At 34.8% G+C, this 60951-nt stretch overlaps 1 protein-coding gene across 1 annotated transcript; it reads right to left on the bottom strand.

The window, feature by feature from the left end:
* Positions 1-8331: 8331 nt before the first annotated feature.
* LOC145694641 (uncharacterized) lies at positions 8332-57446 on the bottom strand. The gene is made up of 6 exons (XM_081771055.1): positions 57310-57446; positions 37367-37466; positions 26177-26786; positions 21823-21931; positions 19863-20004; positions 8332-11854 (listed from the first exon to the last, which is right to left on the bottom strand). Exons 1-6 carry the CDS (start codon positions 57362-57364, stop codon positions 11707-11709), a joined length of 1164 nt encoding a protein of 387 aa, XP_081627181.1. The 5' UTR covers positions 57365-57446; the 3' UTR covers positions 8332-11706.
* Positions 57447-60951: the final 3505 nt, after the last annotated feature.

Consider the following 60951-nt stretch of genomic DNA (forward strand, 5'->3'; position numbering starts at 1 on the left):
AAACTTGTTTTTTAATCTTCTTTTCTCTCCCCACCCACAGATTTACAACTACTTAACAACAGTTATCGACTCAGAAAGAATTTTAATGTCGCTCCCGTAACGGTCCCGTTTGCTACATTTTAATGGTTTTAATTTTTGCATTTTATTGCAAGAATAAAAGTTTTCTAATACAAATTTAATAAACTTTTCGGTTCTTCAAGCCACAAAGATTGTTTTTGTTTATTAAAGGAAACAAAGAGGATATCTAATTAGCTTTGAAACTCTCAATGCAATCATGATGATTCATGTGGGTGTACGGAGAAATAAGAAGGTTTGTAAGTATCATGACCTTTCGAAAGAAATACTACTGAAAGTTGGGAAAATAGCAGTCTACAGAGACACAACCAATCCATGATCAACGATGGTGCATCCAGTTTCAGCGCCTCGGGTAGCTAAGACGTCATCGATGATGACTTATTTCAATTCAACTGGCTGTTAACTTTCACAAATCAGATGAGTTGTTCATGGATTTTATTGTAATTTAAAGTCGTGTATGTTGCTTGTCAGTCTTCAGTGAATAAAATTCAACATTTCAAATTTTATTGTAACTCACTTATACACACACGCAAAAAGGGGGTTTAAAATCTACGTGTACAATGTGGGTTATAGATTAGCAGTTCAAAGTCTAGCCATTTATTGACTAAAAAAAGCTTATTTCTGAAGGCCATTTTCTTCAGAGGTTGTTGGCAACACTGCTTGCTGTTGAGTTTCTGCCTTTCATTTCGACAAGCTTATGAATGGTCTGCTGAGGAAGCAACGTCTGTTGAGAGATCTGTTGGTCCTCATTTTCAAGGTAACAGATATATATATGTATTTCTTTGTATTCAGAATTGGAAGTTCTATTCCTTTGTTAGCTATATTAAAAAGAACTCAAGTATTTACAACAAATGTGCCAAAGAAAATTTCGAATATTATTTTCCGATACCACTTGATTGTCTTCCGGAGAGTAATTGAACAACTGCTTATTTGACAGAGATCAATGAATGATTTTGCACGGTTGTAGTCAACTACAACTTTTGGTTTAGTTACTTGTTTACCACCTTTTACAACGGTGATCATTTCATCTGTATCTTCACGTTCATCTTTACAATGTTCTAAATGTTGCCATGTTCTGAGTCCTGAATTGATTCTACTTTGGGGGAAGAATTGTGGATTGTCATGACGTCACTAATGCAATAGATGAAAAAGTGAGTGAAAGGACGAAAATTTGCATGAAATATTTTCTAATACATCTCCCGTCCCCCTTGTATAAACATGTAAAATTTAGATTTGTAAAATAGCCTATGTAACCACTTAGGATCGATCCGGGTACCTTGTACGTTATGTCAATCACTCCATCTAGAGGGCCATAGAGGCAGCAGGGAGCATTGGACTTATTTCAGTGCAATATATCTCACAATTCTTCCTCCAAAGTCGAATAAGTGTATGATACATTCTAGAAAAGTAAGCAATTGAGTTTCGCTTTTCAATTGTTTTCAGTTTAGCCAAGTACGAATTTTTGCAAAGCTAAGCAATAAGTATTAACATTCGAGCTTTAATTCGTCATCTCCCATGCACAAAAACCGTTTAGATGAATCATAGGGCTCCTAAAAATATGTAAAAGACAACTCAACACGTGAGCTACGGGTGACTCACAGGGCATCACTAACTACATTGCTGTGAGCCATATAAGGCTTACTTGGCCTCAAGGACCATATCATTATGAGCCATATGTGGCTCACATGGCATCAATGTGTTAACGTTCGAGATTTTTCTATAAATGTGGTGTTTTTCTTTAAGTAATTTGTTTAATGCCGACAGCATTAATTTGTCCTAATACTATAAATTAGTAATGACTACTTAAATTTGAAAACGTGATTAGTAGACTTCGGATCGATATGCACACAAAAACGGCAAATATATGCGTTAAAAATAACGAAAATATGGACTGAAAATATGCAAATATGCATTAAAAGCGGTAAATATGCACCAATCAAAAGCTAAAGTTAACTGAGAAATTTTATTATCTTTCGAGAAAAAAATTGTATTTCTTGAACTACATATACATACAAGTACGTACAACGTATTAACAAATACGTTTTTTTTTTTTTAATTTTCTGCGTTAAAACGGTTTAGGGGCAAAAGCCCCCATCCAAAATTTTGAAAGTAGAGGTCCAAAAGGCCAGAAGAAGTGAATTGAAATGAATGGAATTGTACACAGATATTGTAGACCGAAAATGAGGTAATACGAGTTTCGTATTTTCCTGAAAGAAAGAAGAACGTTTGGGTGGGACAGACCCCTCCAAAACTTTGATCGTAAAATATCAAAAGTGCTAATAACAGTATGTCAGAAGTGCTTAAAGGACAGGACGAATTGGAACGACGAAAATACATATAAAATAAACGAATACGTGTTTTTTTATTTTCTGCGGAAAAACAGTTTTAGGGGGCAAAAACCCTCACCAAAAGTTTTGAAATTTGAGGCCCAAAAGGCAAGAAGAAGTGAACCGAAGTGAATGAAATGATGCATAGTAATTGTAGACGAAAAATGAGGGAATACGTGTTTCGTATTTTCCTGGAAAAAAAGCTTAGACGGGGCACGGACCCCTCCAACCTTTGATCACGAAATATCAAAAGTGATAATAACAGTATGTCAGATGTGCGTAAAGGACATGAAGAATTGCAACGAAACTTTGTGTATGGACAATAGGCAAAATTAAACAAATACGGGTTTTTTATTTTCTGTGGAAAAACGGTTTTAGGGGGCAAAAGCCCACACCAAAAATTTTAAAAGTTGACGCCCGAAAGGCAAGAAGAAATGGACCGAATTGAATGAAATTGTGCACAGATATTGTAGACGTAAAATGAGGGATTACGGGTTTCGTACTGTCCTGGAAAAAACGGTTGGGTGGGGCACTGACCCCTCAGACCAGACTTGAAACTGCTATGAAAATATAAGAAGATCAAAAAATAGGGCGCTGATGGAAATTCCTCTTCTGAAAATAAACTTTCTTTGAAAATATTACTTGTTTAGCATACACTTTGCAAAATGTACTTTCTTCTTGAATTGTTAACGTCTCTCGTCTTCAATTCATTGTTTCAGAAGATAACTTCTGGAAGATTTTTCTTTCGGTGTTCTTATACTACCACAGGACGACACAATTTCAACTCGAAATACATACAACAGTAGCAACTTTAAATTCCGAATGGGTGACGTGGAAATTTTATTGTAGGTGATTTGACACTGTTATTTTTATCTTCTTCCAAAAAGATGACAGTCATGCCTCATTGCCGGGAGGATGAATCACTCACCGCTTTGTTATTCTCCTTTCACATGACCTTGAAAGGTATTCTAAACCGACAACAATAAACCATTTCAAGGTCTTGAGTCTATTTATATGAGAAACTTGAAATTCCATTATTGAGGAAAGTTGTTGGACGCAGTAACGACATAAACACGCACTAACCTCCGAAATATGCAAATACATTCACTATAAAACTGCTATTTTACCCCAAAATAGCTAAAACAAATTTCTGTTTAAAGAGGATATCAGTATTATGTCAAGAAAAAAACATGCAAATATGCAAAAATCCGAAGTGTAGTGATTAGTTAGGGCTATGAAATAACTTAACAAGTCAACTTGCGATTTAGAAAGATGTTCTATTTAAATCAAACTTTTACTTCACATTAGATTTTGAAGGAATATTGAAGTTTTATATTAGCATTAAGTAAATCGAAATTTCACTTAAATTGTAGTGTGTTGCTTAGTCATTCCTTTCGAGAGAAGTATTAGTCATTAGAAACTAAAAATACGAATAGGAACGTTAAGTTCAATGGTAACTAAAATATTACAGACAACTGTAAATAAAAACTGGTGTGATTATATCTAAACCTGTTTAATTCAAATTATAAATTAATTGAAATGTTAAAACCAGCCAAATTAACAATTCAAAGAGAAACACGTATTGCCAGGGATACGGTACCTCGGTTGTAGAGCGCTTACCTCTGGTGCCTGGGATATCTGGTTCGATCCTCACTCAAGTAAGTTTATGATGTACAACATGGTGTCCGTGGGTTTCTTCAGGATACTCTCGTTTCTCCCACACTCTGAATTCACCAATTCTTCCATCAACGTTCACTTGCCTTACTCTTTGTCTCTCTTAGCCTAAGGGGTATAATGTGCTTATGTTAAACTGAAAGATTTCATTTTACCTATAGCATCTGCACTGTGTCCTAAGTTTAGATAGTAAAGTGGAACCGTTCTGGACGAGAAGAAAAGATGAATGGTAAATTCATTGTATATTGTCTTTAAACAAGGTGAGTGTTTTGTGTTTTCTCGAACAGACGTAGAATGTGTATTACTGCACAATCAAACAATACTGTACGTTTATAATTGCCTATGATGATTACTGGTACTGAAAATTTTAAAATCTAAGTAATTAATAACAAAGCTTCGTTTCATAACAATCGTTTACATGTCCAATTCTATTGGTTCTCATAATTTGAAGTCACTTTTAACGGAAAAATAAATTGAGTCATTTCTCAACTAAGTTGTTATTTTCGAGCATAATTATAGTATAAATCGGTAATCTCTTTTATTTTGTTTCAGTAATTTTCACAATCAAATTAATTTGATTACCGGTATTTTGAGAAGATTCCACCTCAAGGTTTCATTTTTTAAAGTGAACATGAAACAATTAATCGACAATAAAAATCAAATATAAATTTGGATTTATATTCCAACTTGAACATTATCTTGATGAATTATCTGGATTTGAAGTGTGAAAGCTGTTGAGAGTGCAGTCTTATTTGTCCCTTGTATCTTTTTAAAATGTTTTTCCAGCTTAGATAATCCTAAACAACAATTTTTGGAAACGTCCGTTTCAGCACGCCTAACAGTCGACCATCAAACTTTGAAATCTTTAACAGTCTGTCTAAAGTCAAGTTTTTATAAGTAATGATCAGCTTAAAAATCGAGTTTGAGTGCATTGGACTCAGAGCAAGTTGCTCGACGCTCGACTAGAGGGAAAAATACTCTACAGAAGCTCCGTTCAGCGTAGGGCAATTCAGGCATTTCATACGAATCTCTTCGTGCACTTTCAAGTTATGTAATTGTTAATGAAATGCGGGGTAATTCTATCCAGTTCAAAATTCAATTTTGAAATTGGATAGTTAATATCTTATCTTGACTGCCGATTTAATTGCAGCAGAAAAGAATACATGTCTAACACAGGTTTCAGGATTTGTTATATATTCCAACAAAATAAAGAATAATTTCTCTGACGTTACATTAGCGACTTTCAGATTCAGCATATAATATAGTTAATCTATTGATATTTTAAGTTTTGAAGAAGTTTAATTTCTATAAGAATTACCAAAATTTTAATGATCAATGAGCATTCGTGGCACTATCTAAGAGATACGTTAATATATACTGCTATTTAACACTTTGCAAAAAATAGTTTTTGACTTCTTGTTATCAAATTAGTTGAATTCGATGTAAGCTTTTACTATCGCAATCCCTTCTTATATGTAATGTTAAATAAAATTAAGCAAATAACTATGAATGGCTATTAATTATCACGTGGTATGCAGAAAGAGTGTCCCTCTATTTCTTCAACATTTTGCAAGGTATTGCAGCTCAGAGAGAGGTGAATTGGAAACAAAACTAGTGTGGTAGGGTATGCTAACGGGATAGCAATAGTTTTGACGGCATCTTTACGACATGAGATAGAAAGAAAGAGTAGGATTATATTACAAAAATGATGTCAAACTAATAATTTAACTCTCTCAGAACTAAACAAAATATGAATGGCTAAAAATACTAAATTAGAAGATAGACAGAATAAAAGAGTTTAAAAGTACCTGAATATACTGCATAGTTAAATGAGAAATTGAATTACCCAATTCACATAGAGAAAATCACGAACAAGATCAAGAAAGTCGTATACAAATTAGTCATCACTGCAAGAAGAGACTATCAGATACCAAAGAACGCCCTATAGGTATGCAACAAAAGAGTAATTATGCCAATTAAAAACTATTATGCAAGCATTTGGTGCCACAAACTCTTCATGAATGCAAGAGACTAGTGCGCAACGAGGAGTACCCATTAGAACTATCATCAGAACTCTGTATGTAATAAAAACAATCTCAACAGAAGCTCTACAGATACTAGCTCAGAAAGAGCCGATACACTTTTATGTATTTAAACAGGCAAACAAAACATGAATAAAAATAGAGAGATTACAAAAGTTTAGAAATATTAGACAGATCCAAAATAATGACATAGACAAAATTGTGGAAGGGTAGTAACAGCATGAATGGGAAACCATCTACAACTAAAGGACAAAACCTTAACGAATACAAAGCGACAATGCAAATAAGGAAAGAGTTGTTGAAACTAAACTTGGAGATCATGAAAACATTTTCCCGTCATGGTCCTTTTAAATCACTTTTTTTTAAGATTAAAAATAGAGGACTAGATACGATCGTATGTATCTGCAGGAACGATTAAACACCATGATAATTAAAAACAGGAACGATTAAACACCGTGTTAAGGAATCATGATAATTTCAAAATTTGTTTTTCATTGTTTTCAGGAATTGCATAATGTAGACAGATCCTTAACACACCTTTTGATGCACTGAAACATCAGCAAAGTTGCCAACTCAAAGTGTTAATTTATGAAAACTACGATTTCCCTAGTCCCCCCTTACAAAGGCCTCATCCGATTAGTTATCGGTGGAAATGAGTTTTTTTATCCTGCTCCATAGTTGCCAAGCTACTCCAACTAAACAAACTGAAAATTAACGACAGAACATCCATACGTATGAGTTATGAGTCAATTTACATGTTTTGCAAAACGAAAAAAACGATTTACACCTTCGGTTACATCTGACAACACAGTGTGGTTCCTAGTGTACTTGAACCGTTGCTTCCTAGTTTAAAAATATATGCATGAACAAGGCTTCATTTGGGTATAACCATTATTCGTGTATCACTTCAGGTTCAAAAGTTCTAGTATCTCAAACTCCGGGTTGCATTGTATATTGGACACCCTGTGTTAGAGACGAACTAATGGGAATTCATGAAAATTGACACATGCGAAAACATCAGACAGGACAAAACATAACTACAAAAATTTCAACAACTAAATATTTAGTAAACAATATGTAGAAAAAAGAATAGACGTGAGAAGAAGAATAGAGTGAATCTAAACTGAAATTAAATAAAATCAAATAAATTTGATAATAGAATTATGTTAACAAACAAAAATTCCTGGGAATGCACCCAGAGATGATGCTTCATATTTTATGAGTGTAGTGTTAGTGTTACATATTACGCTTGTGTATGTGTAAATTCTGATTGTTAGTGTAACAACAAGAAATAATGAAGAAGACAATCAAAACATCAAAAGGAAAGAACTCAAAAGAAGATATTTAAAAAATCGCTTGTTTGCACTATCTTTTCTCAAATTTTACTATTAATACCTTATTTTACTTTTATTCTTGTTACTTTCAGGTAAGAAAATAGCCTCAAGAACGCAATCAAGGAGATATGTTAACAAACGACAAAACAGAATATAAGAAGAAAATGTATTCACTAATGTTTGAACCTCCTTCACATGGTAATTTTGTAACAAATAAGTAAATAAATAAAATAATAATAATAATAATAATAATAATAATAATAATAATAATAATAATAATTTCAAAAAGAGCATGCTTTAATATATTAAGATATCATGCTAAATAAAAGTTGCGTCACCTCAACCTGTCGAGATTTTAAACAGTCGAATACAGAGAAATACAAAGGAATGACAGAATACAAGAGAAAAAAGTGGCAGAGGCAAAATTGTGACTGTCCTGTAATAAGTAAATCCCAAAGTAATAGGCCAAGGCAGGAAGAAGTGGAGACTATGAAACAAAAAATGTTTTCTTCGAATCGCAAGCCAAGTCGGATAGTTATAAATACAATAACCATTAGTATAACCGTAGTATAATGAAATTTGCCTCCATTTTTACAATCAGATACTTCAATTCTACGAAGGATATGTTAATATAGAATCTTCTAACAAGGAAATTAGAATTACAGAAAATCTATCTTACCTTTATATGAGAAACTCCATGCATGAATCCTAGATAAATATAAGAAAAATGGAGGTTTTGTTATTTTCAATACAGAAGTACTTAAACAACATGAATGATTATGATTATGAAAACAAATGGCGTTCATCGAATTAATTATTTTATTTTTATTTTTTTTAATATTACAGTAAAATAAAGTACAGTATAATCATAGACTCTTGCAACATATTTTTATATACAAATGTAATGTGATTTTGGAAGTGCTTTATGTGTGAAGTTTGTCATTGTTGAAAAGTTGATTCAAACTTTGCTCAGCAATGAGAAATATTCATAAAACATAATCCAATATTCTAAATACTATATTTCATTAGTTTCATTAATTGTTTGCAATATAAAAAGTGCTGTGAAGTTTTCTGTACACCATCAAGTGTGATATAATTTTTATATTTAACTAATTTTTAAAACACGTCAATACCCAGTGTCACCTACAGGTGACACTATTGTAAAGGCGTCTTCTTGTTCACCAATCGTCCACCAGAGGGTCCTAGTGAACCACCAGCTACTTACCTATGTATGTTGCATCACCACACAAAAAAGTTTCGAAATCGACGTATTGTACACGGGAAAAGACGCCTTTAATGTAGCGTCACCCGTAGCTGACTGGCCGTTGACGGGTTAAGATATTTGCTGTAATAATTCATACTGAAACAAATTTTTGTATCCTTAAGAGACAGCAAGAATTTGAAGAGAATTTCATTTTCAACACTGAATTGAACTATTTTTTCATCGATAATAATAAAAAATATATTTTACAAGATGTTACAGTAGAGACAAATCTTTAACATGTTTACTTGAAATTTTGGAAATATGTCTGGTAACTTCTTATTTAACAAACTTATTTGCACAAAAAACAAGATAATGGAGGTCTTCCTTTGATAGAATGAAGGTTGTTAATAGTAACAAAATTGAAAATGTTTTGGATTTCGGTCAGGAAAGCTAAAAAAGTGTTTTAATTCAGTGTAGAGAACTGAAACACATTTGACATCGTTATTTGCAAACATCGTTAGCTTAAGATTGTTAGAAGTTGCACACGATGTTAAGACTGTGAAATAATAACTAAAGGAAATAAGCTATTTCGTAATTCTCTGTAATTTCACTTCCATTTCAATGTCTGATTCGTTTCAGATACAGAGTTCTGAGACCGAAGTTCTCAGAAAATCACTTTCGTTTCCGGCCCAAGGACTGATTTTCACGGAATTTTAAAAAGGGAGGTTTATATATACATGTACTAGGTATGTTCGCCCAGAACTTCGACATAGATGTACTGATTTTGATTATACCTTTTTTTTTTTTTTTTGAAAGATTGTCTACCCGGTAACACCACATAAATTTCTTTAGGATCTGATTGTAATCTCTTCAGCTAGACAATGAAATACTTCAACGGGTGCTGGCTTGATTACGACAAAATAACATGCTTATAAGCAACCACATATTCATTAGCATATTTATGGTTGCATAATAGCATAGGGGTTGTGCTGCAAAGTTTGGGAACACTTTCACAGTATATTATACTCGCCCCGTTGTAATATTTGTTGTTGGTAATATTTTAAAAAGTGGGTTAGGTGTGTGAAGTCGATTAAGATTTTTTTTTAAGTTTTATGATTATTATCAGAAAATCTCTCTGGTTTCGCACCCGGAATTTTTTTTCGGGAAAATATTTTCGGATCTGGTTTCGCAACGGATACTCACTAGAACACATTTATGTCTATAGAATCCGTTAACATAAACAACCTTCAATAAAGTATCTCTTTTGCAAAAGCTTGTTGAAAACGTGATTCGCAATGAATAAAAAAAATGTTCAGCTCAATGTTAAAACTTCCACCCTTTTATCCTCGAAATTCTTTAGGATGTACGAAGAAAACGAAAAGAAGAAGATAATCTTCATCTTGCCAGTAGAAAATAAATATTAACTTCTAAGAGTAGGGCAATTCTAAATAAAACTACTATAGATATACCGGGTGTATTAAAAGTCCGAGATTATAGCACAGCACAACTCCGTTGTGAATAATGTTACGAGAAAATAAAAAAGAGAGGAAAATTGTTGGAAATAGTGGTTTTTAATCTAAAATTCTGAACTTTTTCCGATCGCACAAGCCGTTTTTGCTTCACATTGGTAAGGTGCCCAATATTAAATGAAAAAAGCAGTTTCTACAGTTCATCAGGCAGTTGAAACCGAGCGTAAGGCCACGGGAAAATGGTAATGGAAATTGTTAAACTGCATATTGTTATGAGAGGGAACCTAGAACACTTAGAATCTGTTTCTGACCAATGCTGAACGTTGTTTTTTTCATTTAACGTAGAGTACCTTACCAATGTAGAGCTCAAACGACAAATTCGACTGAAAAAAAAATTATAATTTTGGAGTGAAAACCTCAACAACTTTCCTCCCGCTCCAGTGTACAGTATCTATACTCATATGGGAGTTAGCCTATGGTCCATGACTTTTAATATACCCGGTATAATTCTTTACACTTCATGTTGTCTGAAACTTCAAATATGAAACTTTCTGCGAGATTAAGAACATTTCTAACAATGTGCTGAATTAAGAATTTTCATTACACCAAATAGAAATTTTTTACGTCAAAATAATGAAGCTTTTAAAGAGAATAACAAAAATAACTTACTTAACATCAAAGAGGAAAATGAAGGTATATATTAGCTATGCATTTTTACTCCTTCATTGTAAAAAATAATAATAATAATAATTCTACCTAAAAGCTTTTAGCATTTGGAAAAATACATATTATAATCAGAAAATTATTTTCTTTAGATTTCCTCTAAACTCTAAACTATAAACTACATTGATGAACATCTCAAAACACTGCCAAACAATCAACTAAGAAATTCCTTATAATTCCAATGGAATAACTTAAAATGTTTGGGAACAAAATCATGTTTTTACAAGTAACAGCGATACTAAATGTGGAAAACTAACAAGTCTGTGATCATTTGACGCAGGAGAATTCAAATTATTCAAAAAATACCATGAACAAGTAGCACATCGGTTTCAAAAACATATAGCATACTGATACACCGATATAAACAATTGTTCAAAAGTAAAGAGAAAATAACTTCATCTGATTCATGAATATAATATATACATGTGGTTAAACTGCAAAATCCCATTACACGAAATACGATTTATTCATATATAAACTTGATCATATTTGCCACCCAAAGTAAATATATGTACCTAAATTATTTATTCGAAACCAGATTGATTGATTTATTCGAGAACTTAATAGGAATTCTCAGTGATACAAAGACAAAGGTGTTTGCATGTAGCATGCTATGTAACACCAACATCCAATTTAACTAAATTCTCATTAATTCCTCAAATTGAGTAGAATATTTCGCTCCTGATTAACTCAAACTCAGCTTTAATGAACATGATTAACTTTAAAACATTGTCACCATTTCATTTCCATTTGCATAATTAGATTTAAAATATATGCTTTTCTATATACCTTAAAATATTAGACATATTGTTAACATGTGAGCATAATTTAATATCTGCATTCTTAAAAATACATATTTCATTGTTCGCGCATAGCGATTGCTATGTCTTGATAAATTCGATGACAAATGAATGTTAGTCTCTTGAGGCTTGCTTGTTCACTGGTGGTCGCAATTCGAGCAGAAAAGGCGTGCATTTTATTCTTAGCTATCATTCGTCCAATGCATCTGAAATGAATTTTATGCAAGTGTTTTAATTAAAATATATCAAGCTTTTAAAGATTTTGGTTACAAACATACTAAAGTAAATAATTGATACACAAATAAGGTCTATTTAACAGAATCAAAGTTAGGGAGACCAGTGTTGCCAACAGTACCGAAATTCCGCTACGTGTAGGGACTTTTCGTTGCCCTGGCGACAAAGCAGCGACGGACGAAAAATATGGAAAATGTAGCGACTTTTGAAAATCTATCTTAAAACTTACAATTTTCCTCCATAGCTTGAAAGAAGTGAACAAATTAGGTTAGAAAACAATTATTTGTTTGTAAAATGCTTAACATACCTACCTAGTTTTGTAGAGGGAAAGTACACAAATTTCAGTAAACGAGATTGGCCCGTTTTCAAGAACGCTGCTAGTAGGAGGAGAGGAGAATTGCACAAGTTACAACGATATCGTGTATCATTGCATTGATACAGTGGATTACTTCCATTTTCATATTTTGATTTTGGGATAATGGTGCATAGAAATACACAATTTGTCGTGTAGAAGAAGAAGAAGAAGAAAAGGAATTATATGTTGTTGATTCTAAATAGAAAGAAATAAGATGTAATCTCAATCGTTAAAAAATATATGTTGGTTTTATAGATGTTATCTGTATATATAGTTGTCATAACATCATATAATTGCTTGTTTTTAAAACGTTACTATAACAACTGAAAAAAGAAAATAAATAATTAATGGAGTCTTGACAATAAATAGGTAATAGTGATATAAGTTGTCGTGTATGATTTTATGTGATTTGATCGTGTTGATATATTTTAAGAATTACACGGATGTTATATTTTAAATGGTGCCAAAAACACGGGAACTTTTGAGATTAGTTTGAAGTAAAGCTGTCTCAACATAACTTTCAACACGGAATTTACTTTACTAAGAAGTGGAAAAAATCTATAGAAACTTAAAAATGAGCGTTCCTGGAATAGAAAATACAAATGCTGAAGATGGTAATATAGAGTTATCAAGTATGAATTCTTCAACGAACGAAACTGATCTTATAAGACAGCTTGGTCAGCAAATATCACAGCAACAGCAAAAAATGGATACCCAGTTAGAGCAAATGTCTCATCAAATGGAATAAATGGGTCAACAAATAATATCACAGCAACAGCAAAAAATGGATACCCAGTTAGAACATATGTCTCATCAAATGGAACAAATGGGTCAACAAATAATATCACAGCAACAGCAAAAAATGGATACCCAGTTAGAACATATGTCTCATCAAATGGAACAAATGGGTCAACAAATAATATCACAGCAACAGCAAAAAATGGATACCCAGTTAGAACAAATGTCTCATCAAATGGAATAAATGGGTCAACAAATAATATCACAGCAACAGCAAAAAATGGATACCCAGTTAGAACAAATGTCTCATCAAATGGAACAAATGGGTCAACAAATAATATCACAGCAACAGCAAAAAATGGATACCCAGTTAGAACATATGTCTCATCAAATGGAACAAATGGGTCAACAAATAATATCACAGCAACAGCAAAAAATGGATACCCAGTTAGAACATATGTCTCATCAAATGGAACAAATGGGTCAACAAATAATATCACAGCAACAGCAAAAAATTGATACCCAGTTAGAACATATGTCTCATCAAATGGAACAAATGGGTCAACAAATGTCGCAGCAACAGAAGCAGATGGATAACAAGCTGGAACAAATACAACAAACTATGGATGCCAAGTTTAAGCAAATAAATCATAAATTGGAGAGAACCGATATTAAAATGGAGCAAATTCTGCACCGATTTACGAATGTGCAAAATTCTGTACAAGTTGTCGAAACCATAGTGAACGTACACAGTAGTCAAATTAAGGAATTGCAAGAAGAGATAAACTCCGTTAAAGAACAGTTTAATATTTTAAACCGTGATCCGGTTCCGGTTGTCAACGCCGAACAAATAACATATCCAACCTGAAGTAGCAGTGGACGAGGGTGATTCTTCCGAAGGAAATTCAATGAAGGATGACAGCGAAGCTCGTACTTTGTTTGAATTCTATATAAATAATAAAAATAATGGATACTAAGTTGCAGCAAATTGTGGTATCAATACGAATATTGCTTGCTAAAAGTTATGATAAATATGCTCGAATAAATAAAATATGTGATACTGTATTCTAACCCATATGAACTTTGCTAGTTCTTGATATAATAATTTCTTTATTTGTATTGTTCCGTTATATTAATCAAGTCTTGTTTGTTTCACTTTGCATATTGTTATAATTTCTTTGTAATTCGTACTTCTGAATTCTATGCTATTTACATCTATGCATCGATACAAATATTGTTTATCAAAGCTAAGTTAATTATATATACTATAAATTATATAGTATGTCAGCATATACTGAGTTGATTTGTTAATTAGCTCCTTTAATATTGACTTGAAGAATCTATTTTAGGACCTAAATAATTAACAAATTGATTATATTTTTTTTTCTGATTTAATCCTCTTCGTTGTTAACTTTTATATATTTAAAATTGAATTAATTGTTAAATGAATATAAGAATGAGATAAAAATATATATGTATTGTAAAGTACACGAGGGCTATTCCTAAAGTAATGTAACCATCAGTGGCGTATTTAGGGGGCTTCCGGGCTTAAGCCCCCCGAAATCTTACTTACTGTAGTAAAGTATATGAAATATCTTGCAAAATTTTCACATTTTCAGGCAAAGCCCCCTCCCGAAAGTTAGCAAATCCCCTCCCGAAACAAAATCGTAAATACGCCACTGGTAACCATATATGTACGAATATGTAACGGTCCAGGATTCTTTCTTGAATTGTAACCAATTAAAGAAGTCCGTCGGGAGCCATTGATACAACGATATCGTGTATCATTGCATTGATACAGTGAATTACTTCCATTTTTATATTTTGATTTTGGGATAACGGTTCATAAAAATACACAATCTGTCGTGTAGAAGAAGAAGAAGAAAAGAAATTATATGTTGTTCATTCTAAATAGAAAGAAATAAGATGTAATCTCAATCGTTAAAAAATATATGTTGGTTTTATAGATGTAATCTGTATATATAGTTGTCATAACATCATATAATTGCTTGTTTTAAAAACGTTATTATAACAACTGAAGAAAGAAAATAAATAATTAATGGAGTCTCGACAATAAAAAGGTAATAGTTATATAAGTTGTCGTGTATGATTTTATGTGATTTGATCGTGTTGATATATTTTAAGAATTACACGGACTGTGGGCTAAAATATAATAAAAATGTTTGTTATAAAGTGTCCATGTCTGCTCCTGCTCCTGCTGATTTCACTCAAAATAGGAATTGCAATTGAGCCATAAGGTGCATCTTTTGTTATTGTAACTGGCAGCCAGCATAGGGTTGCCAGATTTTGTAAACGAGAAACCGGAATATCAATCTCAGGCTATATATAAGGTCAGGGTTCCTACTCATTTGCTCAGAATCAATTAATTACCTGTCTTTTCCAGGTTACTACCCATAATTTTTCAGTTCATTCTATACATAGTTAACACAAATGAAGCCCTACAAGGTATTAATATTTGTTCCGTAGTGTCAGGAGTCGAAATGGATTTTACTATCGCTGTTGCTTTAGTTCTCCCTAAAACAATGTTTATTGCTGTTTTGGAATCACTAAAAATTTTTAGAGTTTAACTTACTTGTGCAACCCATCGATTTAAATGATATATAATGTTTCATTGTATGGACGCAAGTTATTAGTTCACTCGCTTGGTACCAGTCTTTTCTGTTCGTAATATTTGGGAACAAAATAACTGTCCAGTCTGTTTGACGTGCTAGCAGAATACACGTTTGATTTATGCTTTTTCGCATGGTATGTGGTCTTTCATACCCCATGCGCTATATTAATGTAACACTTACACAGTTTACACTCAACTTCATGGTAATTTCTTCCTCGTTTTATGAATGATCATTCCACTGAATATTTCTCCTGGAAAGGACACTTGCGCTTCGGCATGATGGAAATATACACCAAATACTAGCAACGTAAAACAAGAACGCTGACATTACTCTACACCGACAAAAGAAATTCAATTCAATTCAGTGCACTTCACTTGCAAAGATATGTGTAATATTGGATACAACACTTGATTGTAAAATTGTCTCAGAAGACGGCAGATAGGACGAAATAGTTTAAATGCAGTTAACATGCAGCAACTGAAAGCAGTATTCCCATTGTTGATTGAAGTTTCAACAATGAAGTACTGTAGTTCTGCACTGCGGATTGAAGTATAAAATAAGTAACTAGTAGTTAAAGCCCATCGCCAGGAGGGAGACGTTTTTTTTCTACTGAAAGTGATAACCAAGAAATTATTGCGATAACATTTGCCCACTTTTGAATATCATTTAAATCCTTTTTTCCCTTCTGGAAGCTAAACAAACCTTACAACGAAAGAATAGATGTGATTTCCAAACTTATTGTTGTTTGATTAGTAAAATTAATTGGCTACACAAATCTTCTGAAAACCTTCCTTTTTTAGGTGAGACATACTAGTTCTTACAGGTTGAATGTTTTCAATCTGAAGGACAAAATTGGGACAAACAGGCGTCCCGAAAGCCTTTTTCGGGACATTTAATTCTTTCATTGAAAACCTGGACGTCTGGCAACCCTAAGCCAGCATCTACAAAAAGGCATATAATTAGGGTTGTCATATGTCCGTATTTTATACAGACTGTTTGTATTTTTGGGTGTGTGTCCGAGTCCGTATCGTATAAAACATGAAATAGGAAAATGTCCGTATTTGACAATTTTTGGAGCTGCCCGAAAATTTCCGAGTCGGAAATCGCTAAAATCTCGGGCGAAATTTAGTCTTTATTATTCACGTTGATGGCAACACTGTTACCGTGACATCAGAACCGCCACAGTGCCGTTCTTCACGCACATAAACAGCAGCTTACTAACATATGCAATAATGTTATTTCGTAAAACCATACTACAGTATCAATATAATCATTTAATAGGTTTTCTTTTACATTTTTCTATAATGTTTGTTAGTTTTTTTTTTAAATTTTGGTACTCCTGGTGTGATAAAGGCAAATACCGAAGTTACTAATTAATGTAAAAGAATTGTGTTTTCATCATACAACTTATATTTTAGTTATTATGTATAAATAGGTTATTAAAAAAACAGCCTCATTTTCCTATTTCAGGTTTCTTTTGGTTAGATTTAATATATGTAATCTACTGCCATCATTTAATGTTAAGGAAAAAAAATATTTGTGTTAATGAAAAAAATATAAAACACGTTATTTCCAATAGTGTTTTAAGTATCACGGTAAACAGTTGTGATAACCTAAAAAGGTGATTTTTAGGTAAGAAATTTCAAAATATTTAGTTTGGCCACTGTATCTTCGATGGGTTATCATTATAAGACTTGTCCGTGTTTTGGATCAAAAAATTATGGCAACCCTACATATAATCGACGAAGTAAACTAAAGCTCTTTAGACTAGAGTTTGCTAATTTAAACCATAAGTTATTTAAGTAAAATGTTATAATTTTGAAGTAACGGAAAGCACTATGCACGTACGCAAGGGTGAGGGTACGAGGACGAGAGAGAACACGGAATTCCAACTTCTATGTAAATTTGATATAACTTCACGAGTATTTTACAGAATTAATATACAATTGAAGAGTTTGATGTAAAAAGGAGCGCAAGCGAGGTTACGCCCTTTTTGCATCAAACGCATATGTGGCTTTTACCACGCTTGTTGAGCCTTCTGTCAAAATTTCAACTCAATATTGGAATAAAATGCAGCATATTACATTGTTTTATGTCAGAAAAAACACTATTTTAATTTTCAACATCGTTTTTCTCCAAACGCTTATTTCAGACTTACGCCCTTATTGCATCAAACTCCTCAATTTATATTCAGGCTGAATTTAGACTCTAATTGGAAAAACTTAAAGATCACTTACAATAAAATTCCTGAATACGTGCCTGTACGGAAATTACCATAGTGCTGTACCGAAGTATATTAGGTACATTTAACTCCATAAAATAGTTTTCCAAAAGTGCACACGTATTGGAGAAAAAAGTACTAATATTTGTTTTCAAGAAATGTTCTTCTTAAAATAATATTATATGCTGACAAGTGTCAAGGACGAACTGACCATAGTGGAGTTGTGGAGCTTTCCACAGGGCCAGTCCTTACAATTTCAAGGGGCCGGTAGACCTAAAAGACTTTCAGACAGTAAAGTATGACCAAATCTCTTGTCGTCGCGAATTCTGTCGAGGAATTTGAAGCTTAAAATATAAAAAACTATAATCATGCCTGTTGTTTTGTATGGCTGTGAAACATGGTCACTTACTCTGAGGGAAGAACATAGACTGAAAGTATTTAAGAACAAGATCCTGAGACGAATATTCGGACCCAAGAGGAACGGGAATGGAAAATGGCGGATGTAACTCTGTTTGTAACACTTGGCACAATCGAAAACAACAATCTAATGCCACCAGACACTAGACGAAGAGCAGCATCACATAAAGAGTCCATACTCAAATTTGAAAATATTCTGACGGCGGTTTTTTTTTTTTTTTTTTTTTTTTTTTTTTTTTTTTTTTTGTACCACACATCAACTCTGTCTAAATATTTCCAAACAAATGGTTTGGATGTAATGAAAGCATTCAACATGGTGAGAGTGACTTCCAGAAAGTTACAGATGTTTTGAAACAGTCAAGGATGAAGTGAAAGAATTCATTAAATGGGCGAAAGCTAAGTTACTTTCAGAAGATGATCTGATCATTGCTGTTACTATTACTTTCCACAGAAAAGAGAAAGGAAAATAAAAATGATGCCTGGAGAATTAGCACCTGATGAACTTGTGTCCGATCCAGAAGACTCCTATAAATATCAAGTTTTCAATGTTATTGTAGAGACAGTAAACACAAGCTTGTCAAGGCGGTTTAATATGAACAATAGGGCTTTCTCTGTTGACTTAGCTATTCTTGATCTAAAATGTTTCCAAGATATTAGAAGCAGAGGACTTCAGACACCTAAACTTGAACATTGGCATATTTTAAGTTGCATATCACAACAGATCTATTAAGAACGGAACAGACCAGTTTAGCTAATCATTGGGAGAGACTGAAACAGTCCCCTTTAGATGAGTGTAATGTACGAGAGCGGAGTGAAAAGTTCTCTTCCTGAACCAGAGATGGCACTCCAATCAGCAAAATTTTATTGTTCTTGCCTGGGGGCGCTTTTCAGTTGTTCGTATAACAAGTGTCAACTTGTTCTCTCAAGTAGTTTGTGTGCAGGCATTGTTGCAGTGAGACGTCTTGCGTATTAGTTGTGAAAATGGATAAACTTGAATATCGTGCAGTAATCAAATTTTTCGTTTGGGATGGATTAACCCCTACGGAAATTCATCCCCAGTTGACAAAAGTTTACGGGGACTCTGCTCCTTCCATGTCAACCTTAAAAAGTGGGCAGCTGAATTTAAACATGGACTCACATCCCTCGAAGATGACCCACGTGAAGGAAGGCCGAAAACCGCAACCACACAGGAAACAATCGCCGCATTTGCTGACTGCCAACCAAAAGCAAATGCGTAAACGATTTTCGCAATAAACTTTGGATCGATTTTGCGCAGCAATTTGTGACAATGGATGAGACATGGGTTCACCACTACATGCCAGAAATGAAACAGCAGTCCAAGCAGTGGATGTAAGCCAGTGGTGCAGCGCCGAAGAAAGCGAAGACGATCGTATCGACCGAAAAGGTCATAACCAGTGTGTTTTGGGATGTGAAAGGGATCCTCTTATTTGATTACCTTTCAAAAGAGAGAACAATTACAGGCGAATATTACTCCAACCTTCTTGACCAGCTGGATGCCAAAATTCGCGAGAAGAGGCAACACTGCTGAGATCTCACACTCCCCTAGCCAACAACCATAATGGGTATTTCCTAAATAATAATAATAATATGCTTACCGAACTAATTGTCCCTTCGTTATGTTAGGCAGTGTTCTGTCCATTTCATAGAAGACACATATCAATGCAGGTCCACCTGGATCTCTCAGCTGCAAGATCTTTTCATAAGAATATGCTCCTGTGCGAAAAGATTCTAATGGTGCTGTAAGAGAAGAAATACAAATAAATTTCATGCCTAGTTATACATACATGAGAACTACATTGAATATAGAATTATCAACTTCGATCACCAACTCAGTACTGAAGCTAAGAGTAGCAAAGTTCACTCATATTCACTTGTTAAGAATCATGAAACTTTTAGACGTGAAAGATCAAAAATGCTGGGCCACACTCTTAATACCAATGTACGAAATACTGTACGAATGAACACAATTGTTACTACTGCTGTGTTTGCTCTCGCATTGTAAATAATTCTAGCAGTTCACATATACAATGGTAATAAACTCCATGACCAACGAGTAACATCACATAACATTGTCCTCAATTAATCTCAGTTTCATTTTTCTTATTTTCAATCCTCTACAAAGCAGATACTCAGTGGCGTAACTAGCGGTCCCGTAACATGGGACGGGTGTACGGCAAAAGGAGGCCCATCAGAGTTTCGTAGATTAACCTTATGATGTTACGATATTAAAATCCACTTTTCAGGTTTCCTATTATTTCACAATTTTTCTCCAATATTGTTTTGTAGTCGTATAGTATTTTCAGGTTAGAGCTTAGAAGGCAATTTAATTTGCTGCGAACATTTTGTATAGAAAGTGGAATAATTCCGCAATATTTTTAGCGTTTAACGAAACAAAGGAAGTCTACAGATCAGTCATACATCAGTCGATAGATCTTACTGACAAGGACAAAAGCTAGCGTAAAAACTCATGCGTAGTTTTTGAGAAAATTAAGAGAAACGAAATGTTTTGTAATTTATAAATTAACGTTGAACAAAAACCACGACAGCTATTAAGGTGACACTGATGCTCAAGTATACTCTTACGAAAGCCTTTATTATGACAGTAGCAAGATGATAACACGTTGTGCCTTTAATGAAATATAGCTCAAAATTATGATAACCTCTTAAAGTTTATTTTCTATTTAACTAAAATATTCTCTGAAGATATTTATTAGTTCATAGATCACATTAAGTTTAACAAAATGACATACTTGTGGGTGAATTCTGATGTATATTTTCCGAGAAAATCGTCAAAAACGAAGTAAAAAGTATGTCGTATATATATAACAAAGTTTAAAAGTGCCCATTTGTATGGTAGATGAGCTAAGTATTTGTGTGGTGGAATGATCAATAGATGTTCTATATATTTGAACTAAAGGTATTCCACATAGAACGCCAAAGGTGAATCAAGTGTTTTTTTTTTCTTTTTTTTAATTTAGCAGACCTCATCTTACCATAAGTATTATCTGTTGTCAGTCCGATTAATGTAGTTACAATTGCTTTGACTCGTTCGGTTTGTTTTTCAACCATGAAACAGATAACGAATAACCAATGTGAATTTATTGTGAAGACATTTTACAAAAGTGGATGGCAGGGTAATATGATGTTACATCCTATGATTTCTCCTATAGGGTTTTTGATACCACAGATATGTGCCAATTAACTACGCAATGTTCTGTAACTGAAAGTAGAAATCATACGCCTGGTCGGAGGCATTGAAACAGATATCTGCGAAGGGTTATCAATAAATTTGTGGAGCATATAAATGCATCGAGACCCAGACTCAGTGGAGATAAACACATACCTGACATTGTATTTTACATGTAAATTGGAGATGTTAATGATGACTTATATGTAAAATATTCCCATTTCCAACATTTTTTTTTATTTTCTAATTCGCTACTCTATATGGAATACTGTAATAAAGTAAATTAGTATAAATTTTGATTTGATAGCATATACTTATACACGAAACCATGGTGTATGCACGAAACTATATAGGAAATCATGTCTTACCAATGACTTCAAACAGCATGGGAACAGAATCTTTTACTTTAGTCCACCTCAGTATTCGCTCTATTGTTCCAGTTAACACACGAAGAGAATTATTATCAGCATCTCGTTTCTGTAAATAAGAAATTTTTACCTGATTAACTGAGGTAGAAATAGAGTATTAGTTCAAATACACATACGATTAATATGTAAAAATTCTCCTTAATAATGACAGCGTGAAATATCTAGTTATTAAAAGACTATCATAGCTAATGCCGAAGCTCCACTTACCAAACAAATTGTGAAATTCTGCACTTTAAACAAAGTACAGTTAAACTGAAGTAATAATAGTAAAGTTGAACCTAAATATGTAAAAATAATTCTAAAAGACTGAAGGAAATATTTTCGCAAAAATGTTAATATTTCAAAGCATTGACTTAATCGCAGATTATAACCTGCCATATATAATTTCTTTTCCAATATTACACCTTACACAGAGTGTCCGGATGGGAATATACCAATAAGAAATTTGAATAACTCGAGAACCAACAATGAAATAATCGTCCCGTTTTTTTTTTTTTTTTTTTTTTTTTTTTTTTTTTTTTTTTTTTTTTTTTTTTGAGAGTAAAGAATAGAATTTTGTAACAAACACAAAAATATCACTCAATTCATCTCTGTACACTTCCATGTATGCCTCTTTTGTTGCTCGGCAAACATCAAGGCGGTACTCAACTTCCCTCCAGGTGTTGCGTAATATTTGAGGTGTCATGGATCCATAATTCGTTGTCTTATATCATCAAAATTTTTAACTTGGATCGGGTGTTAAAAAAAGTCTTCACATACTCCCAAAGAAAAATCAATGAGACAAATCGGGCGACCTCGGTGGCCAGTAAATAGATCTCACCTTCCAATCCAGTTGTTCTGAAAATGGTTATACAGAAATTCTCTCACGCAACAAACATAATGGGGAGGAGCCCCATCTTCTTGAAACATATATCCCTGTGGTATCCGAGGTACAGCATAATTTTCCAACATTAGTAAGTACCTTGCTTCTGCAATTGTAGCCTCTTCAAAGAAGAATGGGCCTATGACAGAATTTTCAATCAACACTCACCACAGATTTAATTTTGGACTGTTGCGTTCATGTTTAACAAACTAATGTGGATTTTCCTCACGCCATATCCTGTAGTTATGCCTATGCACCTTACCTGACGTATGGAAGGTGATTTCGTCAGAAAAAAATATCCTTTTAAGGAATCGTTGCCCTCATCAATTTACGATAGAATTTCAACAGCGGATTCATATCTGCGAGGCATCTCGTTAAATTGAAATTATGGAACAAACTTTAGCTTGTAGGCTCTGAAACAGAGCATTTATGCACGATATCATGCACAGTTGAACGCAAGATTCGCAGTTATGTATTCACATGCTTTATCGATGTGAGTGGACTTCGCTGAAAGGCTTCCCGAAACCACTTCTTCATTTACGTTTTTATTTATTTATTTATTTATTTATTTATTTATTTACCCACTGCCTTGATTTCTCAACACAGAGCCAGTTTCCAGCAGTTGTCTCTGCCGTCTAACAATGCAATGACGGTCTTGTGGGTCATATCCGTATTGTTATCTAAATCTTCTCTCTACAGTTACACGGAACTTAAATTCTGCGAACCAAAACAGCACTTCACTTTCTGACGAACAGTAAAGGACCATTTTGGTCACGAGTAATGAACATGCGTGGAGTTCTGTTGCGTTCAATTTTCTGCTTGACATAAAATTCCTTTCTTTCTTCTTTCCGCAAAATAAAACTTGACTTTTCTATCACTATTCGTTCTCGAGTTATTCCAATTTCTTATTGGTATATTTTCATACAGACATATAATTACTTAAAATATAATTGTATTTAATAGGTTACAATTTTATATTAACCTAATTAATTGCACGTAAAATACTGCTATCTATTATATAAAAGAGAACGCACAAATCCTTTGTTAGCTCATCACGCTAATACGGCTGAACCAATTTCTTTCATTTTTGGGGGGTTATTAGGATTTGGACCCTAGATGGTTTTTATCATATCACTTTAATTTTTAATTACCAGTGTCTTGAGATAATTGACCATTCAAGTTTTCATAACGTACAAATCCTTTGTTAGTTCATCATAGGTATAAAAATAAACGTATTTATATGCAACCCGCATGACCGTGTCACTCGGCGGGTTAACATAAATGACAGGCGCTATAATGTTAACATTTACTGCAATTTGAAAGCGAAAAAGTAAAAATTATCTAAGTAACAAAGTTTATTGCGTTCCGGGGTGACCGCAGCGAAGCGGGGTGAACGCTGCTAGTCTTATATATAAAAGAGAACGTACAAATCCTTTGTTAGCTCATCACGCTAATACGGCTGAACCAATTTCTTTCATTTTTGGGGGGTTATTAAGATTTGGACCCTAGATGGTTTTTATCATATCACTTTAATTTTCAATTACCAGTGTCTTGAGATAATTGACCATTCAAGTGTCCATAACGTACAAATCCTTTGTTAGCTCATCATAGCTAAATCTAACCGTATTTATATGCAACCCACATGACCGTGTCACTCGGCGGGTTAACATAAATGACAGGCAATATAATGTTAACATTTACTCCAATCTTCTATGGTTTTTATCATATCACTTGAAAGCGAAAAAGTAAAAATTATCTAAGTAACAAAGTTTATTGCGTTCCGGGGTGACCCCAGCGAAGCGGGGTGAACGCTGCTAGTATCTACTAAACGAGAACTTACTTCCTAGTAACATATCTGTGCTATTTATTTATATATTATGTAACTGCCTTGTGAGAAGGCCTATAGAGCTCTTTTAGTAGGAAGTAAAATATAAAATAGTGCAGGCTGAATAACTGGATACAAAATAGGTTGAAACACTGGATACAAAATAGGCTGAAAAATTGGGTATAATCATTCAGGAGCAGAAAATAAATTGTATAAATTCAAACTTTTAAAAGACATGATTCCCAACTGTGGAAAAAAATGTCTAAAAGTTAAATTGTTTAACTCAAAATCGAATGCTGTTTGTATTAGCAGCAACATGAATTTCTGGTCAAGTTCCTACAACCTTTCATAGTAATCATATGTTTAGAGTGTGTTTGTCATTTTACAGTTTAAGCAAATGTATTACCATTACCACAGAATCTTTAAGTTAGTCTGTGTTTCTGTCAAATACCGCATGATCTATGATTTGACAAATCATAAGTCATTCATGTCGGGGACTTAGATCAGCATCATGTTGCGTGCAACTGAGAAGCTAAATAGTGATGGTGTAGTTTAAGTATGGATAATTCCGGGTACGATTCCCTGTGTAAACTCATAATTTTTGGTGCTGGTCCAGTATTATAAAACTATTGGAAGGTGTTTGAACTAGATGTGGCAATCTACCATCTAGAAATCGAAAGGTATGATAGGAAACAATGTCTGACCAGAAATAAACTAGCAACAGTTTGCAGGTCTTTTCTTCCTGGCCAAATATTTTATGGCGTCATAATTATTGTGGACTCAATGTCTACGTCATAGGTGCCCAAACTCATGTGAGGGTAGTTAATAACTTGGAGCTCACGATCTCTCGACTTCAACCTAACGAAGTTAGCTTGAGGTTGAATGAATGCGGACTTGAGTTGAATGAGTCTTATACGCATTTGAATTTGTAAACCTGAGGTAAAGTAAGGGTGAAATCGAAATGATGTTAGGAACGTCATTTCGTGTTGGTGATATGAGTGTGAGATCGAGTGAGTGTGATGTCGAAAAGTTATTGTGGACGTGAAATCTAGTGAAGATGGTGTTGAAATTATGTGATCTTTAAGTGTTAAGAGAAGATTATGTTCGAGTGACGTAAGCATGATGGCACAAAGATGGTGTGAGCGTAAGGTTAACTGAGTGTGATGTTGAAATAAAGTTGTGTGTGAGGTCGGATGAGTGTCATGTCACATTGGTGTATGTCGAGGTTGGGAGGTGAGGAGATAAGTCAAAGTGGGCACTGTTGGTCCGTGTAATACGAATTGTCTTGAAAACGTCAAGTCCCAGTGGTGCGAAGCCGACTGACACATACATTTCAAAGTTGAATATTGCGTAGACGCGAGAGCTTGAACAAGGTTACGGTTGGGAGATTAGAAGAGAATAGGATGCCATTTAATAGGAATACCATAACAGTTACCATGGACATCGCTGGAGCGTTGAACAATGTGTTTTCTGTGTTATAAGCCCCGCAGCCACTGTCCTTCAATATCAACTACAAACACGACCCCCAATTCTACAAAAATTCATACGCCTGCTATTGTAATTAAAGTTAATTCATTAAAAAATCATTATACCTAACTCGCACTTACTTTCATAATGGTAGATAGAGGCTGTTGTTTCAACTCCTTGTCTTTAACAGTTCCTTTCAGGACTTTCTCAGTGTCCTGACGAACTTTTGCCTTCACCTTATTTCCAGAGTTACGCTGGTTGGCAGTTGTGGTTGCTAGAGTCGTAAATTGAGCAATAGAAGGTGCGCTGGAAGTCACAGGTATGTCTACATCCAAAGTAGTCGTTGGTGTATTAGTTACAATAGGTTTGTTGACGCTAACAGGGTTAAACTCAGCGTCACTGTAATAAGGTTTGACTTGTGACGGCATTTCTGGTGGCAACTCAGGATACTGTTGTATCATGTAGTTGTTCATGTATGGATTGTATGGTTCCATTGCAGGTTCACACACTTGAGGATATCTTTGGTTCCCAGGGAACTCCTTCCTTACGAAAGTTTCACTGTAAGGAGATTTGGGGACTGTTCCCATCATTGGTCTTGAAGATGGAGGAATACTGTAAACAGCAGTCATTGGAACAGGTTCCACATATTCCATGTCAACGTCTATGGCAGAAACACTGGTACTTGTTATAGTGCTACACGGCATGTGACGCATTCCTGTTGACCTCATTTCGTAAGCAGCGTCTGCAAATCTGAAATACCAAAATTAGACTTTGCAGTATGCACTAGATTACATTATTGCCAAATTAAGGAAAAGTTCATAAGTTAGAAGAAATAATATACCACAAGGCAAAAATCTAGAAATACACTAATGTTGAAACCTCTACATGAATTGAATCCAACTTTCGAAAAGTATATGTATGAAGTGTCCCATATGATGGGAATATGAGCACCAGTGTCCCTAACTTGAATACTTGAATTTAACTCGAGTTTTCTGAATGAAAAGGGAATGATGGGATGTATCAATAAAGCCTAGAATATTATATATATATTGATCCACATGTAAGTATATTCGGGACTTCAACACAACACATTTTAGGGTTGAGTCCTCACACCAAACTAATATAAACCTGGGTAAAGCAGTGTCTCCTTTTGGCTCCATGACCAGTCAAAAATTTGTCGGAAAAATTAGAAACAGCCACAACTCGAGAATAGCATTTCAGATCGAAGGCGGATAAAAAGGAACATTCATTGTTTTTAGTCATAAATCATATTAACATACAATTGGATGTTATAAGAGGCGGCGCAAAGGTAATCCAAAGAAATTAGAGGAATCTTTTGGGTATTCGATAGGGATGGTATCGAGACGAGACGAGACGAGACTCTGTACAGTCTCGGTCTCGTCTCGGTTGATAAATAGCTGTCTCGGTCTCGGTCTCGTCTCGAGTCAAAAATCGCCGTCTCGGTCTCGGTCTCGTCTCGGTCAATAGATGCTTGTCTCGATCTCGGTCTCGGTCTCGAGGACCAAATCTCGGTCTCGTCTCGAAAGTCTCGAAAGTCTCGAAATAAATAGTGTGAAATTATAATTGTGAAAGTATTATTATCGTACAGTCTGTCATTTCCGCTTCTTATTTTTTGCCTTCATTCTTGACTATTATGGTACGCTGTACCTCTTCATAGCTAATTTGCTAGCGCTAATGCTTTCCATGCGTGTGTTCCAGGTTCAATCATCTGTGGGCAGTAGCGGCGGTTGGACGTTAAACGTGGGGGGTGGCAAGACATGATTTGAATATTTGATATCAATGTTAGTTTTCCTGGCTGCTTGTAACACTTTGTTTGGCGAAAGGTTGTATAACTAATAGGATACTATCTTTTTCAGTTAAAATGCCGTATATCGTATTTCATATTTTATTAAGTAAATTGACAAGAGAAACGCAAGTAGACACTAGCCCTTTGTACTCTTAAAAAACGAAGGTGTAAGAAGGGATTTGATTCCTTGCTCATGAATATCTGTGTGGAATATTGTGTGATCAGATTAGAGGCATATTTAATAAATTTGCAAAACAAATAAACAGAAAGGATAATATTAATCAAATAATCATAGTAATGAATAATGGGGCTTGTTTTGCAAAAGTTATATTGAAACTGGAAATTAATGAACAACTTATTTTTAATTCCACGCATGCTATTATATAGTTATTACTCTTAGAATGACAGTGAATACTACAAGCATATGCTACGACATTTAAAGAAATACTTTTGCAGCTTCCCGAAACATGTTCGCTGCCATTAAGTACAGTTTTCACTTTATTGGAATATATCAAAACTCAGGAATACTTAGTGACTCCACATTTCAGTTATACAAAATAATTCTAAAATCTAGAATTATGCTAAATTTAATAAATTGAATTGTATATACAAAACTGTATATGTACACCCCTAAACTCCTATATTATACTGCAAAATTAATATTCCTTACTGAGCTCCTTCGTGGCTAAGCGGTTAGCGTACACGCCTTTGGCGTGGGAGACCCGGGCTCGATTCCCCGGGAAGAGCTCACGTGGTTCGAACTCCACGTTGATAATTAAGTCCACGTCTCACATAACTTCGCTGCTGAACAGAATGTTAAACTGAAAAAAATCAAATCAAAATATTCCTTATTATTAGAAAGAACAAAATACATTTTAGGAACTGTCGATTTTTGTGCAATTAAAGAATAACTTGTGAAGGACTTCTTTTCTTGCGAAATGTTATCTCAATTAGTTCCAGAGCAGCTGACCAACATATCGAGCCCTTGCAAGAAGAAATTAAAGTACGCTCTAATTGTGGCGCTCCAATAGGTTAATTTTTGGTCCATTTTTAGTGGCAGTTCAAACGCAATTCCTGTAGCTTTCTTAATTCCACGGGAAGACAACCAATAAATACTCATGGAACGACAAATATTTTATGGCACCATTTTTATTCTATGAACCAATAATACATACAAAACTTTATATTTCCAAATGAAACTATATACATTAATGGGTAATTTCGAAAAGGTGGGGAGGGGGCAACTGCCCCCCTTTCCCCCCTAATCGCTGCCCATGTCTGTGTGTATATCATATCTGGGATAAAACCCTAATAGTGACCCATATTTCACTTTCTAGCAATAGACTTTGTCTCAAATAGCCTCAGTACTGCCTATACAATTAAACTCTATTAAATTAACTCCAGTACTATACAGTAGTTTATTTCCTTCCTTTGAATCAGAATTGATCAATACCTCCTAACGGATAACACAACACATAGCAGCACGAAAGTATTAAATCGGACCGAAATTGAAATTTTACAATACCTCATTTATTGTCCAATACATTCTGCTTTGACTGTCATTTTAAAAACAGAATATAACATTCATGATCTTAACAAATAGGGTAAATTATTACTACAATATATTTTGTTTCTAATTGATCAAATGCTTTATTAGCGTTTCATATATACGTATTTAATTGACACTTTATAACACGGACTTACTGAACCTTGTGGTGGGAGCTAAGACACTCACCTTTGTTATGTGTGGTCTTGGGTTGAATCACCAAACAAGTTAGATTCAAAGTCCGATATTTCGCATAGTTCGCGTCTCAATTTAAGTACATTCTGTTTCTTATACGAGATCGTAAGGTCGTAATGCATTACTATGCATATATCCAGAGCCGTAACTAGGCAGGAGCAACTGGGACAGTGTCCCGGGGTCCTCACCCATAAGGGCGTCGAAAAACCCAGTCAGGCTTACAAAATTTCTACTCTGAGAAATAAGGAAAGGATAATACGTAAGAAATTGAAGAATTTAGTGCTATAATTTAAATAAATTGTCATGAATACTGCAGATCTATCTCTTTGTACGCTAGGAAAAATGTCGCCCCTCGGTGGCGACAAAATCAGCTTTGGAGGCCCACAGAGTTATTGTTACTCATCTAAGTAGGACAAAACAATAATTTATTTCCTTTTTGAAATATCTTGTTTTACTTTTCGTACTACTCTTCGCAGTAGCTTATGTGAAGTATAAAAAAAAATTAAAATTTATTTATTTATTTTTATTTTATTTTGTTTATTTTTTGCTCTGATTAACCATAGAATTTCAATGATGTCACGCAGAGACGTAAGCAGACTACAGCACGCTTGACTACAGCAGAGCCGTAAGCAGCCGCTTGACTACAATTCGCGTGGTCCCAAGTTCGATTCCCGGTGTGGGTACAGTTGAACGACCGAAGTGGTTCCACTATAATCAGTAGCTCCTCGTCTCCTTTAGCTGCCCTAGCATAACTGTGGGACGTTAACTAAAACAAGTTAACCCAAAAATTAACACAATGCGTATTACTAACTGTAAGTCTTTGAATAATTGCATATACACTGAAGAAAAAACCCAAGTCCAGATTTTAGAAGAAAACGAGGATAATATGCTTTTTGTTGGGAACACTATGACAAGACAGTGGTGTCAATCTTAATACTGGGTGAAACACCCTCATTTCTATGGCGACATAGTCAGTAAGTGAGAGCGATGCTTACTGTTCTCACAGGAGTAATTGGTGCTCTCACTTACTGACGTACGTAGCCACATGAAATAAGGGTGTTGCACCCAGTATTACAATTGACGCCTGTATATATATAAAACAACATCGACGATTGGGAGGTGATTCCTAACACCAAGATAAGACAAAATGCTTCCTTTCGGAGTTACACGCTGCCAAAAACATGAAAAAAAAATTAATTTTAATGTTCGATAGCTCGAATGACGGAGCCAAGGGAGGGCCAGGGGGGCCAGGACCTCTTGCTCAAAATCTTGGCCCCCTAGTGCCCAAACACAGTGATATAGCTATAGGTTTACAAACGCTAAGTGAGTCGTGGCCACAAGTTAAACTACTACCAAAACATCTCTGCACAGCAAAGTTACCAACTGCAGAATACCGTATGTTGCAATAGTCTGCGTTCCGAAATGAAATGAAATCAAGATTTACGTCCCACGGATATGCCAACTAGGCTAATGGTGACGGTGACGACGAGAGATGAATGAAATGGTGGAATGAAGAAACTGAGAGGAAACTCGAGAACCCCAAGAAAACCCACGCACGTGGTGTTTGTCCACCACAAAGTTCACTTGACGCGAGCTGTGATCGGACCAAAGGTGGACGCTCTACCACTGAACCACTGCTCTGCGTTTCGAGTAAAATAGCTCTACTAGTTTATGTTCGTAGTACAGCAAGATCTAATTCACCGAAATCTGCATTGATCTCACCACCTGAACTACCTTTTAACTCTTGTATCTTATTGACGTAGTTATCTCCTTTGTTTTCGACAAAGAGCCAGAAAGAAAAGCAAAATCAGTCGGCATTCTCATTCGCTTTAATGCTAAAAATTTATACTAAAATATGAGACACTTACTTACAAATAGCATACACTTTAGTAAAACATTACACTTGCGTTGGACGAAAGAAGTGTTTGTACATTACCTATTACAATTCGTACAGTAAGTGGTTAATTCTCATTGACTATGGCGACATAGAACAAATGCATAGTAATCATTAAATAATTTGGTACTACTACTACTACTCCTACTACTACTACTACTTATTATTATTATTATTATTATTATTATTATTATTATTATTATTATTATTATTATTATTATTATTATTATTATTATTATTATTATTATTACAGTTTATCTACATAATAATATAAATAACTACTTATATTATTATGCGGTATTAAAACAAATCTGGAACTTGTGATATTTATTCACTTCCATCATTCCATCAGGCAAACTGGTCTGATGTGTGCAAGAAGGAATGTTTTCGAGCTGGTAAAATTTGAGATGACTACTGCCTATAACCTTGAGCTTCGCCTTATATCCAATTCTATTATAGCAGTCAACCTCCGCCGTCACGTCTAAGTGGAGTAGTCACCTAACCCTTGCTCATGTTCGGCAGCAATCACGAGCACTAAGGTTTACTCACAAAGGATGTCGCGGCATGTTCTGCGAACAGCTTGTTGTTTACAGTTTCCATTCAACTTTCAGAAGTAATGTTCCACTGTATAAATATGATAAGCAGACTTGTTTCCTAGTTCGCCTTGATTTTATTAACGACTACTAAAAAAGAAGTAGTTATCATATTTCTGTTTTTAAAAAATAGTGCTTTTGGATAGGATAGGCCTAATGGATAGAATAAGATATGCATATTCAATGATTTTTAAATTATACAGTACATTTTAGCTTGTGATTGAACCTTACAAGTTTTGTGAGTATATGAATCAAGTTTTTCCATTCATTGAAGATGCCCCCCTCAAAATTTTCGTGGTCCCTTCATTGGCCCCCTTGAACAACATTCTAGCTATGCTACTGCATAGCTCCAATACTATGGGATCTACCGTAGTCGGGTCAAGACCTCAACTAAGAACTAGTATGTGCCCTATCCAAATATCCATGTATCACTATCTTGCGGTACTTCTGCAACAGCTTTTACAGAGGTAGTTGGTGAGTACTTAAAATTATATGCCCTTAGCCAAACTCCTTCTATGAAAATTGTTGCGTGAGTACTGTAGGATTCTGAAACGTATTTTTGGATAGGTCACATAATAGTTCCTAAGTAAAGTCTTGACCCGACTACCGTAGATCCTATAGTATTGGAGCTATGGACCATTAAAGTTCATTTTTTCATGTTTCCGGCAGCCTATAATTCCAAAAGTAAGCATTTGTGCACCCAGGTTGGTCTATACTTTTTGTCTTATCTTGGTGTCAGGAATCACCACCTCCCACCCGTTGTTGATATATATATATATATATATATATATATATATATATAGATAGATAGATAGATAGATAGATAGATAGATAGATAGATAGATATAGATAGATAGATAGATAGATAGATAGATAGATAGATAGATAGATAGATAGATAGATAGATAGATAGATAGATAGATAGATAGATATAGATATAGATATATAGATAGATAGATAGATATAGATAGATAGATAGAGAGAGACGGACAGAGAAGGCTACATCAGCAGTGGATTTTGTTTCGGGAGAGGTTTGAGAAACGGGTATGAAACATTTGTGCTGTACGTGCAGTGCAAAAAAATGGTCACAGATTTATTTCGGGAGAGGCTTGAGCCTGATAGGCACCCCCTAAATATAGGACTGTACATCAGTCAACCGTTCCCATATTATCTAACACTGCGACGAAAGAAATTTTGAGTAAAGACAATTTTAATTTTTATCAATATTCGAGACGAGACCGAGACTTTCGAGACTGACCTAAGTCTCGTCTCGGTCTCGTCTCGATTTATAGAGGCCTGTCTCGGTCTCGGTCTCGTCTCGGTTATATAAAATCCGTCTCGGTCTCGGTCTCGTCTCGGTATATAAAACCCCGTCTCGGTCTCGGTCTCGTCTCGATAATTCGAGACGAGACCGAGACGAGACCGAGACTAGTCTCGGTCTCGGTACCATCCCTAGTATTCGATCAAAACTAAAGGCAGAAAGAAAATAGCATATCTTTTCATAATAGGTCATATGAGGCCCAAGTGCTGGATGCAGATAAGTCTCCACACTTACTAGACTTCGGCATACATAGAAGAGGGTGGTGTTATACAACACCAAGAAACTTGGGAAATGATTCCTTATACAATTACATGAAAAACATGATGGATAACCGTGAGGGAAGGAATGCGTCAATTAATAACTAGCCCGCCAAAACATTTGGTGGAGAAATGTTTAAAATGACCATACCTGGAAAATGCAGAGTGGGACCAAAGTCGGATAAAAAAGGCTTAGCAATTATTTTCATCTCTAGATTCCACTAATATACCAGTGGATGTAGAACAGGGGTGGCACAAAGGTTAGAGGGAAATTTATTAGATCTTCAAAAGGACCATCATTGCTGGGTAATTGCAGGGCGTTTTCGGCCCATTTCATGGAGTTCAGCACTGTAACGTACAGAAGCAAGCGGGTACATTGTCATGGTACAACTTCACCCAACCTTGTTCAACAACACACTGCTCCTTAAGTTAGTGGGCACTTTAATTGTTTTCTAAATGTGTAAAAAGTTGGAATTCATATGCGTGATCTCAGTTCATCTATTGGCTGCATTACAGCTTAGTAGCTAATACTTAGTTTAGTTATTATGTGCGAGCGGTTCTGGGTTCGATACGCGGTAGGAATACATTGATGGAAAGGTGTACAAAAACATTATTCTAACAATGGATTTCCTGGACTCTCTTCGTTGCATAAGAAAATACTGATATAGTATCTTCTCTCAACCCGAGGCTGCCTCCTTCTCTGGACATGCTAAGGAACATCTCCCTCAGACGTATGATGAACTACATATTACATTCCAGAATAATCCTACAATATACTTCGCAAAATTTTTATGGTGTTTCAAAACAACACCGACGACAACGTTTGGGACATGATTCTTGACACCAAACGGACCTACCGTAGTCGGGTCAAGACTTCACTTAGGAACTAGTATGTGCCCTATCTAGTAATTTATGTTTGAGAATCCTGCGGTATTTCTGCAACAATTTTTATAGAGGTGCTAGGAGAGTACTTCAAATTATATGCCCGTAGCCAAGTTCCCTCTATAAATATTACTTCGTCAGCTCCTTAGGATTCAGAAACATGTATTTTAGACAGTGCACATATTAGTTCTTAAGGGACATATTGACCCGACTACGGTAGGTCCTATAGTTTTGGACCTTTAAAGTTAATTTTTTCATGTTTTCGGCAGCCTATAACTCCGAAAGAAAGCATTTGTTCACTCAAGTTGGTCTATAATTTTTGTCTTATCTTGGTGTCAGGAATCACCTCCAAACGTCAGCGGTGTTGTTTTGAAACACTATATAGCTGTTCCTCACATACGGAGTTTGCTCTAACATACTTATCACCAACAGCTCGGCGCTGTGGTACCATCTGACCGTTGTCCACCCTGACATCTGAAGTTTACAACTCCAGTTGTTTGCATTAAATCAGGGGCGGATCCAGGACCGACTTCTGGGGGGGCGGTGGGTTGTCATACTGCTACTTTTAAGGGCTCCAAACTTTGGGATGGGTTTTATTTATATATAAAAAATAAGAAAACTTCCTCTTCTGGGGGGCGATCGCCTCCCCTGGATCCGCCCCTGCATTAAATTGATAAGTATGTATATTTTTCTTCAGAATCAAAGGATACAAATCGTTTCTCAGAAACATTAATACTAATAAAATCAAATAAGGTATAACATCTCTCAAAGATGTAAAAATAACTATTTCCATAACGCATTCAAATTAATTTTGATTCAGTTAACGCATACAGTCTTAGTTGGAATTAATGAAATGTCGAAGCACTGTCATCCAAAATGAGTTTGCATGCTCAATTTGAAGGAAATCATGTCCGTAGATGCATGTGAAAGTGTGATTGCCAAAGTTGACAAACCAGAGAAGACAAGTTCAACAAAATTGTATCATAAAATATTTAACAGTAGCAAGCGAGTACTAGGGAAATAAGGTTGTTGCGACCGACAGAAACAAAAAAAAATTGTACGCTTCACAAGAAAGAAATGTCATTGCGCGGAATACACGTCTGTAACATAAAAAGTGATAAGGTGAGTGAGTAGAGAGAATATTTTGCCATGGAATGAGGAGAAACTTTCCATGTAATTCCCTCAGCCGCGAACCAGTGCTTTCTAAGAAATTTTCGTTTGCATTTTCTCGGAGTAACAAAGAGTTTGAACAAAACATGTAACTGCTTAATTTGCTTTTCCATGAAAGAGAAATGAACTCCGCTAACAGTGGTGTAAATATGCAAATTACAAAGGAGTTTCAACCACTGCAAGAGAGAGAGAGAGAGAGAGAGAGAGAGAGAAAGAGGTTAAATTTCAGCGAAAGATGTATTCTTCAAATTTCACTTACAGCAAGCACAGGTTCTCGTCGTGCCCATTTCTCCTTTAATGTATTTAATTATATCTTTAAGATATATATATATATATATATATATATATATATATATATATATATATATATATATATATACAGAGCGTTCAAAAAGTCTCTATACACCTGAATTGTCACATATTCAAAGCAAAGAGAAAATTATTTTACTCAAAATTTATTATATTTTATGGCATAAAAGCACTATGTACAGGGCGTAGCATATGGACACACATTTTCACAGCAAATGTTGGAAATGTCCCCCATGAGCCTCCAGACATGCTTGCACACGTTTCTTCTTGTTCTCAAATACTCTCACAAGTTGTTCATGTGGAATGCTATGAGCAAAATCTCGAATAGCTGTTTCGAGTTCTTGTAGCGTGTGGGGATTCCCTTTATAAACAGAATTCTTTGCATAACCCCAGAAATAAAAATCCGGAGGAGACAAGTCAGGAGACCGAGGTGGCCACAATCCCTTTGAAATTATTCGATCTCCAAAAACCTCTTGCAGTAATCTCATGGATTGGTGAGCTGTATGTGCTGTAGCGCCATCTTGTTGTATCCAAGCATTACGAATTTCGTCTTCCGTTAATTCTCCCATGAATGGTGAATAATTTCACAATAACGAGTTGAATCTATTGTTTGTCTGAAAAATATGGGGCCGACTATTCTTCTTCTGGATATTGCAATCCACACCCCTACCTTCTGGTCATGCAGAGGAACTTCATGTATGGCATGTGGATTTTCTGCCCACCACAAACGTGAGTTCTGGGCATTGACGTAACCTGCAAACTTATCTTTGACTGTCTGTTTGTACTCACCTTGTTCACGGAACACATGTTCAACCAGGAATATTCGTTGTTCCAAAGTTAACAGCACTGTTTCAGAGACCGCTAGATTCAACAATCACTTCAACGTCACTTTACCGATTGGAATCTAAGAAAGGAACTTCACGCAAGGCGATAATATAGCAGTGTTGCGAACCTTCGCATAAAATTTTATTTCATGTGACTGAATGTGACTTTGACTTGCCACGGTTCAGGTGTATAGAGACTTTTTGAACGCTCTGTATATATATCCTACTGTATCCTACAAAATTTTGTGACTCCTTAAATTCTGCCGCCCTGTGCTCGAGCACAGAATAGCACTTATCTAAATACGGGCCTGCTCATATTTGAATTTAAGGAATGCCATCAAACTGAATAATTACCCAAATCCGGAGGGGAAAGATTCAACAGAACGGGAAGGAGATCAAAGCCGATTTCGCCGCTACTGATTTCATCTATACTGATGCTTTCAACGTTATGTTGTGGCAGTATACAAGTATTTTAAACATACTCATGGATTAGATTTACATTTAGAAAACTAAAAGATAAAGAACTACTTACCTGACGCTCTTCCTTGGAGGCCCTTCTGGTTGAGAAGGGAATCGAACAGGATTTTGGTAGACTGCTGATGGTCTTGTAATACTTCGACGTTGGAAAGTATCTAAAAAATAATGAATCATGTATTACGAGCAATCTCCAGCATTCTGTTATTCGGAATGAAATCATTAGAACAATCACAAACATTCACAGCTTCTGTTTGATTCCACTTTTTGTTTAATTTTGTAGTTGATATGTAATTTAGAATCCAATTAATTTCTTTCCTAGATAGGTAGATGATTATAAATATTTTCTTTCTATTTTCCATTAGTTATACTATTGATTTGTGTGTCCAGAAACGTTCTGCGTGTAAATTGCTCTTAACTGTAAAATTAGAATCAGGGGCGGATCCAGGACGGACTTCTGGGGGGAACGGTGGGTTGTAATACTGCTACTTAGAGCTACTTTTAAGAGCTCCAAACTCTGGGATGGGTTTTATTTTTATATAAAATAAAAAAAGAGTTTTCCCTGGATGCGCCACTGAAGAATATGTATTCAGTTCAACATGGAAAATTTTTTTTATAGGTTTCAGGTATCACGAAATACCTTGGAAGGATTTACGAGATTCAAATATGTATTTTCATCCAGTTTTGACTTTTGTTCTACTGTAAATTTAGCGTTCCTATAATAAAAGTCAAAGAATACATTGTATACAGTTCTGATCACAAAAAGTGGGACAAACTAAGTCCGGAAACGTGATCCTAGATCCTTATGAATTTCCTTCTGTTTTCCTGCATTTTTGAAACAGTCAGGGGAGATCAAAACCTATTTTTCATCCGCATATATTTAAGAAAAAACAAGTAAATTCAACATTTTGTTACCAAATGTAGCAACTGATTAAATTTAATAATTATTAAAAATAGTCTACTTTACTTGTTAAAACCTATTTTTGATAGAACCCCGTATATTAAACATTTGTAAAGTAATATTTTCCATAAGTAGAAGCTTTGTTTTGTATATAATTAAACAGAAATAATCTATTATTATATAAATTATTATTAAATAACATTATTGAAATAAACAGTCGCAAGACAAAATGGAACATTTACCGGCGTACCGTTACATTATGATTTTTGTCGATTACTGTTCATACTAACAATATGAATCATTAAATACGTCCTCGGCAGAGAGTGTAGTATCCAGTTTTTTTTTTTTTCCTAGTGACAGTGTTTCCACTCAATAAAAGGAGATAATTATAAAAGAAAGGAAAGAATTTTAGAGGGAAATATTTACATTTTCCCTCTGTTACTTCCTTCCTTTACGCATTCTTGCAGTAATCTGTACACCGTCGGAAAGCTTACTTTATTATCTTTTGAATGAGATCTAATTTTAGTTTTTACACCAAGTGTAGTTTGTGCTATACGTAATTAATCGAACTCAGCAAGTTCCAGAAGCTGAAAAGGTACTCTCTCTATCTCTGAAACCAGATTGAATAGACCATTTATGTTCATATAAACTTTTGGAGTTGGATTAGTATGACCTCTTCTAGCACCTTCAAAAATATCTCTACTTCTTCCCCGGACACCCTGTATTACAGTATTACATAATCGGGTCGAATTAAGAAGCTCTCCTCTTGTTTTGAAGCTGGTTAAAAATTTTCCACGCTGAACAGTATGTTGTATATATATATATATATATATATATATATATATATATATATATATATATATATATATATATATATATATATATATACATAAAACATCGTGACGAACGGGCAGACGGACATCCAACAATCATTTCACCATTATGTAATAGTCTCATGAAACGTGTAAATCCGTTTAAATTTCGAATTCAATTTTTTCTTCTATCGTCTCTCGAAATTAAAAAGTGATAATTGTATCACATTAAAATGTTCATTACATTTGCCCTAAGAAGCAACTTAGAATTATTTAAAGAAAGAAAGAAAAATTTAGACCAGATGTTCATAAATCAATCATATATATATATATATATATATATATATATATATATATATATATATATATATATATATATATATATATATATATATATATATATATATATATAATAAATTTAAACGTGAAATAGAGAGTATAAGTTGTTTTTCTAACTTGTTTCCAGTTCCAGCAAATTGTGTCTGACGTTAATGAAAATCAATGATTTATATAGGAAGTTTCAAAGCTTGTAATTTAATTACTCCTACATATAAGAGTTTAATAAAAGTTTTATGCATGGAAAAGGATATAAGCACAGGATCATCAGAGGATCCTTTATATTCTCTTCTGGATGATCCAACCTCTTCTTCGCTCTTCCATAAAATTTAACCGTATAAACATTTTAATATCTTGTAAAGCTGATTTGGTATAAGAAAGGAGAGAAAAGAAAACGCCTTCGACTTTCAATTTTTTATGATGAGGTTTAACGCTTTGGACGGTTTCTTTTCATTAATCTCCACGCTCTGAATTTTAAAACGATTTTTTTTTTCAAAAAGATATCATAATTATGAAAAACATATATTAAAAACGTAAATTAAATGTTATCGTAAAAGGGTATGATCTTCCAAAAAAAACTATTTTCTGCAAAGCATTAAGATTTTTTCTGCAACATACTCTTTTCTAGGATGTAATCTAAAAATAATGCACTTAAAAACTTAAAATTCTCAATAGTTAGCCTAATAAAATGGAACATCCAAAGTACGGGTAGTTTGTTTCAGTTCTTAATATTGTATGGAATATAGTTACAGTACAACTTTGCTTTACGGGAACCTACACTAAATTAACAAAGAAACAAGGACTGTTAATTTAAGTGTAGCATTCCGTATAATAAATTACGGATTAACCGAGTCTATCAAATGTGGAGAAGGAAAATTTTTTGACTGTGAATCACGAAAATTTGTACTTGCAGAAAGCATTTCAGTTTCTTTATGTTTTCCACTTTTTAAATTTCTTCATACCTGACATATAGAATATGTAGAGAGGAACAGCGAAAAAAGTACTTAAAAGTTCCAGTATACATCCGAAAGTGTGTGAGTATCGTGTTTTCACAGACTAACACGGATTTCAAAGTCAAGAGAAATGATTCCAAGAAATATGACTATCTTTGTCTGTTATTCCTTTCTAAAATATCAGTAATATGTGGTTAATGATTCTATATGTAAAAATATATTTATTGAGTTAGGAGCGCAGACACGGGGGTTAACTGCTTCCGGACCTTGCCCCCCTCCCACAAAAAAAAAGAAACTTTCTAACTCAACATACATTTGTATATAAATTTTTTCAATAAAACTATATTTGTTTGATAGGAAAATGATTGATGAAGCATGAGAATTTGATCTTACACTTCATCTGTACTCTTTCTCTTATAAAAAAAAATCTAGTTCTATCATTTATTTATCTGAAGATATAGGTGGAAATATTTTACAATTACTTATCGTCGTTCAGTACTATACAGGGTGCCCCATTTTAATCTTTCCACGGAAATATCTCGAAAACTGTTGAACATAAATGAACCGAACAAAATCTCGAATAGGAAATACCATGCGGCAAATCGAATGGTGATGTCGGGGTGCCATCCAGGGCCGCCCTTCATGGGGCCCGGGCCCAACTTTTAAAATTTTGAATGGAAACACGGGGCGAGTGATACCTCGTTCGATAGATCTTTAAAAACTAAAAAGCGTTGTGGCAAAAGATTTTTCATATCGGTCATCGTATTCAAGATGGGCTCCAAGATATGTTGTCTTTATCAGATAAAACTTCCAGTACCACTAATATGAAAATAGTTGGAGATAAATGAACAGAATAAAACTCGTATAGGAAATCACAGAGGGTATTTATCATTCCACTATTCGAGAATAATGCAACGGAGAAAAAGATTATTAAAGTATAATTGACATAATGCAAAAGAGAAAATAAAATACTTAGAAAATTATCATTTCGATCTTCCTCCGTGAATTATGAAGCGGGAAATTTCAAATGAGAACCCCACTTTTACTTGCAATAGGTATGGTTTGTCTGAAACACTTGTGTGTTCAAGTGACTGGTACTGTAATGAATAAAAATAAGGTGAAATTCAAGTTTTACACCCATTTGCATTGCGAAGTGTGATTCGATAGGAAAACAGAGCAACTGAAATGAGAAGCAAAGGTTTCAATAATACAGTTTTGGAACTTGCAAATTTTCCCGCATCTTCGCCCCTAATAATTTAACGCAATGTGTGCAAGATGTTTGGGAGGAATCTGCATTAGTATGTACAGTTTCGTTCCTGAGGATCACAATTGATATTACCGCTGAAAGTTATTCGGAATGTAACTCTGGACAACATTTCAGTGAAGCTCATATCCTATTGCATGCAAGAAGACATAGAAAAGAAATAATCGAACAAATACACATTGTACACATTGTTCGACAAATTTGTTTCGCATTTCAGTTGATTCATTTTTGCATCAAATCATTGCCTGCAATCAAAATGGAAGGTACCATTTAACAAGAATTTTACATACTTTATCCCATTTCAGAGACATCTATCTCTTATAGAATCACATTGCAGATAACTTTGTTTAGCAGATACGATTTGCAAAAACTAAGGTTCTCACGTGCAATTTCGCCGTTCCTTCCCGCTTCACCCACTTGCCGAGGGAGATTGGAGCGATAATTTTCTATGAATTAGATTTCCTCCTTTGCATTATGGCACTTTCACTCTAATCATCTTTTCCTCTGTTGCAACATACTCAAGCCATGGAATGATAAATACCCTCTGTGATTTCGTATTCGAATTTTTGTTCTGGTGTTTTCATATTAGTTGTACTGGACGTTTTATCTAATAGAGGTACGACGTCTTGTGGTCATTTTAAAAACGGTTAGCCATATGAACAATCTTTTGCCACAACACTTTCTAGGTTTTAAAGATCTATAGAACGAGGTATCACTCGCCCCGTGTTTCCATTTAAAATTTTAAAGTTGGGCCCTGGGTCTCCATGAAGGGCGGCCTTGGGTGGCACCGCGACAACACCATTCGATTTGCTTTATGACATTTCCTATTTGGGTTTCAGTTTGGTACATTTATGTTCAACCGTTTTCATATTAATCGTACTGGATGTTTTGTGTGATACAGGCAACATATCTTGGCAGCTATTTTAAATACGGTGACCGATATGAAAAATCTTTTGCCACAACGCTTTTTAGCTTTTAAAGATCTATCGAACGAGGTATAACTGGCCCTTTATTTCCATTTAAAATTTTAAAGTTTGGCCCCCTTGAAGGGCGGCCCTGGGTGGCACCATGGATCATCATTCGATTTGCCGCATGGTATTTTCTATTTGAGCTCTTGTTTGGTTCATTTATGTTCAACCGTTTTCGAGATATTTCCGTGAAAAGATTAAAATGGCCCACCCTGTATAGACGTAGTGACTTGCAGTATTGAACTACCCAGCCACCCAAAGCTTGGATCACTGCCAATAAAAATTCCTGGGTACATGCCTGTCTTCTGTAATATTCAGTTGGTATCCTATATTAAAATTACTCCTTCCTATGTTTATAATACAAAGAATGTTCACGACTGTTCAATTTATTTTGAAAATTTATAACATTTTGTAATAGGCCCTATATTTTCGACAAAAAGGCAAAATAAAAATAAAAATTTACGCCTATTCTCTTTCTTTTCTTTTCTGTTATTCTACTCGTATATTAGATATAATAATTTTCAGAAAAAAAACTTGAACCATTGTAGTCCCTTTGTTAATATGCATAACCAATCCTGTTCATACGTGGTTTGAGGCAGGGGTAAAAGTGGGTCTGGAAAGGCAAGGGGACGCTTGACGTCACACCGTCCCCCCATGCTTCTCTTTGCCCATTGTATTTTTTTTAGAAAGTGGGTGGACGCCATAAATATTTTTTAGGAGTTGACGACGTTCACCCGCGTTCCCCTCACTTTTACCCTGGTTTGAGGAATATCAGGATCAGGATCTTACTCTCAATTTTGCGATGGGAGGGATCTTAATTTCGGGGGGTCAATACTACAAGACACTACGTACCCAAGTATATAGTAGGGGAAGGGGAGGCAAAGTGAATATATGAGGCAAAGCGAATAACGTAATTTACAGTCAACTGAATATAAATGGCAGGAAATAATTGACCAAGTTTGTGATGTCACTAGTGGAAAAAGAGAAGGACGTTAATACCTAATGTCTACGTGTTGTTGTTTCCATGAGAGAGAAGAAAATAAATTACATATTTTGCTTTTAAAAAATTCACAAGGTAAGGTTTTCAGAATCTTTTCCTACTGTACTGTGGAATGTTTGCGAATATAGCATGCATGAATAGTGTGGGGTCTTACCTTTATTATCATATTTGGAAGTAATCGTAATAACGCAGTCCATATGCTGTTTTGTTTCGTGTGGCAGTGTGGGGCAAAGAGAATAATTTTAGAAGGGGCGAAACGAATAAGGATTCACTGTCAAGAAAGCTCTACCAAAGAAGAGTGCGAAGAAGTATAGCAAGTCCAATAAGTCTACCGAAGCAGGTACTAATACACATTCCTTAAAGGAACTACCAGAAAAAAAGAAAGAAATGTCCCGATCAAGATATTTCTGCATAAAAAATATTTTTGCTGCTGCTATAGATATATCAAATATATCTGGAATTACAAAGTAAAAATCACTTCCAAAATCTTCAGAAGACGACGATAGTTACCAGTGCAAGTTTTGTCATGAACATTATTCATACCCATCTAGCGAAGATTCGATCCAATGCTCTATTCGTCTATCATGGTTTCACGAAAATTGCACTGATTATGAGGGTCAAGACATTTATGTTTGTGATTTGTGTAAACCAAGCATGTGATGTGATATTCTAAGCTCTAATTTGTTTTCTTCAGTTTGTTTGCTGTTACGCATATTGTTGTCATTAGGGTAACTTTAGATTATAAGAAGCTAGATGCATAGAACACTATTTGATAAGAAATTAACCTTATATGTCAAGCAGTTCGTTTAGGTGGTATTTCTTTTGTTATATATATATATATATATATATATATATATATATATATATATATATATATATATATAGATAGATAGATAGATAGATAGAGATATTTACAACTTATATTTTACATATTTGTACTAAACTCTGGCCTTCAATATCTGAATCAATCAAAAAATCAATCAAAATCAATCAAAAAATCAATCAATCAAAAATGGGTAATGATTATGCTGAGCATGAATGCACTTTGCTACTTTTTATTAGAAGAAAAGCCGTAATCATATTTACAAACAGTGTTTCTTCCAGACTTGTTTTTTTGGAGGGCACTGCCCCCCGGAGCAGATCAAAATAGTACGTCTATAATATAATAATAAATAGAATAGTATCAGCAGTGCCCCCCGGAATACTGTGTGCCCCCCTTTCCCTGGAACATTGTTTCTGAAAAAAAAAACACTGTTTACAAGTATTATCATATTATGTAGATTTGAACATTAATAGTAGTGTAACCACAAGTTTGTTGGTCGGCAAACTTAAAAAGAAAGTTAAATGTAAATTACAACTTCTAGTCAATCTATAGTGTACAACCAGGGGAACAATTAATATATTATGGAGACTGTAATGATCCTCTTATAAAGGTTAATGTGTGAACTTTTATCAAGTCACAAGGCATTTTTATCCAAATACATTTTTCATTCTTATGGCACTAATTACACAGGGAGTTCACTTAATGTCCATATTAAAGTTCACTGAAAGGCTCGGAAATAACTTAGTACTGCAATTGTACGCAAATGTGCCTGTGGATCGTCAAATCGCTCGTCCCAGTTTTGCGGCCTCGTCATCATCTAGCCATTGCACGATTATCAATTTTTCACCATATGCCACTAGGCCTACAATGCGCACCAATTGGATGTTTTTGTTCTTGGAAAGCAGAAAAGAACATTCTTTAAGGCGATGTTCTTACTTTTCTCTCAAGTTCATCATTGCTCAGTGTCGGATACTTCAACAAGAAATTGAATTTCGTGTGTTTAATGAGTGCTCCTTATCCAGATTTTTTATATTTCCAAATTTTTTTAAGTGTCGGAAAGCAATGAAGTAATTCACATCCAACGTCACTGAATGTCTCTTACAGTTTGGCAACGGTCAGGCACTATTACTGCTCCCAGTTCGTCATTGTCGATGCATATTGATGCTTGTTCACATTGCTCAATGTCAAATGTTATACCACCGTATCGGATGAAGATATACGAGATAGAGCTAGAAATATACAGGATTTCTCCTTAGTTTAAATGGTTAGTGTTCTTGTTCTTCGTGCTAGCTTCGAAACGCAATGATACTTATGTGTTTCGGATTACAAGTTAAACTGTAAATCTACGTCTGGATACAAACTAAGTGATGAAAATTTAACCTTAGTGAAGCTATGATAAACTGTATATACATTAATTCTAGTATGAGCAGAACTACAGAATTTTAAACTCAGATTATGGGAGGTGGACCGAAAGTTTGGAAGTTGTTTCTCTTGTATTTGCGTTTTTCTTTTATTGTTCTTTTTATATTTCTTTTATTCTTAATAAATTATTCCATGTGGAAATTTGAGTACGAGGAACCGGCGCCCTATACATGTTCGATAAGTGTGTTCCACTTTGGATTTACGAAACGGTAACAACCATACTTTGGGTATCTAATACCATAAAAAGCTATTACATAGTTAACTGGAGAATACAAGTACCTAGAAATAATTAATACTCAACTATGTATTGTAAGTAGATGTTAACACAATGTTTTGTGTATTTCTAACAAGTTTAAAAGTTCAATTGAAGGGTAAGGGAAAAAAGAAGGAATGTCACAAAACTACATTTTCGAGAAAACGGCGTTTTAATATTGAAAAGTACGTAAAAAGAATAGAGTTAGTTAAATCAGTGTCCCCTTTTACATGGACATTTCTACATTTACGCGTGCATGGCATATACAGTCAAATAGTATCAAGAGTTACCAGCGAATAGGACAAAGCACCCGAAAAAGCACATACATGGACATTCCTTGTTTTTCCCCGTACCCTTCAATTGGTTTCTGTATTAAATATCATGTCATTGCTGTCGAACTATATACGTATGATATTCGGTTACAAGCACATACTGTGAAGCAGGTCTGTATCAACGGGGATCTAGGAGGATCGTGACCCAATAAACTTTTACTGTCACCCCTAAAATTTTCACGATAGGCTTGCAAATGAACTATAATATGGTTGGATCGGACCCCCTCTACATTTTTGGGCTGGCTACTGGCCTCCTATGAAGTTGAAACTGTATAATTTTCTCCACTATGAGTATATCTTATATAGATATATTGATAATTGTGTTATATGGCTAATTATGTGTTTAACGTTATAGGCATCATCTAATGGCACTTTGAAAAATACTGTACGAGCAGACCTGTCGAGAGCCAACTCGGGCCCCGGGTTTGAGTTATCATCGGGCCTGGTATAAAAACCGAAAAACTATATCTCATATATTTACTAGTTACATTATACTAATTACATTAAAAACATATACTAATTGCATTACATTAAACTACTTCGTAATTTACAAAACAGTCTTTCTTGCTTTCCTGTTAGCAAATGTATCTATGATATCGCTAAAATTTAGCTGACGAGCTAAAGTAGATTCCACTATACGGACAATCTTTGTTGAGTCATCGATGGAAGAAGCACATTCTTTACTCTTGCAAGTGCACTAAACGATCTTTCAGCTTCCGTCATAGACACTGGTAGAGTACAAAAAATACGAAGAGCAATAGTAACATTGGGAAAAATGTTGACTAGTTTTTGGTCAAGAATTGTGTTGAGCAATTGAAGTGGTGTCAGAGCAGCACTGAAGTTGGCAGATTAAATCGTCTATAGATGAATCATTTCATTAATGATATCATCTGATACATCATCACTGTATAATTCTAACCACGTTCTTACTTTTCTCTCAAGTTCATCATTATTCAGTGTTGGATACTTCAACAAGAAATTGAATTTCGTGTTTGAAAATTTCTTCGTTTTTTTTTTTTTTTTTTTTTTTTCTTGCTCTTAAACAATTACGTCTGTTAAACGTTTCTCAGTTATGCGCTTCTTGTTTCTGGAAAATCTGAAATCGTTCCTAGATTTCTGCTCACAAGTTTACATTCTTGCAAAATATTTTCCTGTTTTCTGCGTACAGTATTAGATCTTCAATCAAACCTGTGATATTGTCAACTTCGACATCCAAAGTAAATTCTCTTGCTTGCAAGACAACGTTCCTGTAGTTGATGGCTGTCAAACGGAGAATATGGGAAATATTCGTAGCAATTTTATCTTTAGCGCAAGAGTTATAACACTTTCTGTATTCGTCGGGCCCCGGGGGAAAAGCTCCGGTTCCCCCACACTCTCGTCGGGCCTGTCTACGAGTATAGCTTACGGAACTATCACAGTCGTCGCCGGCTTTTGATCATTTGTATAGCAATTTCCATAATCTCTATATTACAGAAACAACTCTAGTCATTGATGATAAACTATTGCGTGGCACCAGAATTTATATTTGTCCTTGAGAACTGCTTTCATATCAGTCAATTGGCAAAAGGCAACGTCGCCAACGCTATGATATGAAAGACTGGATTGGCACTTTATCAACATGGGCAATTATTCGCTCGTCAAAAGTTAATTTTTCACCGATGATATGACAATAGCGCATAGCGCACCCAATGGTTCACGTGAAACGTCAATTCGGATGCAAGTATGGCTCGCAAAACAAATCGCAGATAAATTTAATTATCTACGGAAAATACAAAATAGCTTGGAATTTTTAAGACCACTAAATACAATTAAAGAGTATCGTAGATGAATTTCATTGTGTTTAAGGTGAAGAAACTAAGCCATTAACTCGGGACCATAAGGCACATTTGCTTTTCCAAATCACCTAAATTCGGTCCTAAAGCTTGATAATGTTCCCATTTTCTCGCCTCATTGTTTCACTAATAAATACAGTTTAGTAGCACAGGTGGGAAAAGAAAATCTACCAGGCAATGTATATCGAGCGATCTCTTTACTTTTTTTTTTCAGAAAGAAGAAATGTCAAGCACAGGAGTAGTTCTTGTCACAGAGAAATAGAAGAAAAATTCTAGGTGAAATGGGTTCTGGTGTTGGCAATGATTGAACAATTTAATACAACTCTTTTCTTCTTGGGAAATGAGTGCAGGAAAAAAATTACTTGATACACAACGGAAGAAAAGTTAAAAGAATGTAACAAAGATTTGGAAGTGAGCCAAACTAACTGAAAAAGAGGTATTGAGTTTTTCCAACTCTTCTAAACGCCAGCCACATTTCACAGAATATGTGAACTATAATGTTATTGTTCTTGCTCTAAGGCAAATGTAGTATAGCGCAAATGGAACATTGTCCCATTTCATGAACAATCAAAGAAAATGAACCTTGGTGTCTATGATGGTGCTACACTGAAGAAGGGAATTAGGATCTCGTTATCCTTAAACGACTCCATTCTATTCTTTTGTTCAACTTAAGAAAAGGAAGAACCTTTATCTCAAGTGGAGTAGTGTTAAGTAGTTTTCAGTGACCTTCCTTCAATTCATAAAACTCTCACGTTCTCTAATAGAACTTATCCCACATTGACTTTAAATAGATATTAAGTGATTGGTATTGATGTCTGTTCTATATTAATAGATAAGTAAGAAAATACAATGGTGGATAACACTGTATATTATTGACTTTAAATAGATATTAAGTGATTGGTATTGATGTCTGTTCTATATTAATAGATAAGTAAGAAAATACAATGCTGGATAACACTGTATATTATTGACTTTAAATAGATATTAAGTGATTGGTATTGATGTCTGTTCTATATTAATAGATAAGTAAGAAAATACAATGCTGGATAACACTGTATATTATTGACTTTAAATAGATATTAAGTGATTAGTATTGATGTCTGTTCTATATTAATAGATAAGTAAGAAAATAGAATGATGGATAACACTGTATATTATTGACTTTAAATAGATATTAAGTGATTGGTATTGATGTCTGTTCTATATTAATAGATAAGTAAGAAAATAGAATGCTGGATAACACTGTATATTATTGGCTTTAAATAGATATTAAGTGATTGGTATTGATGTCTGTTCTATATTAATAGATAAGTAAGAAAATACAATGCTGGATAACACTGTATATTATTGACTTTAAATAGATATTAAGTGATTAGTATTGATGTCTGTTCTATATTAATAGATAAGTAAGAAAATAGAATGCTGGATAACACTGTATATTATTGACTTTAAATAGATATTAAGTGATTAGTATTGATGTCTGTTCTATATTAATAGATAAGTAAGAAAATACAATGCTGGATAACACTGTATATTATAAAAATATCTTTAAGAAAATATAATCAACAAAATCTGGATCATTTTGCTTAAAAACAAAAGTTTAGATAACAAACATCCATTTACAAGTAGCATAACGCATGCAACAATTTAAGTAAGAAATATTAACTTGCGTATGAAATATCCGCTCTGACGTCTAGCAGGAAACATCTTACAAACACAACATAGGGATGAACTAATGACACGTCTCACGTTACGAACCACTGGCGGATCCACGGGGAGGGCGCGACCGCCCCCTCCAAAGGTTTTTTTGAACTTTCAGCATTTATCATTGGGAAATACTAACATGGTCTTTTTCCCGACAGATCTAATATGTGTGACAAGCATAGCAGAGTCTAATCAAAATGTGTGGTACTTAATAGTACTTAATACAGACAGACATATTTGAATTGTGAATACTTTTCTCCCTAGTTCCGTGGAGCGGTCACCATAAGCCCCAAAGGAGCGAGAATATGATTCATTCGTTGGACGAACAGCTGTAAGAAGGAGAGTAAGACGGCTCACTCTTTGAACTAAAAACGTATATTTTAAAATTGTGTCCTAGAAAAAGGATATGGGAATGGAATTCGGGTCCTGAAACTTCAAGTATCTTTACCTTGAATAAAGAGAAATATAGAATCTTCAGCGCTCCTTACCGGAAAGCTCGCTAACTGAGACTTTTCAGTTGGTTGATTGATTAATATGTATTTACGTAGTTTGCCAAAAGCGATGCTTTACAGAACGAGGACTAGAGTTTAAAGTTGGATCTGAACCACTGTAGTGCGTTCGATGCTCACTCACCGGGAATCAAACCACAGAACCCCTTGCATCAAAGATCAAAGGTACGTTCGCTAGCTACTAGATCAACAAAGAGAGCCGTGACTTTTGGGGTTCAACACGGAAACATTAGGAAGGGACCAGGAATTTATTATGACTTCAAATGGCATTTCATCTTTTCTTGAGAAATAAGACAAGCTTGTTATTGTAATTCATACATAAAAGACGAAATCCCGAGTGAGTAACTTCGTACAGGCCAAACCACTTAAGCTAGAAACTTGAAATTAGGACAGTAGATAAGATTTGTTACGTAGGGTATTACTAAGGAAGGATTTTTTTTTTTTTTTTTTTGAAATTCGAAGAAATGAAGGGAGAATGGGGTGGAAATTACTTTAATAAGATGGCCATCTCTTCGAATCCGTTAAGACTAGAGACTTGAAATTTGGCATTTGGATTTCTCATTTAAAATAATTTGACACGCGTTTCAACTTCTTTTTTTTCTTTTCTTTCTTTTTTTTTTTGATATAGTAAAACGGAGAAAAAAGAGATGGAAAGAAAAAGTGACAGCGATTGCAAATATTATAATAAGATATCAATATCGAAGAATCTTTGAAGGTTAGAAACATGAAATTTCGTATATGGACTTTCCACTTAAAATAATTCAATACGTATAGCAGCATTTTTTATATTTTACCTAGAAGGGAAGAAAAGGGGTGGGATTATTATTATTATTATTATTATTATTATTATTATTATTATTATTATTATTATTATTATTATTATTATTATTATTATTATTATAAGATGCTATATCTCGGGATTCCTTGCGATTAAAAACATGAAAGTTATTAGTCTGATTTTTCATTTAAAATAATTCAACATTTATTTGAACGTTTTTTTTCACTTAACGTAGAAGAGAAGGAAAAGAGGTGAAACTGGTTCATTAAAATGCCTTACGAGGTGTTTGAATTTCGTGACATAGTCTTAGCTCAATCCAATTCTATATGAAAGGCAGAAGGAAGAACGCGAAATATTCTGCCACATTACCACGTAGGAACATTTGCTACGGTCGTATGTTGAGCAGATTGGGGATTTGGTGCGAGCCCCACCAAGACGAAGGCTAGTATAATATACCTAGGTAATTTTATTGTTGTTGTAAGCATAACTATAATTATATTATGTTTCGTGGACCCCACACAAATATAGAGATAGATTAATTTTGTATTAATTTTTCTAACTGCTGTCCCGCAAGTTACTGAAAATATAAATGATTAGAGCAAATTGTACACTCTTTCGTTAAAGTGAATGATATCGTCAATACAGTATTTTCTTTTGTGCAAGTACTGTGCCAGACAGTGCACCTCATATGTTGCGGTGTCTGTGTGTGAAGTGAAACATGACACCGTCACGTCTCCGAAACGGAAGTACGTATTTAAATCTACAGAAAAAAATACCCCCATTACAAAAAAATAATAAATAAATAAATAAATTAAATAAATAAATAAATAAATACAATTTCGGGTCCCAAAGTGGAATCTGGGAATCTTTTTTTCAACCCCTTCCAGCCCCGGATTCATATGAGTCCCATTCTTGCAAATTAAATACTGGTCACCTTGAAGCTACGCTCATCTTCGACAAAGCGAACCGCCCCTCCCAAACGATCCCCCTGGATCCGCTAGTGTTACGAACTCAGTATGCGTTCAGTACAGCCAGGAAGCAGTGGGTATTACTTGAACAGGATCTTATGAAAGTACACCATGGTAGAAATACAATTGCTAGTGATTTTTCTTTACAAATTTAAACCGGGACATTCTGCACAGCAAGGAGGAGAAAACATTAACTACGCATTTGGCCCAGGAATGACGAATAAACGCATCATTAGCCGTCAAATTTCGTTTCGGTCACACAGCAATGCAAAATAAGCCCCCTGGGCATCGGCCAACATCGCGTTCGGATAAGCTGCTCAGGAACTCCATGGAAACAGACCCTCTGAAAAGTGTTTATGACATTGAAGACAAGTTACGCATACAGTGCATCATACCATTGTCGTTCGAGACTCCCTGCAACAGTAAGGTGAAAAAATTGAATTCATGGATGCTAAATGAGTTGACATGAACCAATGAGAATCGCAATCTTGGAATATGCAGTTCTCGAGTATCAGAAATAATAGAAATGTTTCCTACGGCGGATTGCCATTTCAAATTAAAAGTGACCTGCTATCACCATAGTAAACGGTCAAGACAACATGGATCGTAAGATACGACCAGGATGGTTTTCAAAAGCTGCAGAAGGTGTTGTTGTTGGTATGCTGAAAATGATCAACTATGTCTTTGTCAGGCAATCAATGTATCAATGCAAATTGTTACAATCAGGACTTCTTATAAGCACAACAAATTAGTCTGCATACGTCCAGCAATGGTTAACACGCATATTGTCCTTACGTTGTTCGTTCACATGTCGTGCAAAATACGGTACAGGCTCTCCTGAAATCCTGCCTCTCGTAACGATGTCTCTTCCACTTGCTTCCATCTCTTTCATATCTCGATTGTTTTAAGGGGTGAAGACCTCTGATGTTAGAACTGTGCAACATGCGGTTGAGGACTTTCAAAAATCCAATCATTGGCTGGCTGATAACGCAAAAGCGTAACGAAGGACGGCGACTATTTTAATTAATCAGATATTGTAGTTTTCTTTCCTTATTTCTTTCTTCATTCGTTTTGGGAAATGACGCACCTGAGGTGGTAATTTCATGGGTATCAACCAACCTGATATAAGCATAAACAACCAATAAAAACTGAATCTTCCTCCCTTTCAAAAGTTAAGTTCGTCTTTTCAATATACTAAATAAAGTTTTTTTTTTTTTTTTCTTTTGATACTTCGATGCATATTTCTACCATCATATTAGCCACCAGAAGTAACTCAATCTCCTAAGAGAAAACGAACTTCTCTTTCCCGTTTCCCTGCCGTAGTAGTGTAAAATTATTAAATGTTCTTAACTTGCTTTTCTAGTTTCTTCTTTTGTGTTACTTTGTAAGAATGGTTTTGTAAAATTTATGTTGTTTGTTAATTAGGTACAAAATGCTGATAATGCAGACGTTAGTGTTCCTTTATTATCAAATAGCTAATGCGCGTGCTCGAGGATTCCATTTGCATTCGATCGAGGTACTAATCTGAACTGGAACACAAATCCAAGTACGGATCTCACTTTAAACAGAAGGAACCGTCTGATATTAATGGCTGAAAACCATAACTGGCGTAAATCACTTTCCTGCATTTTAAAGTGGCGATAATGATAAACTTTAATTCAAGAAAGTAACTGAAGGGTTCATACTGAAACATGGACATTTACAAAAACTTAATTCTTCAGCAAATGAGAAACTGGCTCTGGCATTAGTCCTTGCTGTAGAATCATCAATATTTCAAACTAGAGTTTCAATAAAATTGAATCTAATTTGTAGAACTTTATTATATCAATAGATACTGCTTAATGAATAGATTTATTTTAAAAAAATAAAAGAGAATCTCTAATCTGTTAATGAGAATTTTGTATTTGGCAGTTTCAAATCTCAACACTTCAATTACTTTTACATCACACATACAAATAAAAGACATTACGTCGTTCTTTTCCAGTGTTTTAAACATTTAACTCTTTTTTTTTTTTTTTGTTTGTTTGTTTTTTTTTCTATTACTCAACATCTCATACTTGCTTTGAAACTAGGGTGTGGTCTGGTTTTCGAATGGGATATTTGCACACTGCGAGAAAACTTCCAGAATTTTCTTAAGAAGGAACACAAACAATTATTCCCAACCGACTAACCAATTAATGGCTTCTCAAAATACTATTCATACATGGATTATCATCATTTAAAATGGATCATGGTGGCTCAGTGGTAGAGTGTGCTGTCCTCTGGCGCATGGGATCCTTACTTCGATTCCAGCTCCTACCAAGTGATCCTTCTGGTGGACAAACACTGTGTGCGAGGGGTTTTCTCGAAGTTTTACCATTGTCGTCATTCCAACTTCATGGTTCCCGTAGAATCGGTGCATAATCGGGGTAACTAGGCCTATCCTAAAACAGACTTTAATTCCTGTAACATGTTTTAAACCAGGGATGCAAATAAGCAACAAAATTTTACAAGCCCAGGAAAAAAGCTACTAGCCCATATCCCAGTCTTTACAGTTTGAAATAAATAATAGTGATATTAAAAACTCGCCCGTACCGATGAACCACTTTCCCCGAGCGAGTGGGCGTGTGGTTATTTGCATCCCTGTTTTAAACCTACCAATCAGTAGCAAGAATTTTAAAACTTATTTACACTTGTAATGTTCAAAATGTCATAATATTGTCCATATTGAGTAGGTCTAACAATAAATGGTTCAGATATCAGGAAAGTACCTTTAATGTAACTGAGAATCGTGAGATAAATTAGAGTGTAGTGTGTAGCCACTTTCTCCCCATTTTATCCTCGGAATTAACAGAATTAATCTGAGAATTAAATTTATCTGAATACACTTGTTTTCACTTGTTTTCAAAATGGTTAAAGAAATCGAAATACATGTAATAATAATAAATGGGCCTATGGTACAGCATTCGCCTACGATGCATGGGTCTAATGTTTCCCACGAGACAAGAAGTTTCTCACCTTGTCTCGAAATGAAATATCTTTCAGTTTTACCTCCCACGATTATGCCGGCTAGGCTAAAAGAGACGATGATGATGAGAAATGAATGTAATGGTGGAATAAATAAAGTGATAGGAAACGGAAGAACCCCGAGAAACCCATGAACACGGTGTTTGTCCACTTCTTGCCACAATCTGAGCTCGAACCAGGAACCCCCAAGCACCAGAAGTGAACGCTCTATCACTGAGCCACCGTGCCCCTCTTCTTGACTAGAAAACGAGACGACAAACATATTGTTTTATTCGAGACGAGACTAGAAACATGACAATTCTCGTCTCACTTACGAGACGGAACATTTCATGATTCTCGTGGACAGCATTAATTCACCCAAGTCTTAGATCTCAAACGTTGTTTTTGTGTTACATAATTCATAGTATAAAACCTGTGAATTGATAAAATGATTCCACGAACACAATAAAGAGAAATTAAAGGTATGCAAGTTATTACATGATACACTTCAATAAGAAATATAGTTTCTAAAGGTTGTTATACAACACACTTCGTAGGTCTTTTGTGACGCGGAAGATTCTGATAACTTCTAGATGAAATCGAGAAAGGAATAAGGAAATAAATTTTGCACATACATTTGCAAAACAAGACGAGATTGGAAAGACTTTTTTGAGATTCGAGATGGGACGAGAAGGAATTTTTCGAGAATTCAGAAGAGACGAGGCATCTACGAAATGTACAACACGAGTCAAGAAAACTTATTTCTAGTTTCATCCCGAGAGCAGCATAAGTATGGTACCTGGTTCGCTTCCAACTGTCACCAAACGCCTTTGTTACGGACAAACATCGTGTGCGTGGATTTTCTCGGAGTTCTCCCATTTCCTTCCATTTTCTTCATTCCACCATTTCGTTTCATTATCGTAATCACCACCTCCCTTAGCTTCAGTGAATACTCGTGAGACATTAAACTAAATAATATTTGTGCCTCCCACTTAGCTACGGTTATAACCGTAGATACACCTCCCCCAAGATTTCACTCAACTACTTCCCCATTTTCAAAATCTTGGTTGGAAGGAAGGGAGCAATTAGACTATGGTTTCGTCAAATTATTAAAAAAAAAATGCTTTCTCTATAAAAGAAAGGTGTCCATACTTGTATTAATGAATTATGGACTTCTTTCTTCGCGAAGTGGACTATTAGTGCCTTATAAATTGCTTATAATGGGGAAAGTTGGATTAGATTATGGGAGCAGATTCACTTTAAGATATTTCAATCGTTATATGACAAGTACCGTGCAGAAATGTATGCCGTAAAAAAGACAATGCAAAAAACGAGAACCAATCTGTTCTAGGTGTTCACTAAATAACACAACTTGTATCAAACCCGCGTAAGGGCACGGCTAAGTTGGTTAGCCCGCGCAATAGCGCCGGGTGAGTTAGTAGGGAAAAGGCGTGTTAACGACGGTACGTACGCGCGTAATCCATGATAATGGAAACAGTTTTACATGTCATCAGATCCTTTCGGAATCGGATAGCTTTATTGTTATGGATTATGACTTAACAACCGCAATGACATAGGAATTCAGTTTATCATGACTTCTTATGAACTATTAGGCACTTAAAAGTATACAGTTTCGATTGTTTTTCACCATTATTAGAGATATAAGAAGTAAGATTTCCATATTTTGATTACTTATATATTCTTCTTTTGAAATAACATTCAATATTTTTTCTGTAAATTTTATACAATCTACGGATATCTAAAATAGAATAGTACTAAAGAAAATATCAAAATTTGGCATACAGCATGTACTTTTGCACATCTCCGGAAAGTGCACAAAAATTCACATTGAAAATAATTAAATCTTATTTTAGTACTACTATGAATATTAACATAATTATACTGACTTGCATCTACAAAACCATCAATTCAGATACCGTAAACCAGATAATATTCTGTAACAAATTTTAACATTCTAATTAAACATACTATTTTAAAATAATTAGTACGTAAAGATCAATTAAATTTTATTATCACAGGAAGTAATATAAAGGAAGGTGTTGGAACTTGCAAATGGGAAACTCAGCTTTTAATTTCGTCCATAGTTTCTACATTTTGGAAATTCACATATAGTATTTATATATTGTGAACTGATTCTTACTTGAAAAATTACTGGGACACGAGATGTTCTGAAATTGTGTATAACGATTATCCATTATAATCCTCTTCAATGTTTAGTTTTTGGATTCTGCCCTGAAATTAACGAAATATTTGAAATTAAGGATTTCGATTTTCAATGTTACCAGCCCAATATATCTGAATCAATAGTGGCAGGTAGTGAGTCAATTATTATCTAATACATTAAAGAAAATATTTGCAATCAAATAAAATACCGTAATATTTTACTTGAGATTTTTTTAAAGTTTGTGTTTTCAGATAAATCGCTTGCAGTTTTATTAAAACAATTTGGCATACAAAGCGCTATAAGAATATGCAGGTTGTTTCTAAATATCCATTGTGCAGCTAAATAATATGGAGGGAAATATTTGGTAACTTTAAGGGTAAAATGTCCATACACTAAAAGTACACACTTTAATTTCAAAAATGTCGAAAACGAGATTCATTGCAACCAAGGATCTTATGAAATATTATTTATACTATTTATAAGATCCTTGATTGCAACATATACTATGCTATATATTGTTCTAATATATATCGGAACTCGCACTCTATCTTCCTGTCTCCCATTCAACTTTTCCGGTGATAAGTTATTTCATTAGGCGATCTAATCGACTGAGATATTGAATCAACCCCAAAAAATAAAATCACTTTCAATCAGGGGCGTCATTTAGGGGACAGGGAGAGGCATTTGCCCCCCTGAGTTTGAGATTTATATACATTTTATCAATAGAGTAGTAGTAAATGAGGAAAAACGCAAAATTTTACTTATATCGAGGGGTTTTGCCCCCTCCCTGCAAAATCTGAAATGACGCTCCTGCTTTCAATACCGTTGGAAATCAATTTCTCGTGTTTGATATGCACGTGGTTCAGTCGAAACTGTGTTCACACAATCCACTGAGCCAAAAGAAATATTGGTTCAATTGAATCGACCACAATTAACTGAGTGGAAACGCACTTCAAGCAAGTACACACAGTATAAGCTCTAATACATTATATACACTACCCAAAATATTTTTAAACAACATTGATTATAAATTATGTCTACTTTTCTCCCTACTTTTCTCTGCCGCTCGACCACCTTTTCGCTACTCATTTCCTTATGTACCTAATTTTAAAGTCATATAGACCATTATAGGCCATTCAAACTAATACGACGCCCTAACAATCCATTCTACTCACCTTGCTTTGCTCGCTACTCATCTCTCAGAACACCAATCTTCCCGGTAGATCATAAATAAACCCTTGAATGACGGCATGCCTAGTATAAATGGGAAATCAGCAATAAAATGAAAGTAATTATGTATAAGACGATATAGGTATTGGCATTATCTTTATGCGTTATCTCTATTGTTATCCAGGACTTTGGAGGATGCTAAAATTTTAAATAAACCGATAGAACAGAATGTGGAGGCATTAGGAGACTTTAAAAATATATTTATAATCATAGAATAGTGACCTCATATTCTTTATCTGCACAATATGCTTTCATTCGATGATACAATGTGTTTTCATTCCTGTTTGTAATTAGCAAAAGTCAATAAATATCAAAGTGGGTACTTATCATATTATGGCTTCTACTTAATTTACACCCGCTTCCGGGGCCTAATTCCGTCATTCTTCGCCATAATTGTGGAGTGTTACGCATCCTGACTTGCAAAAATATACAGTGCAGATTGCCTATGCTACTGTCGCAAACTAAAACGCATCTTGAATTGCAGAAAGCAAACTGATACGGAATGGAGCCTCGGGTCAGTATCTCTTTTAGACATTCTTCTGGAGAAAAGTTCCTCTCTCCCAGAACTAAAATACATTAAATTGCGATTACGTCAGTTTTGTGTGAAGTACTCCCTTTGTAATAGCAACTAGTGTCTCAAAGCAACTCCTCACATTTTGACTTCATCTTCTCCCCTAAATGCTTCGAGTGTGATTAATTCAACTGTACGAAAGAATAAGGGAGGCGAGCAGAAAAAAAGATTTGGGATGTAAACTTGAGAGCTGGATTCTCGGTGTCTTATGCAGTCGTTCTGACGCGTGATTAGTGCCATACTAAAGAGTTTGGCTAACATATGTTTTCTACAGTAGTCAGGCCTTTAGTATGCCGCTAATCATATGTCAAAACGACTCTGCATAAGACCTTCGGCCTCGACCTCAATATTTAAATGCGAGTCCTACAAATTTATAGAAAACTAGAGGCTGAGTTCTAGCCGCAATATGGTTAATGGGAACAATCATGAGCGAGTACAACCCACTTTTAGACTGAGACCTCAGCCCAGTTGACCCGAGTGAGCACGCTTTTGTCAGTGCGAAATTACCAACTCTAATTTAGTCGTATCAAATGAGACCGATACGTGCCGAGTAGAAACTGTGTTTAGCCGAGATATGTAAATATGCTAATCCGTATTCGAATTTTCGAAGCAGTGCCTCCAGTGAAACCGAATGAGATTGCCAATTGTAATTCCAAATTCGAACTGCATAACACGATCCGAAAATTTGCGTATGCGTATTATCTACATCAACATGTCCCTTTAAAAAATTCAACGTAAAAAATTACGCTTTAAGCCTCGCATTTGATAGAGCAATAATAACATATAAAGAGTTATTGCTTAACTACAGTAGAAATAATTTATTTCCGTACAAGTTTATAATAGGTCGTTCAGTTATCAAATTGTAAACAAACAAATGTTTTACTTTTTCTGCTTCAAATGATTCCCTAAGACATTTTGTACTGTTATATCGTGGAGCATATACATACTCATCGGATTTGAAAAAGCTCTATTAAAAATGTATAACACATACATTAGCTAATGATATATGAAAATATACAGAAATTGTCCATTCGATGCGGACTCCTTTCGTTACACATCTATGTGATATTGTGCTGCCAAAATGTCTTGAGCCGTGGCAAAAATGCGAACTAAAGCTCACACCCCGACACACCCACGCACTGAGCCAATAAGGGTTCAGCAGCTGCTAAGCGAGAGAGCCTTAGCGAAAGAGAATGGAATTCCTTCAGCCGATAGCAGCGCGTGAAACGGAAGACTAGGTGTCAAGTCAATGTGGTATATTTATACCTGAATGAAGAAATTCCACGCTGTTGGAGGGAAATGTATTGAACATGACTTAGCGTATTCCTCATGGACTCCTACAGTCCCAATCTGACAGTTCGTGATTTTCCTCCTCTTTGGGAACATGTCCAAAGACAGCCACTACCAACAACTTTGAGTGAACTTCAAGATCGCATTATAGCTACATTTACGACCATTAGAAGGGATATGGTAGAGATCGTGTAGATGCAACTTTAAAAAAAAAATGAAAATTTTGAGTTTTATGCCCCACGGTTATGCCGGCTAGGCTAAAGGAAACGGCGATGAGAAATGAATGAAATGGTGGAATGAAGAGTGGAAGCAAACGAAAGAACCCCGAGGAAACCCACGCACACACTGTTTGTCACTTAGGTCAAACTAGACTACCGCATAAATGTGACTTGTGTAACGAAGGAAGCCACATAGAACATTTGTGTACAGTATATATGAAACTTGAACCGTTTCTATATTTCCATGTATCATTTTTATTGTATGTATTATACATTTTTATACAACCCTTTCAAACCCAATGAATCATA

This window comes from Thermobia domestica, chromosome 9, assembly GCF_964235325.1.
Source record: "Thermobia domestica chromosome 9, izTheDome1.hap1.1, whole genome shotgun sequence".
Lineage (NCBI taxonomy): Eukaryota > Metazoa > Arthropoda > Insecta > Zygentoma > Lepismatidae > Thermobia > Thermobia domestica.

Excerpts from the sequence above, each read along its gene's own strand:
- LOC145694641 (XM_081771055.1), bottom strand. The coding sequence starts at position 57,364 with ATGGATAATCGTTATACACAATTTCAGAACATCTCGTGTCCCAGTAAT. Across the intron at positions 26,787-37,366 it reads CCTCCAAGGAAGAGCGTCAG|ATTTGCAGACGCTGCTTACG; the intron begins GTAAGTAGTTCT and ends TTGGTATTTCAG. Across the intron at positions 11,855-19,862 it reads ACGAAGGGACAATTAGTTCG|ATGCATTGGACGAATGATAG; the intron begins GTAAGCATATTA and ends AATTCATTTCAG.